Genomic DNA, 72,089 nt, shown 5'->3' on the forward strand with positions numbered 1-72,089 from the left:
AAAGAGCATATGTCAGCAGCTTGACAGCACACCTAAAAGCTCTAGAACAAAAAGAAGCAAATACACCCAGGAGGAGTAGAAGGCAGGAAATAATCAAACTCAGAGCTGAAATCAACCAAGTAGAAACAAAAAGGACCATAGAAAGAATCAACAGAACCAAAAGTTGGTTCTTTGAGAAAATCAACAAGATAGATAAACCCTTAGCCAGACTAACGAGAGGACACAGAGAGTGCGTCCAAATTAACAAAATCAGAAATGAAAAGGGAGACATAACTACAGATTCAGAGGAAATTCAAAAAATCATCAGATCTTACTATAAAAACCTATATTCAACAAAATTTGAAAATCTTCAGGAAATGGACAATTTCCTAGACAGATACCAGGTATCGAAGTTAAATCAGGAACAGATAAACCAGTTAAACAACCCCATAACTCCTAAGGAAATAGAAGCAGTCATTAAAGGTCTTCCAACCAAAAAGAGCCCAGGTCCAGACGGGTTTAGTGCAGAATTCTATCAAACCTTCATAGAAGACCTCATACCAATATTATCCAAACTATTCCACAAAATTGAAACAGATGGAGCACTACCGAATTCCTTCTACGAAGCCACAATTACTCTTATACCTAAACCACACAAAGACACAACAAAGAAAGAGAACTTCAGACCAATTTCCCTTATGAATATCGACGCAAAAATACTCAACAAAATTCTGGCAAACCGAATTCAAGAGCACATCAAAACAATCATCCACCATGATCAAGTAGGCTTCATCCCAGGCATGCAGGGATGGTTTAATATACAGAAAACCATCAACGTGATCCATTATATAAACAAACTGAAAGAACAAAACCACATGATCATTTCATTAGATGCTGAGAAAGCATTTGACAAAATTCAACACCCCTTCATGATAAAATTCCTGGAAAGAATAGGAATTCAAGGCCCATACCTAAACATAGTAAAAGCCATATACAGCAAACCAGTTGCTAACATTAAACTAAATGGAGAGAAACTCGAAGCAATCCCACTAAAATCAGGGACTAGACAAGGCTGCCCACTCTCTCCCTACTTATTCAATATAGTTCTTGAAGTTCTAGCCAGAGCAATCAGACAACAAAAGGAGATCAAGGGGATACAGATCGGAAAAGAAGAGGTCAAAATATCACTATTTGCAGACGACATGATAGTATATTTAAGTGATCCCAAAAGTTCCACCAGAGAACTACTAAAGCTGATAAACAACTTCAGCAAAGTGGCTGGGTATAAAATTAACTCAAATAAATCAGTTGCCTTCCTCTATACAAAAGAGAAACAAGCCGAGAAAGAAATTAGGGAAAACGACACCCTTCATAATAGACCCAAATAATATAAAGTACCTCGGTGTGACTTTAACCAAGCAAGTAAAAGATCTGTACAATAAGAACTTCAAGACACTGAGGAAAGAAATTGAAGAAGACCTCAGAAGATGGAAAGATCTCCCATGCTCATGGATTGGCAGGATTAATATAGTAAAAATGGCCATTTTACCAAAAGCAATCTACAGATTCAATGCAATCCCCATCAAAATACCAATCCAATTCTTCAAAGAGTTAGACAGAACAATTTGCAAATTCATCTGGAATAACAAAAAACCCAGGATAGCTAAAGCTATCCTCAACAATAAGAGGACTTCAGGGGGAATCACTATCCCTGAACTCAAGCAGTATTACAGAGCAATAGTGATAAAAACTGCATGGTATTGGTACAGAGACAGACAGATAGACCAATGGAATAGAATTGAAGACCCAGAAATGAACCCACACACCTATGGTCACTTGATTTTTGACAAAGGAGCCAAAACCATCCAATGGAAAAAAGATAGCATTTTCAGCAAATGGTGCTGGTTCAACTGGAGGGCAACATGTAGAAGAATGCAGATCGATCCATGCTTATCACCCTGTACAAAGCTTAAGTCCAAGTGGATCAAGGACCTCCACATCAAACCAGACACACTCAAACTAATAGAAGAAAAACTAGGGAAGCATCTGGAACACATGGGCACTGGAAAAAATTTCCTGAACAAAACACCAATGGCTTATGCTCTAAGATCAAGAATCGACAAATGGGATCTCATAAAACTGCAAAGCTTCTGTAAGGCAAAGGACACGGTGGTTAGGACAAAACGGCAACCAACAGATTGGGAAAAGATCTTTACCAATCCTACAACAGATAGAGGCCTTATATCCAAAATATACAAAGAACTCAAGAAGTTAGACCGCAGGGAAACAAATAACCCTATTAAAAAATGGGGTTCAGAGCTAAACAAAGAATTCACAGCTGAGGAATGCCGAATGGCTGAGAAACACCTAAAGAAATGTTCAACATCTTTAGTCATAAGGGAAATGCAAATCAAAACAACCCTGAGATTTCACCTCACACCAGTGAGAATGGCTAAGATCAAAAACTCAGGTGACAGCAGATGCTGGTGAGGATGTGGAGAAAGAGGAACACTCCTCCATTGTTGGTGGGATTGCAGACTGGTAAAACCATTCTGGAAATCAGTCTGGAGGTTCCTCAGAAAATTGGACATTGAACTGCCTGAGGATCCAGCTATACGTCTCTTGGGCATATACCCAAAAGATGCCTCAACATATAAAAGAGACACGTGCTCCACTATGTTCATCGCAGCCTTATTTATAATAGCCAGAAAATGGAAAGAACCGAGATGCCCTTCAACAGAGGAATGGATACAGAAAATGTGGTACATCTACACAATGGAATATTACTCAGCTATCAAAAACAACGAGTCTATGAAATTCGTAGGCAAATGGTTGGAACTGGAAAATATCATCCTGAGTGAGCTAACCCAATCACAGAAAGACATACATGGTATGCACTCATTGATAAGTGGCTATTAGCCCAAATGCTTGAATTACTCTAGATCCCTAGAACAAATGAAACTCAAGACGGATGATCAAAATGTGAATGCTTCACTCCTTCTTTAAATGAGGAAAAAGAATACCCTTGGCTGGGAAGGGAGAGGCAAAGATTAAAACAGAGACTGAAGGAACACCCATTCAGAGCCTGCCCCACAGGTGGCCCATACATATACAGCCACCCAATTAGACAAGATGGATGAAGCAAAGAAGTGCAGACCGACAGGAGCCGGATGTAGATCGCTCCTGAGAGACACAGCCAGAATACAGCAAATACAGAGGCGAATGCCAGCAGCAAACCACTGAGCTGAGAATAGGTCCCCCGTTGAAGGAATCAGAGAAAGAACTGGAAGAGCTTGAAGGGGCTCGAGACCCCAAAAGTACAACAATGTCAAGCAACCAGAGCTTCCAGGGACTAAGCCACTACCTAAAGACTATATATGGACTGACCCTGGACTCTGACCCCATAGGTAGCAATGAATATCCTAGTAAGAGCACCAGTGGAAGGGGAAGCCCTGGGTCCTGCTAAGACTGAACCCCCTAGTGAACTAGACTATGGGGGGAGGGCGGCAATGGGGGGAGGGTTGGGAGGGGAACACCCATAAGGAAGGGGAGGGGGGAGGGGGATTTTGCCCAGAAACCGGGAAAGGGAATAACACTTGAAATGTATATAAGAAATACTCAAGTTAATAAAAAAAAATAGTTTATATTAAAAAAAAGAAATACTCAAGATAATAAAAAAAATAAAAAATAAAAAAAAAGAAAAATCAGATGAAGAGCTTTAGCATAGTTGGTCCTCACTGTAGTCATATTAACATAGACAACCCAGCACATGGTGCATTCAGCTCTGTTCCTAAAGGTAATTCAGTGCCCAGAAAATGTCAAGAATTTGTTTGTTGATCCTAGTCAGAGTACCAACAAAGTCAAATATGAAATGCAAAATTGCAGAGCTCTCTTTCCAAGAATGTCTGTGAAAGAACTTGTTTGCAAAACACTGTCCTAATTAATTCATTCCAATCACACTCTGACATTTTGCTTTGATGTCTTGCTATGACATTTAATTATCATGGAATGTAGGTCTCTTCTCTGGTCTCCAGTGAGAAGGACTATAATAATGAAGTATCTGTAGATGGCTGAAAAATTAAAAAGATCAGGATTAAAGTTCTGGGTTAACGGCATGACTTCCTACTGCAAATATCCAGATTAGAAGTAAATTTGACTTTATATTAAACAGAAATCCCGCACAGATTACCCCTCTACTTTTGGAGTTTCGGTAATCTCAGATGAAGATAAGTTGACAACCAATAATAGCCTTTAGAGTCATATTGCCCTCCTCAGTAACACTCGAGCAAATGGAACACTAAAAATTCAAAAGTTATAATCAATGGTTGGTTATGATCAAAAGCTACATCTGGATAAGTTCTAACTCTCTAACTCAAGGTGACTTTGGATACGATCCTTAATGCCCATGGATTGCTCACATAGGACTGTGTAGAGTGTTGTTTCTACTGCCTTACTTTAAGCTCTAGGCAGACCAAGCTATCAGCCCTGCCCAGGTTTCTTTGGATTGCACATAAAAGACACATACATTAAGATACTTTTGATGTGCTTTAGCTCAATGACCAGGTTCTTCTAAGCCACCTCCAAATAGGATGCCCTCCTTTTCATTCCCAGTTCAACACCTCTAAATCTGCCCTCAGCTCAGTTGCTCAGTTGCCTTTAGTCATAGCTCAGCACCCCAAATCTGCTCTCAGTTTATTGTGTTTATAACCTCCTGCCTGCTACAGCAAGCCCAGTCTGGGAGGCCACCAATGGCCACTCAACCCTAGATCTCAAATGGCCGGTAGCTCTTACTCCCTCTGAAGTATTAAATCCCTTCTCCTCTCCTGTGTCTCCTAGCCTGCCTGCAGGAAAACTAGAAGTCCTGCCTATGCCACCCAGCTGGTTGGCCAACAGCATCATTATTGAACGATCAAGAATCAATTTGGTAACAGGACCTTCAGTGTTTACAGGAAGATTCCTGATCTAAGCATCAAAATCATACCCTACAGAACTCAATACCTGTCTCTGGATTGGGGTGGGAGATAGAGGAGTTAGAATTGGAGAATTGAAATTCAAGTGATTATGATATATATGTTACAATTATGCCTTGATGAAAGGTTCCAAGAGAGTGGAAATGGGTAATATTTAAAGCAAAAGGGAAAAAAAAACCCTAATGCGGCAAACACTGTGGACCTGTCAGAAAGACTGGGGTCTTTCTGCGCATCTGAGTTTGTACTTGAACTCCTTCCGACCACTTCTTGATCACTCCATGCATCCTGAGAAGAATAAAACAAAAAGAAAAACAAAACGGAACAAAATACAATAAAAAAAATCACCAAAATGAAACGAAAGCAAAAGCAAAAGCAAAACAAACTGGCTAAAACAGGAGGACTGAGAGAAGATTGCTTGAGGTCTTCATTGTAAACTACAACTACAAGCTGCCAATTGGTTTCAATGCAAAAATTATTTATTTTTTTTGAAGCTTCTCTGTGGGACACAGAAACAGGGTTTGGAGGCAGCAACACCAGGAAACAGGAACAAATAATACTGTAGAGCTCACCACTAATATTACCATGGTGACTGTGGGCAATGCAGGAAATGCTGGTGTTAGACAATGGGTCTTGTGTTTTTCTAGATACTTAAAATATCTATGACTCTGAAATGAGTGAGAGCCATCCACAAATCATGACTAAATGGACTCCTCCATTTCTTTGGAGCACAAGTTCTGGCATCCAATTGATTGACTATGATTTGTATTGGGGACCTAGCCTCTGTAGTAAGGCTAAGGCTTCTGATGGAAAATCTTCCACCAAAACACTGGATGGTCACTGGTGGTGCCAGCCAACAACCATGCCCTGAGTCTACCCTTCAGCCTCCAAAGAGGTTTCAAAAAGACAGACTTAACCAACATTTCATTTGTGGCTTTAGCCTGTTGTCCCTTTTTATTTTAAATACAGTGAAATTTCTGGCATAATTCCTTCTAATGCTTCCTCACATAAAACTTCACTTTTGACCTCAAATTCTATTCATGAAGGTTTACTTTTATCTGTAGTTGGCTAAGGTTTCTATTTTCCCTTTACAGCTTGCTGTGATGGCTAAATGTGGCTGTCTCAATGATGCATTGTTGAACAATTGACTCCATCAGAATGGCTTGTAGGCATGTGTCTTTGGCATTTTCTTGATGGCTAGTTGATGTATGGGGACTTAGCCCACTGTGGGTGGTACCAGCCCCAGTAAGATGAGGAGAGGTTATAGAGTTGAGGTAGCTGAGCAGATAAGTAAACAGAGTTCTCTATGTTTTCAAGCTCCTGCCTTGTGTTCTTGTCCTGGGTTCCATTGATGATGAACTATAACTTGTAAGGTGAATAAAACCTTCACTTTCCCACATTGGCATTTTTATGTTTTACTATAACAGCAGGAAACTAATTGGAACATTTGGCATTTTCTTGAGATCTGCTCTGATAGTCCCTCCTCCTGCAGGTATGTAACCTCAGGTTTTAAATCAATAAACACAGTTCCTGGACACCCTAATCTGTTGAAATATTCACTCTCACTACCACATCACACTGCTTATGTAACTATTAAATTTTTTAATCTAATGATATTTTTGCCTCCCTGTTTTTTCTCTTTAAAATTAACTCTCTAAACATGTTAGCTCGTCGTACTTTAAAAGTTGTCCTTTGTCCCATAGTAGAATATTTACAGTCAAATTCATGAGTTTCATAAAAGTGGGTGATTTATTGTAGTAAAATTTTCTAATCATGATTTATTGTATTAATTTTATTAATTTATCAAAACTGACCTTATTATGTTTTCTACTTATGGATAAGACTATAAAAGCTTTGATTTATTCAAGTCTTTAAGGCCTTTCAGAACATTGTCTAAAAGTTCTTATATGTATTCAGGATGGATCATGGGTATGTCATATGTCCTCTTACTAATAGTATGCCTTATAAGTATGCTAATCCAGGGTATTTTGTTATATATTTTGAGACTATTTTGAGTGGAATATTTCCCTGATTTCTTTATCACATTTTGTTATTGGTATACAGGAAAGATAATGAGTTTTCTGTGTTATTTCGCATTCTACTACTTTTATGAATGTATTTTCAGCTTTAAGAAACTTAATTTTTCAGAGACAAATTGTCTCTCTTTAGGATTGCTTCTAGCTAATTCATAGTTGCCTTTGCATTTTAAATATTTTAATCCCATTATTTTATTTTATATTTTTAGATTATCGTGAGGGGAATTTTTCCCAGATTTTTTCACAGTATGATTTTTATTGGCATAAAGGAAGGCTAAGGACCTTTTAGTGTTCATATTGTATTCTGCATTTATGAATGTGTTTGTCAGTCTTAAGAGACTGTGATATATTTTTTGAGTTTTTAAAATAGTATCCTGACATCTGCAAATAACATTTGTTACAGGTCATTTTTTTTATCTAAAAAGATGATGGTGTCTTTTGTGTCTTTAATCATTTTATGTATTTGTATTTAACATACATTTATGTTACATCAACATTGTATGTTTAGGTTTAAGTAAGCTTACCTGGTCAAAGACTATTTTTTAATGTAGTCTTGAATCTGTTCACAAGGATTTTATTAAGAATATGTGTGTGTAGGTGGAAATTAGTCTGTAATACTCTCTTTTCCTCTCTTTCTCTGTCACTTGTCTGTAATTCTATCTCCCTGTCTCTTTCCTCACTCATTTGTCTGTTTCTAGCCCTGTCTCCCTCCCTCTCCTTTTTTCCCTGTCAATTGTTGGATAATACCAGATTCAACATAGAATTTTAATGTATGTGCTCCTTTTGTCTACTGTATGGAATAGTCTAAGAAACTTTAAATGCTCTTTAAATGTCTAATCAAATTATAAAACTAAATACGTGCGGTCCTATGATCTTTTAGGTGGGAAATTTTAAATACCTACCTCTATGTCATTGGTTAGTATGGCACTGTTTAAATTATGCACCTTGAGCTGAATTAATATTGGTATATCAAAGACACCGACCGGATCTGAAGGGACACGGTCAAACAGCTCCCTGCACCCAAATCCCATGGGATGGAGAGCTAATCCTTCAGAGGGGCAGACATGCCTGGGAAGCCAGAAGAGACTACACTCTGCCCACATTTCTGACTCTAGAGGAAAACGGATAGTGCCATCTGGGCCCCTTGTGCACAGGGGCCCGAGAAAAGGCGGGCCAGGCCCTTCTGGTTGCTGCCCTCACAGAAAGCTGAAACGCAGCCCCCGAGGAGTGACTTCAGATCCGGGACCAGAGGTAAGACCAACTTTTCTGCTCCAAGTGACCTCCCTGATTGACCCAAGACACAGGCCCACAGAACACCTGAAGACAAGAGGACAGGAAATACTACATGCCTGAAAGCAGAACACTCTGTTCCCATAACTGGCTGAAAGAAAACAGGAAAACTGTTCTACAGCACTCTTGACACACAGGTCTATAGGACAGTCTAGCCACTGTCAGAAATAGCAGAACAAGGTAACACCAGAGACAACCTGATGGAGAGAGGCAAGCACAGGAACTCAAGCAACAGAAACCAAGATTACATGGCTTCTTCAGAGCCCAATTCTCCCACCAAAGCAAACACTGAATGTCCAAACACACCAGAAAAGCAAGATCTAGATTTTAAATCATATTTGATCATGATGATGGAGGACTTCAAAGAAAACATAAAGAACTCCCTTAGAGAAACGCAGGAAAACATAAATAAACAAGTAGAAGCCTATAGAGAGGAATCACAAAAATCCCTAAAAGAATTACAGAAAAACACAATCAAACAGGTGGAGGAATTAAAAGTGGAAATAGAAGCAATAAAGAAAGCACAAAGGGAAACAAACCTGGATATAGAAAACTAAAGGAAGAGACAAGGAGTCGTAGATACAAGCATCATCAAAAGAATACAAGAGATAGAAGAGAGAATCTCAGGAGCAGAAGATTCCATAGAAATTATCGACACAACTGTTAAAGATAATATAACACCAAAAAAGCTACTGGCCTAAAACATACATGAAATCCAGGACACAATGAGAAGATCAAACCTAAGGATAATAGGTATAGAAAAGAGTGAAGACTCCCTGCTCAAAGACCAGTAAATATCTTCAACAAAATCATAGAAGAAAACTTCCCTAACCTAAGGAAAGTGATGCCAATAAACATAAAAGAAGCCTACAGAACTCCAAACAGATTGGACCAGAAAGAAACTCCTCCCGTCACATAATAGTCAAAACACCAAATGCACAAAACAAAGAAAGAATATTAAAAGCAGTAAGGGAAAAAGGTCAAGTAACATATAAAGGCAGACCTATCAGAATTAAACCAGACTTCTCACCAGAGACTGTGAAAGCCAGAAGATCCTGGACAGATGTCATACAGACCTTAAGGGAACAAAAATGTCAGCCCAGCTTACTGTATCCAGCAAAACTCTCAATCAACATAGATGTAGAAACCAAGATATTCCATGACAAAACCAAATTTACACAATATCTTTCTACAAATCCAGCACTACAAAGGATAATAAATGGTAAAGCCCAACATAAGGAGGCAAGCTACACCCTAGAAAAAGCAAGAAACTAATCGTCTTGGCAACAAAACAAAGAGAAGAAAAGCACACAAACATAACCTCACATCCAAATATGAATATAGCAGGAAGCAATAATCACTATTCCTTAATATCTCTCAACATCAATGGTCTCAACTCCCCAATAAAAAGACATAGATTAACAAACTGGATATGCAATGAGGACCCAGCATTCGGCTGCCTACAGGAAACACACCTCAGAGACAAAGACAGACATTACCTCAGAGTGAAAGGCTGGAAAACAACTTTCCAAGCAAATGGTCAGAAGAAGCAAGCTGGAGTAGCCATTCTAATATCAAATAAAATCAATTTTCAACTAAAAGTCATCAAAAAAGATAAGGAAGGACACTTCATATTCATCAAAGGAAAAATCCACCAAGATGAACTCTCAATCCTAAATATCTATGCCCCAATTAAAAGGGCACCTTCATACATATAAGAAACCTTACTAAAGCTCAAAGCACACATTGCACCTCACACAATAAGAGTAAGAGATTTCAATACCCCACTCTCATCAATGGACAGATCATGGAAAGAGAAATTAAACAGAGACATAGACAGACTAAGAGAAATCATGAACCAAATGGGCTTGACAGATATTTATAGAACATTCTATCCTAAAACAAAAGGATATACCTTCTCACCACCTCATGGTACTTTCTCCAAAACTGACCATATAGTCGGTCATAAAACAGGCCTCAACAGATACAGAAAGATAGAAATAATCCCATGCGTCCTATCAGACCACCATGAGCTAAAGTTGGTCCTCAATAACAATAAGGAAAGAACGCCCACATATACATGTAAGTTGAACAATGCTCTACTCAATGATAACCTGGTCAAGGAAGAAATAGAGAAATTAAAGACTTCTTAGAATTTAATGAAAATGAAGGTACAACATACCCAAACTTATGGGACACAATGAAAGCTGTGCTAAGAGGAAAACTCATAGCTCTGAGTGCCTGCAGAAAGAAACAGGAGAAAGCATATGTTAGCAGTTTGACAGCACACCTAAAAGCTCCAGAAAAAAAAGAAGCAAATACACCCAGGAGGAGTAGGAGGCAAGAAATAATCAAACTCAGAGCTAAAATCAACCAAGTAGAAACAAAATGTACTATATAAAGAATTAACAGAACCAAAAGCTGGTTCTTTGAGAAAATCAACAAGATAGGTAAACCTTTAGCCAGACTAACGAGAGGACACAGAGAGTGTGTCCAAATTAACAAAATCAGAAATGAAAAGGGAGACATAACAACAGAATCAGAGGAAATTCAAAAAATTATCAGACCCTACTACAAAAGCCTATATTCAACAAAACTTGAAAATCTGGAGGAAACGGACAATTTCCTAAACAGATACCAGGTACCGAAGTTAAAGCAGGAACAAATAAACCATTTAAACAACACCATAACTCCTAAAGAAATGGAAGCAGTCATTAAAAGTCTCCCAACCAAAAAGAGCCCAGGTCCAGATGGGTTCAGTGCAGAATTCTATCAGAACTTCATAGAAGACCTCATACCAATATTATCCAAACTATTCCACAAAATTGAAACAGATGGAGCACTACCGAATTCCTTCTATGAAGCCACAATTACTCTTATACCTAAACCACACAAAGACCCAACAAAGAAAGAGAACTTCAGACCAATTTCCCTTATGAATACTGATGCAAAGATACTCAATAAAATTCTTGCAAACCAAAACCAAGAGCACATCAAAACAATCATCCATCATGATCAAGTAGGCTTCATTCCAGGAATGCTGGGATGGTTTCATATATGGCAAACCATCAACGTAATCCACTATATAAACAAACTGAAAGAACAAAACCACATGATCATTTCATTAGATGCTGAGAAATCGTTTGACAAAATTCAACACCCCTTCATGATAAAAGTCCTGGAAAGAACAGGAATAAAAGGCCCATACCTAAACATAGTCAAAGCCATATACAGCAAACCAGTAGCTAATATTAAACTAAACGGAGAGAAACTTGAAGCAATCCCACTAAAATCAGGGACTAGACAAGGCCCACTCTCTCCCTACTTATTCAATATAGATCTCCAAGTCCTACCCAGAGCAATCAGACTACAAAAGGAGATCAAAGAGATCCAGATAGGAAAGGAATAAGTCAAAATATCAGTATTTCAGACGATATGATTGTATACTTAAGTGATCCCAAAAGGTCCACCAGAGAACTACTAAACCTGATAAACACCTTCAGGAAAGTGGCTGGGTAAAAAATTAACTCAAATAAATCAGTAGCCTTCCTCTACACAAAAGAGAAACAAGCCGAGAAATTAGGGAAACGACACCCTTCATAATAGTCCCAAATAATATAAAATACCTCGGTGTGCCTTTAAACGAGCAAGTAAAAGATCTGTATGATAAGAACTTCAAGCCTCTGAAGAAAGAAATTGAAGAAGACCTCAGAAGATGGAAAGATCTCCCATGCTCATGAATTGGCAGGATTAATATAACAAAAATGGCCATTTTACCAAAAGCGAGCTATAGATTCATGCAATCCCCATCAAAATATCCAATTCTTCAGAGAGTTAGACTGAACAATTTGCAATTTCATCTGGAATAACAAAAAACCCAGGGTAGCTAAAACTATCCTCAACAATAAAAGGACTTCAGGGGGAATCACTATCCCTGAACTCAAGCAGTATTACAGAGCAATAGTGATAAAAACTGCATGGTATTGGTACAGAGACAGGCAGACAGACCAGTGGAATAGAATTGAAGACCCAGAAATGAACCCACACACCTATAGTCACTTGATTTTTGACAAAGGAGTCAAAACCATCCAATGGAAAAAAGATAGCATTTTCAGCAAATGGTGCTGGTTCAACTGGAGGTCAACATGTAGAAGAATGAAGATTGATCCATCCTTATCACCCTGTACAAAGCTTAAGTCCAAGTGGATCAAGGACCTCCACATCAAACCAGATATATTCAAACTAATAAAATAAAAAGTGGGGAAGCATCTTGAACACATCGTCACTGGAGAATATTTCCTAAACAAAACACCAATGGCTTATGCTCTAAGATCAAGAATCGACAAATGGGATCTCATAAAACTGCAAAGCTTCTGTAAGGCAAAGGACACTGTGGTTAGGACAAAACGGCAGCCAACAGATTGGGAAAAGATCTTTACCAATCCTACAACTGATAGAGGGCTCATATCCAAAATATACAAAGAACTCACAAAGATAGACTGCAGGGAGACAAATAACCATATTAAAAAATGGGGTTCAGAGCTAAACAAAGAATTCACAGCTGAGGAATGCCATATGGCTGAGAAGCACCTAAAGAAATGTTCAACATAAGGGAAATGCAAATCAAAACAACCCTGAGATTCCACCTCACACCAGGCAGAATGTCTAAAATCAAAAACTCCCGAGACAGCAGATGCTGACGCAGATGTGGAGAAAGAGGAACACTCCTCCATTGTTGGTGGGGTTGCAGACTGGTAAAACCATTCTGGAAATCAGTCTGGAGGTTCCTCAGAAAATTGGACATAGTACTACCTCTCTTGAGCATATACCCAAAAGATGCCCCAACATATAACAAAGACACGTGTTCCACTATGTTCATCGCAGCCTTATTTATAATAGCCAGAAGCTAAAAAAAGAACCCAGATGCCCTTCAACAGAGGAATGGATACAGAAAATGTGGTACATCTACACAATGGAATATTAACTATCAAAAACAATGACTTTATGAAATTCATAGGCAAGTGGATGGAACTGGAAAATATCATCCTGAGTGAGGTAACCCAATCACAGAAAAACACACATGGTATGCACTTATTGTAAGTGGATAATAGCCCAAATGTTCAAATTACCCTTGATGCACAGAACACATGAAACTCAAGATGGATGACCAAAATGCGAATGCTTCACTCCTCCTTTAAAAGGGGAAGAAGAATACCCTTGCAAGGGAATAGGGAGGCAATGTTTAGAACAGAGCCTGAAGGAACTCACATTCAGAGCCTGTCCCACAGGTTGCCCATACATATACAGCCACCAAACTAGATAAGATGGATGAAGCAAAGAAGTGCAGGCTGACAGGAACCAGAAGTAGATCTCTCCTGAGAGACGCAACCAGAATACAGCAAATACATAGGCGAATACCAGCAGCAAACCACTGAACTGAGAACGGGACCCCCTTTGAAGGAATCAGAGAAAGGACTGGAACAGCTTTAAGGAGCTTGAGACCCCATATGGACAACAATGCCAAGCAACCAGAGCTTCCAGGGACTAAGCCACTACCCAAAGACTATACATGGACTGACCCTGGGCTCCAACTGCATAGGTAGCAATGAATAGCCTAGTAAGGGCACAAATGGAAGGGGAAGCCCTGGGTCCTGCCAAGACTGAAGCCCCAGTGAACGGGATTGTTGGGGGGAGGGTGGTAATGGGGGAAGGATAGGGAGTGGAACACCTATATAGAAGGGGAGTGGGAGTGGTTAGGGGGATGTTTGCCTGGAAACCAGGAACAGTAATAACAATTGAAATGTAAATAAGAAATACTCAATAAAGATGGAGAAAAATCATGAAAAAATATTGGTATATCAAATACATCCAATAAATCATGAATACTTTAAAAGAATATTCTAGTTTTGGGAATGTAAATATGAAAAAAAACTTGTGTTCTCTCATGTCTCCTTTCTTCTCTATAATTTTATTAATTCCACCCTGTCTTTTACCTAACTTGGCCAGATGTTATGACAATCTTGCTAATATTTTCCAAGAACCAACTCCTCCTTTCATTCATTATATTTTTGGCATCATTTTATTGATTTCAGTCTTGATGAGTTGGATATACATGTTACACCCCTTCCACAAGGCTCAAAGGCCAACCTAAAAGATGGGGCAATGAGACCGTAGGTGCACAAATTGAGGGGGATCAGAGGGAAAGAGTGTCTTTTGGATACAAGAAGTGCTTCCCTCGTGACACATAGCAGCTGTCATTCCCTGCACAGCTTCAAGTCAGTCAACAGTCAAGAGTGCAGTGAAAAGACCTGAGAGCCCCTACCCCTAACTGACATACTATGGACAGTTAGTGTCTTCTGTTGGAGGGTTGAACAATTTTTGTAAGGGTTTATCATAGGGTTATTAAACGGTAATTTAATGTACACGATATAAAAACATAGGATTCAAAGAAATAGAGAGTGATGTGTGTGGAATAAATGGGAGAATTATCATCAAAATACATTGGTGGAAATTCTCAAACAAAACATCTAAAGTATATTCCACAATATTATGGACATAGAGAATGTTTTATTATATAGGGATATTTCATTAAGTTACTTTAATGAATTCAATTAATTAAAACATGTCTGCCAATTCTGTGAGATCAATGAAGAGAGCATTATCTAATTTGTCATTAATAATTTTTAAATGACCATTTATGGAAATAGTAAACATTATTTCCATGTACACATTCAACATTGGGCTTATAAAACATATATTTGAAAGATAAACACTATACATAAGGGAAAAACATAATTCAAATGGGCTACATATATAAGCATAGTATTCACAATTGAAGAAACTCAAATGACTTAGAAACTCATAATAAATATTTATCATCCTTGGACTTTACAGAATTTCAAATCAAAACTATTCTGAGATATATTTTCATACTTTTCTAAATATCTTAGTTTAATAACACATGAGAGAACTCAGGTTTACTGGGTTATGGAGCAAGGGGACCATTTACATTCTCCTGGTGGCAATGCAAATTTCTTTAGCGACTTCGGAAATCAGTGTACTGTTTCTTCAGGAAGGTGGGAATGGGTGTAACTCAAGATACAACTCCACGGCATATATCCTAATGTTGATTCATCCTAGTATAGAGACCCTTTCTGCACCATGCTCAGTGAAGCTCTATTATAATATTCAGAATTTGGAAATATTTAAGTTGTCCCTTAAGAGATGAGTGCATAAAGAAAATGTGGTGCATTTACAGACTGGATTGCTGATTAATAACTACAAAAAAAAAAAAGGAAAGCATGTAATTTTTAGGACAATGAATGGATCTTGTAAAAGCCATCCTGGATGAGGTGATCCAGATCAAAAAGGACAAATGGGATGCATATTCACTTTAGTCTGAATGTTAATTCTTCAATCTGTGTAACTCTTAGATCAGTTTAGTGTAAGGTCCAGGGACGTGGGCCAGACTGTCCTCAAGTTGGGAAGTACAAGTTTACTCCTGGATTGCTGAGGGACAGTGTCAGGGACAGGAACGTCAAATGTGAAGAGACAGGGAGAGGGTGACAATGGAGGGAATATACAGGGGGACAGCTAAAATTGAGGGACATTTGAGGCATTGAATGGAAACCTAATGGAGTAGAAATACAAATTATTTTTTCAAATTTTTCAGAAAGATAACTAAGCATTTACTATAGGTGCAAGGACAGAAGATAAAATATTGAGTGGTTTCATCTATGTGAAATTTCAATAAAAAGTAAGTCACAAAAGTTATGAAATTTATTTTCAGTAAATCTATAACAGATAATGAATATCTGGTCCTTATGGAGACATATGTTAACATCTCTGTTGGAAACATAAATATATTATATTATAAACATTATATATACATACACACATAAGTGTATACATATATATATATTTGTTTACATGGCAAATGTCATCCCACAACCTTGTCTTTCTTCCTTGAATTCCCAAAGTCATCCTGATCCTCTTTTTATATAAATGGAATCAGGAAACAGAGAGTCGAATGTCTCTGATTTTTTTTGAAATAGAACATCAGCTACAACTAGAAAACAAAGATAATGAATTCCAAGACGCTTGGAGAGACAAATATTTTATTATTATTGGTGGTAGTTGTTTGTGGTTCTTCTCAGTGATGCTAATTTTGTGCTGAGGCCTTGGCACTATATTTGCTAGCTTCGTTTTTAGGGGGCATAGGGGAAGTTTTTGTTTAGGTTTTCGAATTATTTCTTTTTTTCATCTTTATTGCATATTTTGTTTAATTACATTTTAAATATTATACCCCTCCACCATTTCACCTCAGTAAATCCCCTATCTTATCCCCCAAACCTGTGCCTCCATGAGGGTCCCCCGAACCATCCCACCCACTTTCCCCCAAATAGTGTTTGTTTGGATGCATTACCGCCAGAGGCCAGCAGAGGTCGCTGGATTGCTCATGCAGCTGAAATGACAGAGGATTGTAAATTGCCCTTTAGGTTGTCTGGGAATTAAATAATTTTTAATAAAATATATTTTATTAGATATGTTTTTATTTATTTTCATTTCAAATGTTATCCCCTTTCCCGGTTTCCCGTTCGTAAACCACATACATATCCCTTCTCCCTTCTTCTATGAGGGTGTTCCCCACCCAACCAGCCACTCCTTCCCACCTCCCTGCCCAGACATTCCCCTAGCCTGTGCGGTCCAGGTTGGCAGGATCAAAGCCTTCACCTCCCATTGGTGCTGAACAAGGCCGTCCTCTGCTACATATGGCCCTGAGGCATGGGTCTGTTCATGTGTGCTCTTTGGATGGTGGTTTATTCACTGGGAGCTCGGTTTGGTTGATAATGTTGTCCTTATTGAGCTGCAAACCGCTTCAGCTCCTTCAGTCCTTCCTCTAACTCCTCCCATGGGGACCCCTTCTCAGTTCAATGGTTGGCTATGAGAGTCTGCCTCTGTGTTTGTCATGCTCTGGCAGGGCCTCTCAGAAGACATCAATATCAGACTCCTGTCAGCATGCACCTCTTGGCATCAGCAATAGTGACTGGGTTTGGTGACTGTATGTATATAGGCTGGATCCCAAGGTGGGGCAGGCTTTGACTGGCCATTCCTTCAGTCTCTGATCCAAACTTTTTCTCCATATCCCCTCCTATGAATATTTTTCCGTTCTATGAAGGACTCAAAGTTCTGCCCTTTGATCATCCTTCTTGAGCTTCATGTGGTCTGTGAATTGTATCTTGTTTATTCTGAGCTTTTGAGCGAATATTCACTTAGGAATGAGTGCATACCATGTGTGGTTTTATGGGGGGGTTTTTTGTGATTGGGTTACCTCACGTAAGAAGATAGTTCATAGTCCCATCCATTTGCCTATGAATTTCATGAAATCATTGTTTTTAAAAGCTGAGTAGTAGTCCATTGTGAAGATGTATCACATTTTCTGTATCCATTCCTCTGTTGAGGGACATCTGGGTTCCTTCCAGCCCCTTGCTATTATAGATGAGGCTGCTATGAACATACTAGTGCATGTGTCCTTGTTATATGTTGTTGCTTTGGATTTTGGTGCTGTTCAATCCAAAATTTGCCAATCCTGATATCGAAGATGTGGCAATGTGTAACTAAAGTAATATAGTAAGCCTGAATGATATATTGTCCTTGTATTATTTCCTGTAATCCCCCATGTTTCCACCAATACACTGCCCTGTCTAGTGCTTGGATGATGTATCTGGGGTCAGGCTGTGCAAATCATACTGGCAGCCTACTGCAGGTATCTGTGTTACTGTCAGGTTAGGTTTTTCATATCTAATGCTATTTAGCGTTGTATAATTTAAGCTAGGTATATTTATCAAATTACTCAAGCCAGGGAGACATTGTGGCATGGAACTGAATCTTGCAGATTTGTTCCTTGCCAGAAAACTGACAGTGGTTAAATCTCCTGTTATGTTCCAGGGTATAAGGAAATCCATTCCTGTGCCACTTACTGCTGTAACACAGATGTATCTCATAGTTTTGTAGTCTCCATCACTGCTATTCTTTTCGCCATTAGTGGGATTTTTAAACAGGTAATAAAAGATAGCTAAATACTTAATATGTGTGTGTTTCCTAAATTCAGTAATATAATACAGCCACCAAATCACAAATTAAAAGGCAAAGGGTTCGTAGCAATACCTAATAAAAATAGCAGCAGAAGATTAATCATTAACTCTTGATCTGTGCCACTGTATATAACCAGCAAATAGTATGATAGGCAATCAGGCTGGTAGCACTATTAATGTTATATAATTTAGCACAAAAGGTTAATCCCAGATCAATTGCTGGAACAATTCCCAGCAAAATGACAACAATCAGGCTTATTGTATATACAAGTGCTCTCAAACATGCACACAAGCACATTGCCTACTAGTGTATATTAAATTCTACAGTTCAGTTAGCTGTAGTGCTCCCTTGCTGTCTGTGGTCCACATGCTGTTTCCAGTGCCGGGAGCTATGATTTCTGTCTGTGTCCATTTGTCCTTGTGCCTGCAGATGTAAGCATTACGTTTAATTATATTCCTATGTTCTTCTTCGGTTGGGTAATCTATATCTGAATGCATACTGAGGACCTCTTCTATCAGACTTTTCTTATTCTGTTGAGCTCAGAGATAGCCTTTGTTAGTGCTTCTGTCAATTGTCTGTCTTTATACATCATTAGTTTTACCTTTAATAGTCCACTTAATCTTTCAATGCTGCCTGCTGCAGTGGGGTTGTATGCAGATGATGTGTAGGTTTTTGCTAGTCTCTGTACAATCTTACCTGTAAAATGGGTTCCCTGACCATTTTGGATTAGTTAAGGTATTCTGTAGGCTGAGATCCATGACCACAATGTAAAAATAGTTAATTTTTGGTCTGGCCTGGATCCTGATTTGGCCATACTTAATCATGTACAGATATCTACTATGATACAAGCATATTGCTGTTTGAATTCATTCAATGGTCCTATGAAATCAACTTGGAGCATGTGATTGAAATATAATCTGTGTGTTCCTTCCCATGGTAGTTGTGTGTAAGTAATCTGTTTATTGTCACGTGGCATTATTCACATTTCTGTGTGGCATTTTTGATCTTACTCCTTGTTATTGCAATGTTGATTTGAATGAACCACCGGTATGTTGCATGGGTGCCTGTGTGTCCGAGAATTTTATGTATCTCCTCTGTTTCTTCTTTCCTAGTTTCCTTTCATGTATGAGAGGGTTGTTTAATCCTCTGTCTTTTGATCTTAAGTTTTATGGATCCTATCTGTTCTTTTTGATATTGGGCTTTGAGTTTCAATGCCAAGCTTGCTAATCTATCTACCTCATTGTTATATTTGGTTTGTAGGTCATCTGTATTCTGAAGAGAATCTGCAAGGTATACTTTTATTTTAATGTCTTTTCCTATTTGTGCTAATTCTATTCAGGCACCTTTAGACCATAGTTCTTTACCATTAATTTTCCAATCATTCAGTCTTCATTTCCCTGTCCAAATTGCTATATCTCTGGCCACACTCCAAGAATCTGTGAAAAGGTGTTTATCCTTCCCATCATCAAGGGACTGCCTAGCTGCCAACAAGGCTGCTACCACTTCCATGTGCTGTGCTGTTTGGCTTTTTCCTTCCTCTTTTATCACCATCCCATCTTCTCGCCTGAAGCCTGCTGCTTTCCAGAGCACCAAGTTGTTTTCAGTGGTAGCTGAGCCATCAGTAAAACAGGCATTAACCAGTGAGGGGGAGTGCTGTCTTGACCCCCATGATCGTACTGGTACCTGTTTCTGGGTAGGGGAGGTGACAAGTGTGATGGGTACCTGGCTTTCATTGACTTATGCCAGTATGTGCTCTGACACCATTAGTACCATCCCCTGTGCAGTCAGGTTTGCTCCTTGAAGGGACTCTGAAAGGTACCATTTCCATTGCAATACCTTCCCTTCTATACCTTGCCCATGCCTCTTCTTGTGCCTTTACCAATTCTAGAATGTGTATGGTGGATCAGAGTACCACTGGCTTCCCTTTTAGGATACTGTGGCAGGTCTGGAGTGCTTCATACACAGTCCATACTGTTTTATCAAACACTGAATACTTGTTGTCTGACCAAAAAAATCATTTGCAATTAAATCCAATAGATTTAATTTGAAGCTGCTTTACAAAAATATTCCAATTTCCATTTTCTTCCATCGTTTATCTATTATTACTTATCATCTATATTAATATAGATTAAATTAAGATACTGCTCTATATATCCTAATAATAGTCTTCGCTGCCTCTTCCTTGGGTGGTCCCTAGGTGAAATCAGATGCCTTTTTCACTATGTGATAGAGTGACTTGAGCAAGAACTGTAAATAAGGTATGTGTTTTCTCCAATATCCAAATAGGCCTAAGAGATGTGCCACAGTCCAGGCTCCACCTTATGGGACACAGTGAAAGCAGTGCTAAGAGGAAAACTCATAGCTCTGAGGGCCTCCAAAAAGGAACTGGAGAGAGCATACACTAGAGTCTTGACAGCACACCTAAAAGTTCTAGAATAAAAAGAAGCAAATTCACCCAAGAGGAGTAGAAGGCAGGAAATAATCAAACTCAGGGCTAAAATCAACCAAGTAGAAACAAAAAGAAGTATACAAAGAATCACAAAACCAGGAGCTAGTTCTTTAAGAAAACCAAAAAGATAGACTAAACTTTAGCCAGTCTAACAGAGGGTACACAGAGAATATCCAAATTGACAAAATCAGGAATGAAAAAGGAAGACATAACAACAGAATCTGAGGAAATACAAAAAAATCAACAAATCCTACTACAAAAGCATATTCAACAAAACTGGAACATCTGGATGAAATGGACAGTTTTCTAGACAGATACCAGGTACCAAATTTAAATTAGGATCAGAAAAAACATTTCTTCTTTAAGTCCCAAAATTCCTAAAGAAATAGGAGCAGCAATTAAAAGTCTCCCAACCAAAAGAAGCCCAGGACCAGATGGTTTTAGTGCTGAATTCTATCTGACCTTCAGAGCATAACTAATACCAATACTGTCCAAACTATTCTATGAAATCAAAACAGAAGGAATACTACTCAATTGCTTCCATGAAGCCACAATTATGCTTATACCTAAACCAAACACTCCCATAAAAGAACGAGTTCAAACCAATTGCCCTTATGAATATCGACACAAAAAATATTTAATAAAATTCTCATTAACCAAATCCAAGAATACATCAAAACGATCATCCACCATGATCAAGTAGGCTTCATCCCAGGGATGCAGGGATGGTTCAATATACCGAAATCCATCAAAGTAATCCACTGTGTAAACAAACTCAAAGAAGAAAATCACATGATCATCTCCTTAGAAAGATCGGGAATTCAAGGCACAAACCTAAACATAGTAAGAGCAATATACACCAAACCAGTAGCCAACCTCAAACTAAACAGAGAGACACTTGAAGCAATCCCACTAAAATCAGGGAGTAGACCAAGCTGCCTACTCTCTCCCCTACTTATTCAAGAGAGCACTCAAGGTCCTAGCCAGAGCAATCAGACAACCAAAAGCAGGTCAAAGGGATACAAGTGGGAAAGAAAGAAGTCAAAATATCACTCTTTGCAGATGATATGTTAGTATACTTAAGTGACCCCAAAAGTTCCGCCAGAAACCTACTAAGCCTGATAAACAACTTCAGCCAAGTGGATAGGGAGAAAATTAACTAAAACAAATCAGCCACCTTCCTCTTCTCAAAGGAAAAACAGGCTGAGAAAGAAATGAGGGAAAGGACACCCTTCACAGTAGTCACAGATAACATAAAAGGCCTGGGTATGACTCTAATCAAGCAAGTGAAAGATCTGTGTGACAAGAACATCTCTTGCATAAAGGTAGATTAATCTGCACTGAGACAAGTATTAGCGTTGCCTATATCCACATGAGATAATGAACAAGGTATCTGGTAATAACTACTGGTTTTCCTCGACCATGAAATAAGTAAAATCCTATTCTGTGAATCCTAATATCACTAAATGGATTTTTTTCCTCTCCAGAAAGAAACAGGTGATAAGAACAGAATGTGGGGGCTGGGGATTTAGCTCAGTGGTAGAGCGCTTACCTAGGAAGCGCAAGGCCCTGGGTTCGGTCCCCAGCTCCGAAAAAAAGAACCAAAAAAAAAAAAAAAAAAAAACCAAAAAAAAAAAGAACAGAATGTGGTGAGTGGTTGGTGTTCGCAGTGTTTGACGGAAGGCTGGGGTCCAGGTCTCCCCTACTTCAGTGTTTCAAACCATTCAGCAGCTTCTCTTTACGGGAATGGAGACAACATCTGGCAGAGCCATGACCATCCATGATTCCGGGAATAGTGAAGAACATTTTCAGTGTATAATATGAAGTTTTGGCACCCAGTGGCATTGGAAGACACAATGGCATGGATAGGTAAGGAGGATGCTTCCTTACAAAAAGCGTGTGAATTTAAAAAATGGAGTCCATCAGGCCAAAGTGTACCCCCCACACGGCTGGATTGTGTGCGCTGCCCACAGGCCCTTGCCCTGCCTGCTGACTAAGATACAACCCAATGAGCCCCAGCTCCCTGCAGTGCTCACTCTCTCAGGCACCTTGCTGTGCTGGACAGCTCCAGGCAAGGCAGTTAAGGCCAAAACCAGTGACAGTGGCAGGCACAGCATGCCTAGTGCCAGCGAGTGCCACTGGCAGTTGCAAGAGCTGTGCAGGAAAATGGAGAACCTGCCGTGCTGTAGGCACTGCTGCAAGGAGCAGCAGACGCAGGACTGGAAGAAGCACAAGCTGGTGTGCAGGGCAGAGAGGACCCCAAAGCGCAGCTGGATGTGCACTGCCCCACGTTACTACCCTGCCCGGTGGGGCAACCCAGAGCTGTGTGAGCCTGCTACTGCACAGGGAGGGGAGCGGTGCGGCCTGGTGAATACCTGGTTCCGGGCCTGGTGAAGGAAAGGACAGTCCAGGCCCACCACGGCCCAGCTACTAGGATCCTTCGCCTAGCACGTCTCTGGGTGTGAGTGAGGCAGCCTGTGTTCCCAGGTCGGCGGCCCCTGGGAGGCGCTGAGTCCTGGTGGAGAGCTGTAGCCCAATGGGCAAACGAAGCCTCTGCCTGTGATGAAACTGGCGTTGGGAGTGCATTGTGTTGTGCACGAACAACTACAGCATCTGCATAACGGACCACTTCCTAGGAAGAAAGACCCGGCAACAGATCATCGAAGAGGTGCACGCCCTGCGAGGCTTTGGCAAGTTCACATACAGGCAGCTGGTCAGTCAGAGTGTGACTCTTCCAAGGACATCTAGCAGGAACAGATCACCTGGGTTGATGACAAAGAGACCATCTATCGCCCTGCTCATGAGCAGCATGGACGACTGATCCCCCGCAGCAGCGGGGAGCTGAGCACTAGAGGATAAACTGCTAAAAGAAACTTTGGTCCCCAATTCTTGTCATACTCTATTAGCCCTCTGGTGAGCGCTCTGGGTCACCCTGAGGAACTAAAACGAATTTCCCGTGCTGACAGGATATCCAGAAGTGATGCTGACCAGCAGCAGGTGAAGTTCTGCCTGCGGATAGGACACGCCCTGCTATTGGTCAGGTGACCAAGGGATTCTGTTGAATCTCTGTCCAGCATTAACTGGTCACATGTATATACCCAGAGCACAAGGGCACTCCGCTCCTCTGTGGATGTTATCCTCTTGGTGTATCATGCTGACTGGTCTGCTGAGCCGAGGCTTGAAGACCTGAGCAGAAGATGCTTTCCTTTCCCAGAGGGCTTAGTCTGCGTTGAGTCTGTTTTTCTATTCTTCATTGACGTGACATGGGGGACATTTGGATTTGGCCATCTAATATGTTGAACCAGTGCAGTTCAGAGTGGGGCAGCGCCACGCCATGGTTGCTTGTTACCCAGGCAACAAAATAGGCTATGTCCATCACATCAATAACCCAAATGGAGAAGGAAGACTCAGGACCTGTATGCATTATCTAAATAAAAACTGGGACGCCAAGGTAAGTGGAGGTATCATTCGAATTTTTCCAGGAAGGCAAAGCCCAGTTTGCTGTCAGTGAACCCAAATTTGATCCACTGCTGTTTTTCTGGTCTGACAGGCATAACGCTCATCAGGTACAGACAGCACCCACTACCAGGTATCCAATAACTGTTTGCTATTTTGAGGCAGATGAGCGAGCAAAAGCTAAAGTAAAATATCTAATCGGCGAGAAAAGTGTGAGCATTGAAATGAAGCCCCAATCAGTCAGCAAAATGGCTAGCAGGGCCATGAAATGTGAAAATGATCAGTTCTTCCAGTGGCTCGGTTCTTTTGTCAGTTGTGTGTCACACCATCCTGTGTGCACAGGCCTGGATAGAAGAGTAGATGAAATAACAAAATTACAACACCAACCAAATTTCCCTGCTAATCCCTTGGGGACAATATTTTTTTATCTTTCTTCATCTTCCCATGAGACAGTTTCTACCCTTAACCTTCCCCATCACAAGATAACACAGATTTGACCTTAGAAGGGGACAGCAATAGTTGACCCTAGAAACTCTATTGTCACAGAGGCACTGCTCGTAATGTCTACTTAAGGCCTTCTGGAGTTAAGTGAAGCCTAAGATGTCTCTCCTCAGCTAGTGAACACGGGTACACATTCAGTAGATATTGTCCTGTCTTTTACATTTGATGGTTTAGCAAAAAGACGGAAGAAAGAAGAAAGCAATGTCAGACGCCGCAGGCCCCAGGAAATCTATGCAGAATCGCCATAGATGTGGTTGCGCTTTTTAAATAAAACACACAGAGCTTTCCAAACCTATTTATTTTTATTTTAGTTTTTTTAAGATTTATTCTGCATACAGCATTCTGCCTGCATGCATGCTTGCCGGCCAGAAGAGGGCGGCAGATCTCACTATCGATTATTGTGAGGCACCATGTGGCTGCTGGGAATTGAACTCCGGACCTCTGGAACAGTGGCCAATATTAACTGTGGAACCATCTCTCCAGCACCATTGCTTCTATTCTAATCTGCCCAGTGTCTCCAGTTAATTTTCTTATGAATGTTCTCTTGGCAATATAAAGTTTGATCTTACCCTGTCCCTTATCTTGTCCCTCAAAAGGGACACACATCTGCAATGACATGTTCATTTTGAGTTTTGGATTTTGTAATCGAAGATCTCCTTTTGCTTGTATTTAGCATGGAACGATCTATGTAAACAAGGATGTTCTACTCCCTGCTTCTGCCCTCCTGCTTGAACTCTTGAACTAACAGTGGACCACCACCACTTCTTCTTTGTGTCCTAAAACCACAAACAAGCAATTAAGTGCCTACTAGGGCATTACAAAATGTGCTATTACCTTAGATGATTCACGACATGGTGTATAGATTAACAACTTGTAGTTGGGTATTTCGAGTTTGTTCCATTGGACTAGACAGAAGACTCTGGTCTGAATTTTCTTTTCTTTTCTTTTTTTTTTTCGGAGCTGGGGACCGAACCCAGGGCCTTGTGCTTGCTAGGCAAGCACTCTACCACTGAGCTAAATACCCAACCCCTGGTCTGAATTTTCTAATGGCGTTAAGTGCCCTGGGTTGCCTAGCATTTTCATTTTTCTGAAAGTCCTTTGGACTTATGCCAGAGTGAGGGATGAGCAGGAATCTCACTGGAATTAAGTGTCCGTTTAAAACTGAGGTTGGGTTTCTTTTGAGAGAGCAGTGCGTGTAGTGGGGATGACTCAGGTCTTCTCCAACACTTCGACTTAGAGCCAGCCAAGGCAACTGTGGGAGAAGACATCGCGCAGGTGCACTACGTTGTTACTTCCACCAGGTGGCACCCCATTCCTAGTAATCCATATCCTCATTTCTTCAGGACAAGCTCATAAGGACCTTTGGCCAGAAGGGGTAGGAACAGCACCACTCTTCTGTTTCCCTTTTATTGAGCACTAAGTGGTGATCACCCTTATAGACAGCATACTGCTGTGGTCAGAATGCAGGAATGTGATATTTTAAGGCCTGTCACTAGGAGGAACTAAAAGTTGACATTTTTATCTGCAGATAATATAATATTTATAAAACATTCATGAAAACTCCAAGGATATCATCATTAAGCAAAAATTTTGAGCTGATTTCCCATTAATTATTATATATGAATTGTATAAAAAAATCAAAGAAAAGCTAATGCTAATGAGTATTGATCAAAAAGACTGCATATTTTTATTTTTTCATTCTAATTTTGTTTCAATCGGTGTGTGTGTGTGTGTGTGTGTGTGTGTGTGTGTGTGTGTGTGTGTTTTCTTACATTTAAAACTGATGTGAACAAAGAGAATCTGTCCAGAGAGATAAAAAGAAATTGTAGAACAGGTGAGGAAAGGAAGGAAAACTGTATTGAGAGGGAGAGATAGGCACAATATATGGTATACAGATACATGAAAATTAGACAGAGAGAGAGAGAGAGAGAGAGAGAGAGAGAGAGAGAGAGAGAGAGAGAGAGAGAGAGACTTGTGCAATAGCAGCAAGGTACTCAGCAGGTAAAGAACTTGCTGCATTAGTGTGATTATCTGAGTTCAATACCTGGGACTCCTAGTAGAAACATGAAAATTGTGGCACATAGCACACACACACACACACACACACACACACATACACACACACACACACACACACACACACACACACACACATACTGGCCAAAAAAACTTTCAAAATTCATAAGCATTTGACTTTAGAGGCACAAGGATCAGGAGTTGGGAATGAGGTCACCCCAACATTCACTTACCTCAAAGTGAGAGGTTGAGCTAAGTTAATGTGTCCTATTAAAGTGTGGCAAATTTAAGAAAAAAAGAATTTTAATGTGCAAGTATGCATGGAATAAACCACAACAAATATTAGGTTAGAAATATCACAATGCTGGTCCTTTATATTAGTTGAAAGAAAGAGACAAAGAAACAAAAAAAGAGAGAGAAAAGAAACTAAATGACAAACTTATGAAGGGAAGTAGAAGCCATCAAAATTAAGGCATGGAGTGAAAGAAAATGGGCTGGGGTGCCATGCTTGAAGGAGGAAAACACTTCAGACTCTTTGCTCTAATGAAGTTGACTAAGTTGGTGCCTGCAGGTTCTTCAGAGGACTTTTGATCTGACTGCTCAGCTTGGGCTCAGTTGTTTGTCCTCTTGTATCCTGTACAGATTCCAGGCAAGGCAGGCAGTGGGAGAGCCCGGTCTCCAGCTAACTGGCTAAGCGGCTGTGCTTCAGAGCACGAGGTGCTTTGTTGCAGCCTGAGTCTGCACAGCCACTGCCATAATGTTTCCACTATGCCCCTGCTTTTTCTCTCCTGTGAAATCCCCTCTTGAGTCATATTTGGTGCTGGCTGTTGTACTGAACTGCTGCCAAAGAACAACAAGCTCCTTCCCAAAGAACTATTGCTGAACAGGTCCTCTCCCCCCATATCCTAATAACTTTTCCCTTCCATTAACTATGCTGGGTGGTGGGCTAGAGGAGGGGTTGAATTCTTATTAAAAGTAGGTTGCAAAAAAACGTTGCCTACATCCTGCTATAGTAGATATAAGGAAAAAGCAAGCAGGCCCTTTTGTACAAAATACTTTATCAGAGGTCTTAAGCTACTCAGGCTTCCTCAAAGATGGTCTGAAGGCAATTTTAGGACGTATCTAATAATATTGTATGTGGTAAAAGAAGAGAGGCACTTGGATCAACTACAATCCAATGTTATTAGTCTGGTCTCTCAGTCTACAGTGCATCTATCCAGGCTTTTATTGCTTTTGGAGTCTCGAGGGAAAAGTAATGTGTAATTCTAATAGGAGGACTGTCTTTGTATGTTAGTTGTCCTTTTCCCCTTCCAGCTTTTATTACACTTTATTTGTTCTCCATGTTTACTGTTCTAGTTAATATCTGCCAGATGGTTCAGCTCCTTCATGGCCATGCGCTTTCTTGGCCTGAATCATCTTGCAGAACTGGTCTTCCATGGGGTCAGCACTCCCTGGCACTTCAATCAGCTACTCCTTGGTGTCATCCTGGGTGAGCTTGTAGCCACAACAGCATTGCCAATCACCTTGTCACACACGTTGGCCCTCTTCTTGGGATGGATGCCCTTAATGCACTCGAACTGCTGAAAGCATTGGAGCGGCAGTAGCTGGTGCAGAAGCTTCTCCCGGGCCAGGCCTGTGGCAGGCACCTGCAAGCATGCTACCACCGCCTCCTCCACTTGCTCAGTCAGCAGCTGCCACAGCTGGTTCATGAGAAGCCGCGTGTTTTCCCACGCCAGGGCCCGCAGCTCGTCCTCTCCCGAGGGCCAGGACTGGCGCATCACCATCAGGGGATTCCTGTCTGAAGCCAGTAGGTTGCCCAGGTCGAACTCCAGTTCCACCTCCTGGTGCAGCAGGATGCACTGCAGTTTCTCTGCTTCCCCTGCTCAGCCTTGGCCAGCAGCTCCTGCACACTCTGCCCCTCCATGGCTCTTGCCTGAGGCTCAGTTCTCTCACTTTTGAGGACTTTAAGAATGGACAGAAAGTTTACAATTTGATGTTTGCCCTGTACCTGAGGACCTAGGTTGCCAGGACAATGGAGTTTTCATTGCACAAAATAGGATTGTAAGACAGAGATTTCATGAAAACACATGGGTGAATATAGTGAAACCCTGCCCCCCTTCAAGGCACACTCAGTGAAACAATAAACTCAACTTGAATACATTTAAAGGTGTAGGAAAAGGATATTAACCTTGGGAAACAGCAAAAACTGTGAGAATTGGACTATATGTCATATGAATGGACCCAGGTTTTTACATTCCAGGGAGAAGAATCTCCCTCACATAAGACCTTTAGATATTTGGGGTAAACAAATATTTTCTACCCATATCTAGCCCTTAACCCACTCTCCCTATCCTCAGCAACTGAGTTGTAATGGAGTAGTGAGAACCGTGAAGCTCTGGAAAAAGAGTGTGCGAATGGGTGTTCCCTGGCTCAGAAGTGAGTCTCTGGAAAAGGCACTGCAGAAACTGGTCAGTCTGGGTAGAGCTAGTTAGCAAGTAAGCTATGGCATTTCCCTGTGACATCAACGGTAGTGTCTTTCCTGGAAATTCTCTTGTATCCAGGAGAAGCCTAGAATATTCTGTGATGTCACCAGTGTTGTGGTGACACCAACTGCCTGAATGATATCCCTCCAGAGCCTAAGGGGTTCTGAAGGGGGCATGTTCTCCAGGTTCCTCAGTCTATTTCGGAGGGAGAATCATAGACATGCAGAGACCAGACCAAGGCAGAATGAGGCCAGACTTCAATCAGGTTGGAGAACAAGAAAAAGGAAATGGTCCTGGGGAAGACCCAGTGAATACTGGGCAGGGCTAGAGAAGCTTCCTAGAGAAGGTTGGCTTGAGCTGGTCCTTCCAGGTGTAGGACTTATGATTTTTGAGCCCCAGTTTTGTTAATTGGCTGTCCCAAACTCAGCACTTTCTGATCAGTAGTTTGACAGAGAGCCAAGAATTGATATACGTCAAGGGGCTTTCCTTGGAGCCCTTTAATGTCATGGGTAGTGTCAAAGGATACCAGGATGAGCTTCTGTACGAATAACAAAGTGCCTCTCTCTCAGGATAGGCTATTGAAGCACTTTATTCTCAGCAATGTTCTGTAGGTTACATGGGTAATTGATGCCAAGAGGGATATTCTCCTGGTCATATATCAAGGTCTCAGTTACTTCGTACTTGAACACACATGAATAGGGATTCAAGATGTTAAGCAGTTTCGACTCAAGGATTTACCTACCTCACATTAGCTGAAAATGGCCTCCAATTCTTCTTGTTTAGGCCAGCTTTTTTCATTTCACTGCCAGGAGAATGGCCTTAGGAAGTGTGGTCTAAATCTATGTTGTCATATGTCATCATATGGCTATGATGGTGGGGAACAGGGACATAGCTGAATTCAGCTTAAAGATAGCTTTCTTGCTTTGTTACTGATTCACTCTGTCTCTAGAACTGTTCATCCTCAGACTTCTGTTTTAGACTAAGCATACTTTTTCCTGACACTATGTCGACATATATTCTTTATACTTGTGTTTATCTACCTACAGAGTTTGCTCAGAAGGCATCATCCCAACCCTCCACAGGCCCTGTTGAGGAGGAGAGAATGAAGCATTTGGAGAACCTCAAAACTGCTCTCCACAAGATGCAAAATGAGAGAGATGAACTCCGGAGAATCCTGGCATATTACCCTAGAAAGAATTTAAATGACAGGTAGTCACAATGCAAGTTCTTTGTTGACTATCTTGAGATGCCTTTTAAGCCCATATTTCATCACATCACAGTAGGCTACAACTCCAGGGTGTCCTCATGGTCAAAATCATTTCTTCTGATTGCATCTTAAGCACAGAATGCGAAATTCAGATAGGAGTGAGATGGGGGCACAGGCTATTTTGATTCCTCTAAAAGTAAATCGTAGCCTGTGACCTGAATCACAGTCTGGGAATAAAAGTAGAAGTGTGTGAGCTCTCATTGTGTGTCTTAAGATGCCTGGACAGGTAGGTGTTGGCTTGTGGGAATCTTTAGGTGCTGTGGTTATGACTAATTATTGTTGTAATTGACGTGGAGGTGCTTTGGGTTCAATAGGTCCTGTGAACGGCTGAAGGGGCCTAATGCCACTTGCTGCCTCTCAGTGTGTGACTGCATTGGCAACAGGTTATCATTGGTTTTCTCTGATTTTGTTCATTGTACTTTGAGATGATGCCACATCATTGTATTTATTCGGCATTCTAATTGTACTTGACTCTGTGTGTGTGTGTGTGGTCTCTTTGTGTGTGTGTGTGTGTGTGTGTGTGTGTGTGGTCTCTTTGTGTGTGTGTGTGTGGTCTCTTTGTGTGTGTGTGTGTGTGCGTGTGTGAATGCATTTGCGTGTATCCCTTAAGATCTGAGAATTCTATGGCCTTGGTTTGGCCTAAGAATTAGCCTGACTCAGTTTCCATGGCATGAAAGAGATGAGGCTGAGAGCCTCACTTTGAGCAGTACAATATTTGACCTCTGCTCACCTTGAAGGCACATTGGAATCTCCTGGTGTGTTTCACAAATTCTTTTCTCTGTAAATACTGATTGTGTTCCTTTTGATGTCTTGTAGCAATAAATTCTAGGATTGAGAATACTCACCTAAGAAAAGGAGAATAGTCTTCATGGGTTTAAGGTGAGGCATGGACTGTGGCACAGGGTCCTGGAATGTTCTTGGCAAGCTAGTCTATTCCTTCAAGCCTGCTCGGGGAGCTCAAACAGATCAGTTCCCTCCCTTTCTCTGCTATCTGTACTGTCCCGGTTTCCATAATAAGCTTAATAAGTACCAAATGGACCCAGTACCAAGGAGCAAGGCTGTGGCATATCCTAAACTGGGGTAATTCAGGATTCAGCCTAAATTCATGTAATCCTTGAATCCTTAGTTCAGAAAGTTATTTGACCCTTGGATCATGCCCTACCACAGGATCAACTTTGAGTCTGAGATGCTCATGATGCAACACCAGCAAGTGATGACTGACCTACAGAAAATGCGCCAGCAGATCAATGAAGGCTTGTGGAAGTCCAATCAACTCAGGAAACAAAACCAATTGTACTGGTGAGTGAATCACAGTGTTGTGATCACAGCACTAGGCACAGAATGTGTCAGCCTATGCTGGTCTTTGAACTAAAGTGAGGATCAGGTTCTATACTGTTTGACGTGTACAAGGAAACCAGCCTCTAAGGAAGCCTGTAGGATTTTTACCTCTTGTAGATAGTTTGATCAAATGTAAAGAGGCTGTCAGTCTCTCCAATCATTGTCTTTCCCAACTAAGGATCTTGTAGATAGCAAAGGTGTTCACCATGATGGAGCTATCAATCAATCTTGATCCTCTGGAGCTCTGAGAGGATATACATACATATACATACATACATATATATATACATATATATATATATATAATCACATAGAAAGATGGCATACCTGTTGGCTCTATTCTCCTCTGTCAGCAGGTGTTTGCCTACAAGTGACTTTTGAAAAAAATGAACATATAGGCACACAGAGGAATTATGTCCTCTTCTGGGACAAACTTGAGTCCTTGGTGTCAGGTTATGAGAAGTACCCCGACTATTCTGGAATGTTGCTCTTTTCTCGATTTGACCTGTCTCTAGATTATGCTCCATGGCTACCAAGGACTTGGACTACAATCTAAGGCTAATCTAAGCTTTGGATTAGAGCTCTAGACAGTGTAATGTACTTGGAGAAGTGGGAAGAAGCTAGAGTCTTGTCTGGGATTCACCGTTTTATGTTTGTGGCTCAGCCTCAGGTACTCCCTCCTACGAAGTGAGTCTATTCGGCTGAAGCACAATGTCAAGAGAGCACAGAATGAGAACAGGGAGCTTCTATGGGAACAAATTGCACTGGAAGAGTCCATTAAGGAAACTGCGAGGTTCCGTGTGGAAGCCAGTATGAAAAACCACGTAACAAGCAGCATCAGGTAGGATGAATGAAGCTTCAAGGGGATGTTGTCCTGATATCTAACCATAAACCAAGTCAAACCAATTTAACCAATCTCCAACTTATCCAGACACTCTACTAGGTCTCATCCAGTTGTTCATCTCTTTGACTGTTTACAAGACTCTCTGTGGTGTTAGCCTCATGCAAGAAACAGAAGAAATGACAACCAAATCCTCCTGCCCAACTAGAACCTGCATTTCCCTTCGGGGGATCGGTTGATCACACATAGCACACTTACGTGCCATTATGGAGGGTGTCTTGTGGTAGCCTTCTTTGTAGTGTACAGAACTGATTAGAGCTCAGTTAAATTGCCAAAAAATGGTTATCATTGTTAGGTTCTTTTTATTGTCAGTTTTGATGGGGTTTGTGTCCTTTCTGTCCTTTTCCCCCGTACATTGCAAGATGGTCCCTTCTGCTTGCCCAAATCGTGGTTCATAGTGACAGAGCTTGAGAGGCACCTTGTCAGCCCTGCTCTATGTCAATGTTCTAGAGTTCTTTTCTGTGGCTCCTATCCTGGAGCTGACTGGATGAACAAGGATGTAGGAAAGGCTTCTCTCAAGGTGAGGTTTTGTGTGAGATAAGTTGAGCATTTGTGGGAAAAAATTCTCCAGCTCTCTCAACGTAGCATGCCCAAGAAGTGCACTCTCTATACTGTTTTATTTTTTAGGGTTTGGATAGCATTGTCTAAGCTCTCACTTGACACATTTCCTTTGCCTAATCTGTATTCACCAACTGTTCCTCCAGCATGATGGCCTCTTCATTCTTTTCTGCCTCTCACTTATGATATCTGTTCTCTCTCTGTCTCTCTCTGTCTCTCTCTGTCTCTCTCTCTCTCTCTCTCTATCTATCTATCTATCTATCTCTCTGTGCGTGAGTGTGTGGGGGTGATTGTGTAAATGTCTGTGTTTGTGTCTGTGATCACAGATATATGTGACCACATTTATGGCTATGGTGCATATTTGTACATTGGGAGTAGCTTGTTTTAAGTGTTTGTGGTATGGGTCCCTATATATAGAAGTGTTTGTATATGTGTGTGTGTGTTTGTGCACTTGTATGTGTGTTTGTTGCATGTGTGTGTATGTGAAGTCATGAACTAATAGTTTTTGAACACACACAGACATATATACATACATATATATGTATATATAGAGGTGTATACACCTATATGCACATACATATAAACATGTAAAAACATATATATTCACTAGAATAAGAGGAAAAAATTTTCAAATCAGATTTTTCAATGTTCTTAATGGGGTCTTGATTGCTCTTGAAACTATATACAGTGGGAAAACTATTCATCATCACTGACATAACTTGGAGAAAAACACAGTAATGGGTTACAGGGATGTGAGGAGAGGCTGTGGTGTGAAAGCCATGTACCTGAGTGTCGAAACTGCTGACTCAGGCCTCTTCTGCCTTCTTTGCTCTTGGTGTATAGTAATACTGGAAAGTCATGTGGCTTGTTGTATCTTCTTAACATCCTGGTTATTTTAATCATTGCCTGCCACCACTTTCTTTCCAGATTGGCCTAAACTTGACTGAATATACCTTGGCTTTGAGTTTGGCCTGGAATTTGTTATTTGAAAGTAATTTGCTTAGAGTTGAATCTGCGAGCAGAAGATGTCCAGGAGTTATGCTGAGGTGTAATCACATCTTTGCCTCAGACAGAACCTTAGGCTCAAAATAGTCCAAAGCAGTCATCCTGTGTTGAGTGTGTGGCACTCTTAACCACTGTGATTCAAAATCATTTGATCTGAGTGAAAATCATCTTTAAGGAAGGTTTAGAAAAGTGATGACCCTCAGACATTGCTAGAGGTGTCAAATGGGTAACCCTGTGAGAAGCCATGTACAACTCTTCTGAAAGTTCAACCTTTTGACACAGCGATTCCAGAACAAGAAGTAGGTGTCAGCAGGGAAACTCTGGCACATTAGTGTTGTAGTGGTACACCTCGGAGCAGCCCTGACGTAGAATGATCCAGATGTCCATCAGTCAGAAAGTGAGAAGGTACAATGCTGTCCAGCCCTTCCATGGACTGTTGCTGAGTTTGATTATACATCCAAGCATTTGGCGTTGAATTAGTCAGCCTTATCTTACTGGAATTATATCTGACAGGATCCCATTACAAGTTTTACCTTGGATTGTGGTTATGGAGATTTCCTAGCTGTTTGTGCTGGTAGTTTGGTTCCCCTGTCAGGTAGGGTATGGGAAAGGGACCTCATATTGAAAAATGCTACTCACTTTGCATCCAGTATGAAACAGTGAGGCAGAGCATGGAAAAGGCTGCCACCACCCAGTAGAGTATTGCCTGATATTAAGCCTACTGTGCACAACCTGGTGCACTTGCTAAGCAGCCTTGGCTAACAGGTCAAGATGCCACACTTCTAACTTCTGATTTTCAGAGCAATGCACTTTAGTGGCTGAGCTGTCTCTAAGCTATGCTCACTGTGTACTTACCTCATTCCAGGTTTTTTTTTTCTTATGCCACAATAGTAGCCTGGGTGATCTCTTATATTACCATTAACTGGGAAACTAACCACATTCTGCAAAGTACTCTGCTTGTATGTGTGAACAAATATATTTAGTGGGTTCAAAAGTGTGTATCTCTGGGTGGGTGTCTGTCTGTCTCTGTGTCTGTATACATGCATGCCTCCACAGACAATATAATCTTCTAATGACCAGGATGAGGATAAAATGGAGAAAAGTCTCCAGGACCCGCTGAAGCAGAAAGAACTGGTCACTGAGCAAAAGGCCTTGACTGAGAAGATGCAGCATAATTTCAGTGTCACTGAGATGATTTAAAAGCACGATGGGAGGACCCAAGTGGATTACCTGTACTTGTAAACTGTCTTTTTGGGTGTCTGTCTTTCTGCATAGTTCTCAGCATCTGCCAGCTAGGAGCAGCTCAGAACATTATTCTGGTACATTTTAAAAGAAATTCCGTCCGTGAAGTGTATGTGATCCTTAGAGATTCCGGCCATTGTGTACTCATTCCTCCAGTCTGAGCTCTCTAGTATTATCTGAGCCCAGTGCCTTTAAGTCTCCCCACAAATAGTTTTACAATACCCATAAACAAAGGAGTGACATAGTTTATTTTCTCCATAAGTATCTCCTTCAGAGTTCAAAGCCTCCCCTTGGAAAGAATTCCATGCAGCGTATTCTTACCAAATATAATATCACTTCAGTGTGCATGTCCTTCTTGAGATATTGTTTCTCTGGGTCTTTGCAGATATTGAGGTTGTAGTGGAACCCAAGCAGATTCCTGCACTGGAGGAATCATAATAGCCTTCATTTCAGTGATGGACAGGCTTCCAAGGCCTTTCTAGTTTGTTCACATCTCTCCTCAACTGACATTGAGACATTGGAACGTGATATTAAAATATAATATATATGGACGATTGGAATTATGTGCTGTCCACTGTTCAATTTTTAGCATTAAAAACATCTATTCAGACAAAGCATTTTGTTGAAGAATGGCAGAAAGATTCACATGATTTATGGATAGAGCAAACTAAAATTGATAGTAGACTTCAGCATCAAGTAGATGCTTTAAAACAAACAGCAGAATGGTTGGGCCTAAAGATGTTGTCTATTGAACAATAGGTGGATTTAGAATGTGATTGAAATTCTACTCCTTTTTGTGTTACTGAATATGTATATATATATATGTGTATATATATATATATTTACACACACATATATATATGTATATATATACTTATATATATATATATATGCAGAACAGGATTGGAAGTTAATTCAAGTCTTTAGAAGGTAATGATAGTGCTACCAAAGTATTAGTGCCTTGAAAAATGATGTTTAAACATCTTTTGGTAAACAGCTAGAGGATACTACCCCTGCGGAAATAGCTAAATTATTGGCTGATCAATTGACAGGATTAGATCCCAAGCCTTGGCTCAAAGTGTTTTCATAGCTTGGGAGGGGCTGGTTTTGCCATAATATTATGTGCATTGTGTATGATGTTGCTTTATTTTTGAATGACTAACCCCCTACAAGGGCATTTATCGCTATTATGGAAAGTGTTACGTTTTAAAACAAGACATATCAAAGCTACAATGCCAGAACACCGAGGGCAGCTTGCGAAGACTCCATTCTGTGTTCCTTCGTAAAGAGTCAGCTGTCCTCTGTCCTATGGTTGCTCCAGATGCAGCCTCAATATGGGGTCAGCTAAGTGACCTCAACCATCTGGCAATTCTTTATTTCCTATCTAGGACATAGGGTCCATTTCAGCAAAACTACTTCACCTGAGAGCCCTGTGTAATGTGTCTCCCAGCTCTTGCTTGTCCCTGCTGTGCTGGGATTAACAGACTTCTTCTTTAGACTCTTCAGAAGGCTTCCCGGGATTGCCCAAGCCTTAATTCACCCACAGCCTTACTTCACCTGATGCTCACCCCCTTCCTCTTTTAGTGCCTGCCCCTTTCCTACAACTGCCCTCCATGATAAAATTCCAATTCCCAAAATCTGTCTTCACTTGTGACTCCTGAATAGGCAGGCCTGACGCTGATGGCGGGAATTCTCCTTGATGGCTACCCCACTTTATTCCTTGAGGCAGGGACTTCACAAGGAACAAAATTGTCTCGCACAGGAAAGTCCTTTACTGCTGAGCATTTATTTTTAGCAATGTGTGCTTTACTCACAGTATCTTCTGCTGAGGCCAGTGTGAGTTATTGGGCTTATATTCCTAATCCACCTTTATTTGAGCCTGCTACTTGGGGGGAAACAGATTTGGTGTTATACACCACTGCAAACATTGTACCATTTCTTTGAAATAATTTGACTTATTTGAATAAGCATGATGGAGCTTTGTATAATTTTACTGATGCTGGCTCAAAGATGCCTTTATGTTTAGGACAGAGACCATGTCTCCAAAGCGTCTATGAAAATTGGCTATTACCAGGAAAAAAGGTTCAGGCTCAGGACTCATTGGCAGTGATTAACAGCTTGGCATATAAACCAAAATTGGAGTAACATCGTATTCGTTAGTGAGCCACTATGTTCTGTTTGTGCTCAGTTAACTTATATAGACATAAAACATTGCCCATTCATTTGGAAGAATTGCCTTGGCATGTTTGGAAAAATTATTCAATCAAATGGATACATTGGGTTACTTATGGTCAATTTCGTAATACAAGTTCAGAATGCAATATTAGTACTTGTGATTTGTCTAATGTTTCCAGGATGAGCAGAGAAGAGAATGAACCTCTTAATGGGTCCTTGCCGATGGAAAGGGGAGATGGTGGCATTGCTGATAATCTACTGGCCTCTGTGGAAGATTCCACTGTGCTTCAAACTGATCTGTGGAAGACAGCTGCTGCATAAAAAGAAGTTGTGTTTGCTAGTGGAAGCTTTTCTGAGACTGCTCAATCTGCCTCTCAGTATAATTTTACCACATTTAAGAAAGAAAAGTTACTACTTGTATTCCTATGTCATATTTGTTTTTAACAGGTAGATTTAATTTTACTAATTGATTTGCTTGTATTAACTGTCATTTGTATTCATGTATTAATTCATCTATTCAGTTTATTATGAATTAAGATTCTATTATGATATTCAGCAAAAATTTTATGTATGGATGACTTAATTTGGGATGTCATTGGCCTCAAGATCTTCATGTGATTATTGAACTTTTTAATAATCTGAAGAGAAGTAAAATAATCATTAGAATCATTGTAGCTCCTATTTTTTTCCTTTATGCACTTTTATTTTTAAAAAATTGTCATTAATATATAAACATCTCATTCTCTTAAAGAATTCTACAGCTTTACAGCTGCTTGCTGATATGTGCATAGGAAATTACCACAATACAAAAGTAAGGGGTGAAGTAGCAGAACAGCACCTGATTTATGCTTTTGATGTAGGTGTGTCCACGGATAAACATCTAGAAGCCTTACAAAACTATTTACACTGTATCTTGCCTATTTACAGGTCGTAGCAACTTTTCTAACAAACAAAACTATATTTTATCAAGTTATGATAATTGTTTCCAACAAAACTTACTATATTACCACAAAATAATTAATGATGAAACAATATTTTAAAAACAACATTAAATTTTTCATTTAGACTGCTTTTGGCATTTGCTTGTGATTTTTGCCCTTTGGTTACCAGCATCAATGTCACATTCCTAGCCATATTGCATATTGGTAAGATTTCAACACATCACTGATATCAAAGACAGACACCGAGTCAGTATTAATAACAGATTACCTACATGGTACTGTAATTTCAATAAAATTACTGTCTCACTGGATATTACATGCAAAAATCCATAAATTGTCACTTAACCCACAGCACGGCAGGAGCAAACATCCCAGTCTGACAGAAAAACTGTACCGGAAGTTCAACGCTTCCCCTCGAGAAAACAGCGTTGTAAGATCAACAAGAAACACAACTGTCCTTCTCCACTTAAAAAATGATACTGTTTCACTTATGGTAAGACTGTTAATGTCTGTGTATTTTAACTATCTTTAAGCTTAAATTCACATGAGAAAAATCTTACATTTATAATAAAATCTTATTTCAATCAGTGAATGAAATGTGCATTTTACTCTTATTTGAACGATTATCCCCTCCTCAAAGAAATGGATTTGGTAATTGAGGTATCTTACCACAAACCCTCACATCAAAAGTATGATTTCTTCCCTCCCCAAACAATCCTTAAAAGAGTGTAAAAAAACCTATAAATCTGATTTGCATATTTACAAAATTCTAAATAGCAAATATAGGCAACTCACCTAAAAATTTTTGTGCAACCATTATAATCACAGAAATGGATGTGTCACTTCTCCAGAACCCTCCTCCTATTGTATCTGACAGGTTGGATATTTGGCGAATTAACTGGCAGAGTGGCAGGTAAATTTGGATTGTGAGTTGCCAGTTTCGAAGCAATTGTAGCAGCGTAGGACGGAGGTGGGTTAAATTCTGGAGCATCTCAGCTTGTCTCTCAGGACTTCCAGGCTCTGAGCTCGGTGGTGATGGGGGAAAGTAGGAGGCCTGCTGTGGAAGAAACTGACTCGGCATGGTGTACCTGCAAGGAGGCATGCCCTGGAACTGTTTCAGTGACGTCTGCGGCACAGCAGAGGGGTGTGAGTTAAGGCCGGCCATAGAGACATTAAGGGTGTTCATGACTGCTGTCTGGTTTGTCGAACTGGGCACGTCTAGATCAGGTGTATTCCACAGCTGCTACAGGTGGCCCTGCTGGGAAGGGACCGAGAGATGGAGAGAGACCTGGTATAGGACGTTCTTGTTTGATGAAGATATTGTTCACCTCTGGCGCTGTGGTCTTGTGGGAGCTGAACATACTGGGGAACTCAGGGAGGCCCTGCGTGGGGGCCGGAGGAGGGACGGTCGATTCGCTCTGGTGGCTGAAAATGGTAACAGGTTCTGTCTTGATCTGTGTTGCGCATGGTCTCTGGGATTTGTAGAGGCCAGGTCTCAGGTGCGTGATATCAGGGAGAAAGACGTTCATGTTGATGCTGTAAGGGAAGCCTTCAGTGACAGTGAAGAACTGCTCAACCACTGAGGCACTGTCTCGTCTGTATTTTTTATGCTCTGAAATTATCGGAACTGGAGGAAGCTGAGGTGTCAGATACTTCTCTATTTCACATCTTGTCTGGACCAGCTCCTCGGAAGGCAGTGTCGGTGCACGTGTTTCAGATCATCTACAGGGCAGAGCGCTTAGTTGAGGACCAGGTTCGCGTGAACGCGGGCTCCTCCTGCATGGCCCGCGGCTGGTGCACTGGTCCCAGGCCGGCGCGGGCGCTCATGGTCAGCAGCCTCGTGGACATGGACTTATGGTCTGGAGACTACAGACTACCGGAGCAGGATACGGGGCGAGAGTGATTTCCACCGCCCAGGCTGGCACCGGATGGACAGCAGACTCGGTTCGGGGCCCCAGTAGGGGACCCCTGGACTGGCAGCCAGGCGCTCACAATGGGCACGAAGATCCGGGATCCTGGGCTTGGTCTCTCCTGTCCTGCCCCAGTCCTCGCAGGAACCCGCTCCGGCTACTGGCGACTACATTTTTTTATTTATTTATTTATTTATTTATTTATTTATTTATTTATTTATTTATTATGTATACATTATACATCATCATACAGCTTTCTGCCTGCATGTATGCCTGTAGGCCAGAAGGCCAGAAGGGGGCACCAGACCTGATTATAGATGGCTGTGAGCCACCATGTGGTTACTGGGAATTGAACTCAGGGCCTCTGGAAGAGCAGACAGTGCTCTTAACCTCTGAGCCATCTCTCCAGCCCCTGTAGCTACTATTTTAAGCCTTATTTCTGTTGCTACTTTGGCAGCAGTTTCCAGCATAGCATTAAAAACATCTATTCAGACAAAGCATTTTGTTGAAGACTGGCAGAAAGATTCACATGAGTTATGGATAGAGCAAACTAAAATTGACAGTAGACTTCAGCATCAAGTAGATGTTTTAAAACAAACAGTAGAATGGTTGGGTCTAAAGATGTTATCATCTGGTAGTGGGTTGGCTGGGCTGATGGCTATCATTTTATTAAGTCATATATGGGACTGGCCCAGAAGATATGCCTTATAATGGGTTATTTAAATGTTATGCATCCATGTACTGCGGTTCCCCTCAGGAGGTCCATTACAACGATGAAGATGTAAGTTAATAACAGCTCCTGGCACGAAGTCAATTTATTTATTAGTATGGTTGTAGCAGCAACTGCTCACAAACAAGTAGGCCAAACAAGATCAAGTCTTCTGGATAGATAGGCCACTAGCCTCTTCCAGGGTCACAGTGCCAGAGACATTCATCATAGCCATCCTACTCCACAAAACTCTTTCTGGGCCTGTGTCCACCACCCATAATACTACTCAGGAGCCCCTACAGCTGGCATCACCATAGCAACAGTAGCACCAGCTTGCAGCCACAGTTTCTGCCAGAAGAGGGGTGCAGCATGGATGGGCCAGCATGACCCACGAGCCTGTGGGAAGTTGTGTATCATCCAAGGGGCAGCAGTAGCTGTTTTCCCAGGAGGTCTCACTTCCCTTCTTTTTTAGATCTTTGTCTCCAATCAATAGAACTGACAGAAATATACAGAGAGATAAATACATAGAGAAAATTGTCTGGGTCCCAGCCATACATTCATGCACCTGAGGAGACCATATGGAACCCAGTCCTAGATCCTCACCACCTGCATCTCATTAGCATCCTAAACAGAAGGTGCCTTAACGGGACTTAACTCTAGAGGTGACAAACCAGGCAACTTTCAATTTTATTCCTTATTTGGACTGGAGCTGTCAGATTCTTTTGAAGCATTGGCCAGCAGTCCATCAAAGAGAGTTCATGAGGAACATCTCAGGTTGTACAACTCTCGGAGTTCTTGACCATTACATTGTTTCCAGCTCTAGGGGACTCCAAGACCACCAGTGTTTCAAGGTCTGGACCCGAGATGGAGGTGTGTTACTGGGAGTGGATTTTAAGGTTGCAAAGGCCCCCACCATTCCCAGTTAGCATTTGTTTTCTTCTACTTCTTCATCAACATCAGAGCTCTCAGCTGTTCATGCCACATGTTCTTGCTCTAAAACTCTGAAATTGCAAGTCCCCAATTAAATATGTTGTTCTATATGTCACCTGGGTCACCTGTTTAGTCCTTCTTAGTTTTAGCATTCTGGTAATAGAAATAACACAAAAAATCAAGCTTTCTGATTTTGTAGATTCTTTGCTGGGGCATGGTAAGATCTAGTTACCTTCATTGTGATGATATTCAAGACTATAGTGATTTTTAAATCTTTCTTTTTCTCAAAGACTGGAATGGTCCCCTTGTCAATGATAGATGGGGCCTGCTGATTCTTTTTACTAAGTCAGGTAATTGTGAAGGGCAGGAAAAGGAAGCCCCAAACACCCAACTGCAATTAGCTGCAAACTTAGCTTTGCTACACCTGGAGGCCATTCTGGGAAAAGAAAGCCATCCATTCCAGGCAGTCCACTGAGAGGAGGTGATTGGCTTCATCCAGAGAATAGACTTAGTAGAGTTAAAATTTGCATTTCTGATAATTCCCAGGTAATGAAGATACTGTTGCTTGTCCAGGCCACAGTTTCAGAGGTGTTGGTCTAACCTGCTTGACTGGTAAGTGAGGAGGTTGTTCAGGTTTTGATAATTATGGAATTTTTACTTTCCTTACATGCCAAGTAGGCTTGAGTCTAAATGAATAACTTGTCTTCATAGTTTGCATGTTGGTTAGTGTTTCTTGATCATCAACTTGACAGGACCTGGAATCTCCCTGGAGACACACCTCTAGGCACCCAAGTGGAAGATCATTTGATTATTAGCTCTATTCTATAAGGCATTACTAGATTTAGGTTAACCTCTGGACATGCCTGTGCAGAACTCCTTTTTTTATTACTTTTTTTATTAACTGAAGTATTTCTTATTTACATTTCGAGTGTTATTCCCTTTCCCGGTTTCCGGGCCAACATCCCCCTAACCCCTGCCCCTCCCCTTCTTTATGGGTGTTCCCCATCCTCCCCCCTTTGCCACCATCTCCCCAACAATCACGTTCACTGGGGGTTCAGTCTTAGCAGGAACAAGGGCTTCCCCTTCCACTGGTGATCTTACTAGGATATTAATTGCTACCTATGAGGTCAGAGTCCAGGGTCAGTCCATGTATAGTCTTGAGGTAGTGGCTTGGGACTTCAGGGGGAATCACTATCCCTGAACTCAAGCAGTATTACTTGATAAATAGTGATAAAAACTGCATGGTATTGGTACAGAGACAGACAGATAGATCAATGGAACAGAATTGAAGACCCAGAAATGAACCCACACACCTATGGGCACTTGATTTTTGACAAAGGAGCCAAAACCATCAAATGGAAAAAAGATAGCATTTTCAGCAAATGGTGCTGGTTCAACTGGAGGTCAACATGTAGAAGAATGCAGATCGATCCATGCTTATCACCCTGTACAAAGCTTCAGTCCAAGTGGATCAAGGACCTCCACATCAAACCAGATACACTCAAACTAATAGAAGAAAAAGTGGGGAAGAATCTCAAACACATGGGCACTGGGAAAAATTTCCTGAACAAAACACCAATGGCTTATGCTCTAAGATCAAGAATGGACAAATGGGATCTCATAAAACTGCAAAGCTTCTGTAAGGCAAAGGACACTGTGGTTAGGACAAAATGGCAACCAACAGATTGGGAAAAGATCTTTACAAATCCTACAACTGACAGAGGGCTATATCCAAAATATACAAAGAACTCAAGAAGTTAGACCGCAGGGAGACAAATAACCCTATTAAAAAATGGGGTTCAGAGCTAAACAAAGAATTCACAGCTGAGGAATGCCGAATGGCTGAGAAACACCTAAAGAAATGTTCAACATGTTTAGTCATAAGGGAAATGCAAATCAAAACAACCCTGAGATTTCACCTCACACCAGTGAGAATGGCTAAGATCAAAAACTCAGGTGACAGCAAATGCTGGCGAGGATGTGGAGAAAGAGGAACACTCCTCCATTGTTGGTGGGATTGCAGACTGGTACAACCATTCTAGAAATCAGTCTGGAGGTTCCTCAGGACATGGAGGACATTAAACTACCTGAGGATCCAGCTATACCTCTCTTGGGCATATACCCAAAAGATGCTCCAACATATGAAAAAGACACGTGCTCCACTGTGTTCATAGCAGCCTTATTTATAATGGCCAGAAGCTGGAAAGAACCCAGATGCCCTTCAACAGAGGAATGGATACAGAAAATGTGGTACATCTACACAATGGAATATTACTCAGCTATCAAAAACAATGACTTTATGAAATTCATAGGCAAATGGATGGAACTGGAAAATATATCCTGAGTGAGGTAACCCAATCACAGAAAAACACACATGGTATGCACTCATTGATAAGTGGCTATTAGCCCAAGTGCTTGAATTACCCTAGATGCACAGAACACATGAAACGCAAGAAGGATGACCAAAATGTGAATGCTTCACTCCTTTAAAAGGGGAATAAGAATACCCTTGGGAGGGAATAGGGAGCCAAAGTTTAGAACAGAGGCAGAAGGAACACCCATTCAGAACCTGCCCCACATATGGCCCATACATATACAGCCACAAAACTAGACAAGATGGATGAAGCAAAGAAGTGCAGGCTTACAGGAACCAGATGTAGATCTCTCCTGAGAGGCACAGCCAGAATACAGCAAATACATAGGTGAATGCCATCATTAAACCACTGAACTGGGAACGGGACCCCTGTTGAAGGAATCTTAGAAAGGACTGGAAGAGCTTGAAGGGGCTTGAGACCCCATATGAACAACAATGCCAACCAACCAGAGCTTCCAGGGACTAAGCCACTACCCAAAGACTATACATGGACTGACCCTGGGCTCCAACCTCATAGGTAGCTATGAATAGCCTAGTAAGAGCACCAGTGGAAGGGGAAGCCCTTGGTCCTGCCAAGACTGAACCCCCAGTGAACGTGATTGTTGGGGGGAAGAGCGGTAATGGGGGGAGAATGGGGAGGGGAACACCCATCGAGAAGGGGAGGGGAAGGGGTTAGCGGGATGTTGGCCTGGAAACTGGGAAGGGGAATAACAATCGAAATGTAAATAAGAAATACTCAAGTTAATAAAGATAATAAAGTATATATATATACTTTCATGTAAAAGGAATACTTATCATCTCAAATCTTTGAAAACATAAAGAATTATGGACAAGAGCACCTGTGATTCATGCTTTTGATTTATTTTTACAAGACATTTTCTTTGTGGATATATTTAGTAGTCACAACTATAAGTAGTTTGTATATAAATGTGTGTTTGAATTTGTTTGTTTAGTCCTTATCCTGTTAGTATCTTTCATTTCTTTCCTTCTTTTCTTCTACTTAACGTAAGGCTACAATTTTTTAAAATGTAATTTTGACAATATCTCTAGTTCTTCTTTTGGAATGAAATTTCAGGTTGCACATGCTGGCACCCTAGATCTTTTTAGGCTCTTAGTGTATCTGTAGCAAGGCTGCTATCAAGAAATGATGTAGTAATTGACAAACTTCCCAGATGATGATGAATATTTACATCTCAATAACCTTCCTGTAAGTCACACTGTTTTGCTTGACCCTCCATCGTTTAATTCAGCTTCTGTATTTCTGTGGTCAGGCTGCATGGTTTTCTACATTTCTCAAGGATATGTGTTCCATCCTCTGTGTACTGTCTTTGAATGTCCTTTCCGATTTCAGTTGTCCTGTGTAGCCATTTTCAGTGCTTTAAGGAAACACCTGCTCCCTGAGAAGTTCTTCAGACATGTTGGCTCTGCTGGAGACATCTTAGCACGGCAGGAGCACATTGCTACTGAGAATCTCCATTGGCATTACAGCCATTGAGTCTTGTCTCCCTCTAGTGGACAAGGAGCAACGTGCACCTAGCCAACTGCTGTGCATGGGGTCTGTGTCAGGGATTTAATACTTTACTGATCAACCAGTGAGGATCCCTACACAGTGGACGGTAACTGCACATGGCTATTATCAGAGCAGCTTATCAGCATTTCATGTAAAACAAACAGGAACACCAGGCTCTTGGATACGCCTAGGGAATTATGTTTAGGTAATATTAAGACCTACTTCGGAAAAATCCACACTTGCAAAGCTAGAGATTGAAATATTGCTTGCCAATTATTTGCCATAAAAACAAAATCAGATGCTTTTCTTTTACATCAAAAAGCATATTTCTTTGAAAAATCTTATAAAATACATTTATGGATTCATCTGGCACTTTATCAAATCCTCTAGCAATTACTATAGCACACCTTCAAACAGTAGGACACAAAAAGATAGCCCTACTCAAGACCAGAAGAAAGATTCATCATTTACATTAAAGATAGAAACACAAGATAAACCAAAACCAAGAACATTTTTCAACTGTGTCATACTCCCAATTTATTTTTCCTTTATTCCTAGTTTGGCTTTTTCAGTTTTGCTACACATACATACATACATACATACATACACACACATACATACATAATATATATACATACATACACACAAACATGCATACATACATACAAACATACACACATACAAACATGCATACATGCATGCATACATACATACACACATACGTACATAATATATAATACAAACATACATGCATACAAACACACATACATACAAACTTACAGACAGACAGACATTAGTTAAGCCACTACTATCTCTGAGTTTTCAGGCAAAACAGAGATTAGAAAATTGGTTTTCTGCTGAACTGGAAGGAGGGAGCTCCTCTTGCCTTTGGAAGAGATTGCCTGCTGCAGACCTTGAGACCAGTTAAGCATCTGAATATCAGGATGCTCAGGGACTCAAAAACTCTATCTTACCCCCATCTCTTGATCTACAAATGCTGAGAGTTCTTGCTGTGTTCTCTATCTAGAACCTTCTCTCCCAGTGCAGGGGCAGCCCATGCTCCCCTTTCTCTTTGGACCACACATAGTGTTGCTGACCCTTGTGGTCTCATAAGTGAGCAATTAAAGTACCCTCAGTGTCCTTCTGAGCCATGCTTTGCTCTGGTTCCGCTATCAGAGCTCACAGAAGCCCCAAGTAACATTTTATTCCCTCTACTAACAGCAGACCGAAGCTGTAATATGCAGCTGTGAAGACCATTGCCATCGCCCTCCACAGCGGTTATGTCCTGAGTGGGCCTCTTACTGTGCTAAATGCCCTGAGTTCACACAGCTGAAATTGGTAAATAATACAGCTCTTTGGTAAGTCACACACCAGTGTTCTCCCAAGAAACATAAATCCTCTTCTTCAAAGAATCCATCAATGTGAAAATGAAGGTTTCCTGAATTGAAAATCTTAGACTCATCATGCAAATTATTGACCCCCTCCCCCACCATCCCTGCCTCCAGACCAGACTTCAAAATATCAGTTTCCTTTTTTCCACTTTGAGTTGTTGGTCCTACTTGCATCTTGACTCGTTTAACTACATGGCAGTTGTAGGTCTTCACCTGTGGCAGTGAGCCTCTGAAATGGTCGCTCCAAATGCCTGACCTGGTCTAGTTTCCCAGTTCATTCCTCTGAAATATGTCTATAATTCAGATTATTCTTAGATCATTCGACAAAAACAAACAAACAAAACAAAACAAACCAACAACAAAAAGGAGCAACGATGATACAAACTAAGTTAGCCTTTACTGTAAAAACATGGGAGACATTGCTAGGCTTCTTCAGAAATTCCCACTGCAAAATTACAAACATATAGTGAAACAGTATTGTTTCTACTGTATTTCAATAAAAACCCATAGGTATTAAGACTGCCCTAAACATTTAGATCTATCAGGTACAAATGTTGAGACAATTAAAATCATTGCTATAAAACTGTTAATATTGTTTACAGCATACAAATTTTAGTGGCTGTTAATAGTACATTTTTAAAAATAGACTAAAAGGGTTTATGGACACAGAGTAACAACACATTGTATGGAGACAGAGTAACAACACATTGGTTGTTTTTTTTTTTTTTTAGGTTTTTTTTTTTTTTTTACCTTTATTAACTTGAGTCTTACTTACTGACATTTCGATTGTTATTCCCCTTCCCAGTTTCAGGGCCAACATCCCGCTAACCCCTACCCCTCCCCTTCTATGTGGGTTTCCCCTCCCCATCCTCCCCCCATTACCGCCCTCCCCCAACAATCACGTTCACTGGGGGTTCAGTCTTGGCAGGACCAAGGGCTTCCCCTTCCACTGGTGCTCTTACTAGGCTATTCATGGCTACCTATGAGGTTGGAGCCCAGGGTCAGTCCATGTATAGTCTTTGGGTAGTGGCTTAGTCCCTGGAAGCTCTGGTTGGTTGGCATTGTTGTTCATATGGGGTCTCAAGCCCCTTCAAGCTGTTCCAGTCCTTTCTCTGATTCCTTCAACGGTGGTCCCGTTCTCAGTTCAGTGGTTTGCTGCTGACATTCCCCTATGTATTTGCTGTATTCTGACTGTGTCTCTCAGGAGAGATCTACATCCCATTCCTGTCGGCCTGCACTTCTTTGCTTCATCCATCTTGTCTAATTGGGTGGCTGTATATATATGGGCCACATGTGGGGCAGGCTCCAAATGGGTGTTCCTTCTGCCTCTGTTTTAAACTTTGCCTCCATATTCCCTGGCAAGGGTATTCTTGTTCCCCTTTTAAAGAAGGAGTGAAGCATTCGCATTTTGGTCACTTGAGTTTCAAGTGTTCTGTGCATCTAGTACAATTCAAGCATTTGGGCTAATAGCCACTTGTCGATGAGTGCATACCATGTGTGTTCTTCTGTGATTGGGTTACCTCACTCAGGATGATATTTTCCATTTCCATCCATTTGTCTAGGAATTTCATAAAGTCATTGTTTTTGATAGTTGAGTAATATTCCATTGTGTAGATGTACCACATTTTCTGTATCCATTCCTCTGTTGAAGGGCATCTGGGTTCTTTCCAGCTTCTGGCTATTATAAATAAGGCTGCGATGAACATAGTGGAGGACGTGTCTTTTTTATATGTTGGGGCATCTTTTGGGTATATGCCCAAGAGAGGTATAGCTGGATCCTCAGGTAGTTCAATGTCCTCCATGTCCTGAGGAACCTCCAGACTGATTTCTAGAATGGTTGTACCAGTCTGCAATCCCACCAACAATGGAGGAGTGTTCCTCTTTCTCCACATCCTCGCCAGCATCTGCTGTCACCTGAGTTTTTGATCTTAGCCATTCTCACTGGTGTGAGGTGAAATCTCAGGGTTGTTTTGATTTGCATTTCCCTTATGACTAAACATGTTGAACATTTCTTTAGGTGTTTCTCAGCCATTCGGCATTCCTCAGCTGTGAATTCTTTGCTTAGCTCTGAACTCCATTTTTTAATAGGGTTATTTGTCTCCTTGCAGTCTAACTTCTTGATTTCTTTGTATATTTTGGATATAAGCCCTCTATCAGTTGTAGGATTGGTAAAGATCTTTTCCCAATCTGTTGGTTGCCGTTTTGTCCTAACCACAGTGTCCTTTGCCTTACAGAAGCTTTGCAGTTTTATGAGATCCCATTTGTCCATTCTTGATCTTAGAGCATAAGCCATTGGTGTTTTGTTCAGGAAATTTTTTCCAGTGCCCATGTGTTCCAGATGCTTCCCTAGTTTTTCTTCTATTAGTTTGAGTGTATCTGGTTTGATGTGGAGGTCCTTGATCCACTTGGACTTAAGCTTTGTACACGGTGATAATCATGGATCGATCTGCATTCTTCTACATGCTGACCTCCAGTTGAACCTGCACCATTTGCTGAAAATGCTATCTTTTTTCCATTGGATGGTTTTGGCTCCTTTGTCAAAAATCAAGTGACCATAGGTGTGTGGGTTCATTTCTGGGTCTTCAATTCTATTCCACTGGTCTATCTGTCTGTCTCTGTACCAATACCATACAGTTTTTATCACTGTTGCTCTGTAATACTGCTTGACTTCAGGGATAGTGATTCCCCCTGAAGTCCTTTTATTGTTGAGAATAGTTTTAGCTATCCTGGGTTTTTGTAATTCCAGATGAATTTGCAAATTGTTCTGTCTAACTCTCTGAAGAATTGGATTGGGATTTTGATGGGGATTGCATTGAATCTGTAGATAAATTTTGGTAAAATGGCCATTTTTACTATATTAATCCTACCAAACCATGAGCATGGGAGATCTTTCCATCTTCTGAGGTCTTCCTCAATTTCTTTCTTCAGTGTCTTGAAGTTCTTATACAGATCTATTACTTGTTTGGTTAAAGTCACACTGAGGTATTTTATATTATTTGGGACTATTATGAAGGGTGTCATTTCCCTAATTTCTTTCTCGGCTTGTTTCTCTTTTGTATAGAGTAAGGCAACTGATTTATTTGAGTTAATTTTATACCCAGCCACTTTGCTGAAGGTGTTTATCAGGTTTAGAAGTTCTCTGGTGGAACTTTTGGGATCACTTAAATATACTATCATATCATTTGCAAATAGTGATATTTTGACCTCTTCTTTTCCAATCTGTATCCCCTTGATCTCCTTTTGTTGTCTGATTGCTCTGGCTAGAACTTCAAGAACTATATTGAATAAGTAGGGAGAGAGTGGGCAGCCTTGTCTAGTCCCTGATTTTAGTGGGATTGCTTCAAGTTTCTCTCCATTTAGTTTAATATTAGCAACTGGTTTGCTGTATATGGCTTTTACTATGTTTAGGTATGGGCCTTGAATTCCTATTTTTCCAGGACTTTTATCATGAAGGGGTGTTGAATTTTGTCAAATGCTTTCTCAGCATGTAATGAAATGATCATGTGGTTTTGATCTTTGAGTTTGTTTATATAATGGATCACGTTGATGGCTTTCCATATATTATACCATCCTTGCATGCCTGGAATGAAGCCAACTTGATCATGGTGGATGATTGTTTTGATGTGCTCTTGGATTTGGTTTGTCAGAATTTAATTTTGTATTTTTGCATCGATATTCATAAGGGAAATTGGTCTGAAGTTCTCTTTCTTTGTTGGGTCTTTGTGTGGTTTAGGTATAAGAGTAATTGTGGCTTCATAGAAGGAGTTCGGTAGCGCTCCATCTGTTTCAATTTTGTGGAATAGTTTGGATAGTATTGGTATGAGGTCTTCTATGAAGGTCTGATAGAATTCTGCACTAAACCCGTCTGGACCTGGGCTCTTTTTGGTTGGGAGACCTTTAATGACTGCTTTTATTTTGTTGGGAGTTATGGGGTTGTTTAAATGGTTTATTTCTTCCTGGTTAAACTTCGGTACTTGGTATCTGTCTAGGAAATTGTCCATTTCCTGCAGATTTTCAAGTTTGGTTGAATATAGGCTTTTGTAGTAGGATCTGATGATTTTTTGAATTTCCTCTGATTCTGTAATTATGTCTCCCTTTTCATTTCTAATTTTGTTAATTTGGACACACTCTCTGTGTCCTCTCGTTAGGCTGGCTAAGGGTTTATCTCTCTTGTTGATTTTCTCAAAGAACCAACTCTTGGTTCTGTTGATTCTTTCTATGGTCCTTTTTGTTTCTACTTGGTTGATTTCAGCTCTGAGTTTGATTATTTCCTGCCTTCTACTCCTCCTGGGTGTATTTGCTTCATTTTGTTCTAGAGCTTTTAGGTGTGCTGTCAAGCTGCTGACATATTCCCTCTCATGTTTCTTTCTGCAGGCACTCAGAGCTATGAGTTTTCCTCTTAGCACAGCTTTCATTGTGTCCCATAAGTTTGGGTATGTTGTACCTTCATTTTCATTATATCTAAGAAGTCTTTAATTTCTTTTTTTTTATTTCTTCCTTGACCAGGTTATCGTTGAGTAGAGCATTGTTCAACTTCCATGTATATGTGGGAGTTCTTCCCTTATTGTTATTGAAGACCAGCTTAGCCCATGGTGGTCTAGTGGGACGCATGGGATTATTTCTATCTTTCTGTATCTATTGAGGCCTGTTTTATGATCAATTATATGGTCAATTTTGGAGAAAGTACCATGAGGAGCTGAGAAGAATGTATATCCTTTTGCTTTAGGATAGAATGTTCTATAAATATCTGTTAAGTCCATTTGGTTCATGACTTCTCTTAGTCTGTCTATGTCTCTGTTTAATTTCTGTTTCCATGATCTGTCCATTGATGAGAGTGGGGTGTTGAAATCTCCTACTATTATTGTGTGAGGTGCAATGTGTGTTTTGAGTTTTAGTAAGGTTTCTTTTATGTATGTAGGTGCCCTTGTATTTGGGGCATAGATATTTAGGATTGAGAGTTCATCTTGGTGGATTTTCCTTTGATGAATATGACGTGTCCTTCCTTATTTTTTTTGATGACTTTTAGTTGAAAATCGATTTCATTTGATATTAGAATGGCTACTCCATCTTGCTTCTTCTGACCATTTGCTTGGAAAGTTTTTTCCAGCCTTTCACTCTGAGGTAGTGTCTATCTTTGTCTCTGAGGTGTGCAACCAGGAGGGCCGGCCGGCACAGCCTTTTCCGGGAGCCCCCATGCACTGGGGTCCCAGATGGCATTAGGTGTTTTCCTCTGGAGTCAGAAATGTGGGCAGAGTGTAGTCTCTTCCTGCTTCCCAGGCATCTTCCCTGCTTCTTCAGCCCCTCTGTAGGTTTAGCTCTCCCTCCCATGGGATTTGGGTCCAGAGAACTGTTGATCTGGTCCCTTCGGGTCTGGGCTGTGTCTGGAGCGCAGGGGACCTGCAGCTCCAGTGCCCCTATCGTCCGTTTCCCAGAGGCCGTATACAGTTTCCTCTTGGGCCAGGGATGTGGGCTGGGGTGGGCAGTATTGGTGGTCTCTCCCACTCTGCAGTCTCAGGAGTGCCCACCTGTCTGGGCGGTGAGCTCTCTCTCCCAAGGGGTTTGGGAGCAGTGAGTGCTGGCTGGGATCACCGAGGTTGTGGCTCCAGCTAAAAACCGGAAGTGTCCAGTCCCAGAGAAATTTTGCCTCTGTGTGTCCTGAGACTACCAGGCAGGTCGCTTGGAGCAGAAAAGTTGGTCTTACCTGTGGTCCCATGGCTCAAGTTTGCTCGTGGGGGGTTGCTTTTGAGCTCTCTGTGAGGGCAGCAACCAGAGACAACATGTTGTTAAGTTGGTTACTTTTAAAAGTAGATGTCTTAATTATGGGAGATATTTTAAATTTACTTTAATTACATTTAAGTCTCTCTCTCTCTCTTTGTGTGTGTGTGTGTGTGTGTGCTCACATGTGGTTATATGCACTAGAGTGCAGGTGTTTATGGAGGCCAGTGGTGTCAGATGCCCTGGAGTTGGAGTTACAGTGGTTGTGAGGCACCTGATATGGGTGCTGTCCTGTCCTCCAAAAGAAAAATAAAGGCTCTCCAGGGCTGATGCATCTCTCTATCTCCCCATGGGAGGTAATTTTTCAGGATTTAAATTGAAAGGATTTCCTACCATGGTTCTTTGCCTGAATGTGTGCTGTATTTTCAGATTACCAGAACATACAAAGCCATCACAAAGTGGATTCCATGTTAGCTCACCAGGAAAGGGTGCACCGGTTTCTGTAGATCAGAGGTCTTGTGAAAACCTTGTGAAATAACATCCAGAATACTGAAGTCCTGAAAATGATGAAGATCCAGGGGTCCACGATGGAAATCACAGACAGAAAACGCAAGGCTTGGAGGTCTTCCGAGTCTCCTTCAGCTCTGTCCACAAGTTTAAAGCCTTCATAGTAAGCACGATACTGTTATAGAGGAAAAATCATCCCACAGGTAAAGATAAAGGCTATCAGAAGGAAGGAATTCTATTATTTTGTTTGTCTTAGCCTGAAATTTTCACCCTATGGCTGATGGATATGGGCAAGGAGCCTGTAAAGAGAAGCCTGAGGAACATAGGGAGACCCAGCTCACTGACTCCCTCAAGGCCTGCATTCTCAGATCAAAGACTCCAGGCTTCCCCACACAAATAGTTTTCTTCTGTATTTTTACTTTTGTTTTGGTTACTTTATTTACATTTCTAATGTCATCTCCCATCCTGGTTTCCCCTCCACAAACCCGCTATCCCACCCCAATGCCCCATGCCCCTGCTTTGATGAGGATGCTCCCCCACCCACCCACCCTCTTCTGCCTCACTCTCTAGCATTCTCCTACCTTGGCCCCTCAAACCCACACAAAATCTTTAGCTAGTGTCTTCATATGCATACTTTATTCAGTCATGTTTAGCTTCTGTCCACTATTATTAGTTTGTGTAAAAGTAACTAACAGACACATGGACACACCAGTGAAATGGTGTTTTGAATAGAAGGAAAGAGACAGGAAATATGATCACTAAAATGTATGAGGTCATCAGATGAAAGACCTGGCCATCTCATGTGAATTAGTCTTTTGTTTAAAGTAGATTCTATATAAGATGGGAGCAGGAGGTACCCTAAAGGTAGACCCCTACTTTCCTGTGTTCAGCCTCCACCTATGCCCTCATGTCACTTGTGTCCCTGTAGTTTCCTCAGAGCTCTGTGACGTGCCTCAAATCACGACTCTCTCTCTCTCTCTGCTGCCTTTCAGGTAACATTCCTACCTAGATCAGAACAACCCCAGACCACCATTCTGAGACTGGATACTTTTTGTTATGGCATTAGACCTCCCATACCTACTAGATTCTAAATCCACAATGAAACAAATTGACCCTAATGGGACACAAACTTCAGAATCATTATCAGTAGGAGTAACTGTGGTTAAGAGCACTGAAAGCCACCCAGGAACTCTCAGAAAAGACACACATTCCTAGAATCAACCTCCTGACTCCAATCTCTACAGCACATCAGTGTCTTGGTTATTTCAATCAGGAGCATGAGGAACTTGACTTACGTTAGACTCACCTCTCACCTGTCACTGCTGTATGGAGACCGTCTCTCTCATTCCTGCTTCACGATGCCAGCAGTAATAGTGGTGACCGTGACCACTTAGACCCTTCACTTCCCTGGCACAGTCCTGTGGCTTTTAAGGTTTTCATGTTCTTCTTACAAAAGACTTGTGGGTACACAGTCATTGTCTTCATTTTACAAACCTAGAAATGGGTTAAACAGCCAAACAGCACTGTCCTTCAAATCAGCTTAAATAGAACCCTTTTTAGGGGTCTCTTTGAGATGGTGCCTAAGGTCTAAGCATCCAGGTTAGAATCCTCTCTTCAGATTGGTGTCTTTCAGGGAAGATGTAGATAGACATCTACATCTAGTTTTCCTAGTTTTATGGGAAAGGCACTGCGCCTGCTTTCCATGATTCTCAAGCCGGAATGAGATGGAGTGAAGATAGCTTCAAGAACAGGTTCTGGGATATTGTAAACACTTGATAATTAATGTGTGTATCATTTGCTCAGCAGGAGGTGCCCCTTTAACCTGCCAAGCTCTCCTTGAGAATTAATCATTCTTCTCCCTTACAGTCTGTGCTGATGCATAGGATGTTTTTCTCATTGTGTATCTCACTCAGTGCTGGATGAGGTAGGCAGGATGAGATCCTATATCTACCAAATGGATATGACTCAGCTCATAACTTTAAATTGGTTTAGAGTCAAGCATTTCACAGATGTGGTATATATTTGTTGGTTTTGTCCTCAGAATTGTGGTGAAATGAATTCCAACCAAAATTCCAACCATGCAAGAATACTTGATAAAGAAATGGGTCTTGTATAATTAAAAGAAACACTATACATTTAAATTTTAAAAAGTTTATTTATTTTATATGTTTAGGGTTAGAGGCATCATGGCACACATGTGGAAGTCAGAAGTTAACTCATGGGAGTTTGTTCTCTCCTTCCTTCATGTGCATTTTCGAATCATGTGTGTACATGTCTGTTTGTGTGTGTGTCTACATGCATGTGTGCACACTCACACATATGCATGTAATTAAAAATATTCTGAAGATAAAAAGAGCATTCATTTGAGAGAGTGCCCTAAGGTGGGTTCAGCAGTCATTGAGAAAATGTTTTTGTTGTCAACTTGATGATGATGTTTTACAAGGATGATGGGGATTTAAACTCTGGTCCTCACATTTGCATGGCAAGCACTTAGCTAACTAAGCCATCTCCACAATACCCCACAACTACGTTTTATAAGCTTTTTAGGCTTACTACATGATAGAGTAATATAGATTCAGATACTATCCATCATGTTTCAAGTTTTATGGGTCCTTAGTAATTTTTGAGAATATTAAGAGGTCCTTAGATGCCTGGCAGTGTTGGCTCATCTCTTTAATCCCAGCACCCAGTAGGCAGAGGCAGATGTCTGAGTTTAAAGCCAGCGTGGTCTATGACATTGTCTTCAAAAACAAAACAAATAAATAAACAAAAAAGAGAGAAAGATTAAAGGAAAAACAAGAAAGGGAATAAGAGGTCCTTAGAGCACAAGTTTGCAGACTGCTGCCTTAGGCTAGCATGAAGTCTCCTGAGGAGATCAGACTCCTGATAATTTGCTATAGTCATTAGGCACTAATAATAAACGAGAGCCACTGTTAGTAACAATGCTGATGTTAATCTGTGAGGCTATTAATCTGGGTTTTGTGGTATACATATACACAAGCCCATAGGCATACACATACACTCACATGCTTGTAGGTGCATAAATACACACTTGCTCCAAATTGTATACAACTAGAAAACCTTTTGGTTTTTCCCCAGAATGTGGAATATGTGCATACCCATGAGATGTTGTAGAACAGAACCCTCCTGGAAGTGTCCCAACGAAGCACTGGAAACCTTGGACACTTGCATGGTGCAGCCCAGCTCCCCCTTACTCTGGTGGCAGGAGGTGCAGGCCAGCTAAACTGGGCATCTGCATCTTGCGCTTGCGGCCCAGATTCCTCAGATGGTTCAGCTAGTTCTTGGCCATGCATTCTTCCTGACCCGAATCCTTTTGGAGAACAGGTCTTCCATGGGGTCGGTGCTCCCAGGCACCTTGATCAGCCACTCCTTACTGTCATCCCGGGCAGGCTTGTAGCCACAAGGGCATCGCTACTGGCCATTCACCTCGTCCCACATGAGGTTGGGCCTCTTCTTCAGATGGATGCCCTTAAAGCTCTCCAACTGCTGCCAGCAAGTGAGTGGCCTTGGCCGAGCAGTGGCTTCCTGCGGGGAAGGCCTGTGTCAGGATCCTGCAAGCACACTACCACCGCCTCCTCCATGCGGTTGGTCAGCAGCTTCCACAGCTGGTTGATGAGATGCTCCGGGTTTTCCCACTCCAGGGCACGCAGCTCGGCCTCCAGCGAGGCCCTGGCCTGGCACAGCACCATCAAGGGTGGCTGTCAGAAGCCAGCAGGTTGCCCAGGTCGGACTCCAGTTCTAGCTCCTGGTGCACCATGATGCGATGCAGCTTCTCTGCTTCCTCCTGCTCTTCCTTGCCCAGCAGCTCTCTGCATTCTGCCCCTCCGTGTCTCTCACCTGGGGATTAGTTCCCTCACTTTTGGGGACTTTAACTTATAAGAATGGACAGAAAGTATACGATTTGATGTGTGCCTTGTACCTCAGCACCTACGTTGCCAGGAAAAGGGAGTTTTCATTGCACAAAATGGGATTGTAAGACAGGGATTTCAGGAACAATCATGGGTGAATATATTGAAACCCTGCCCCCTCTCAAGGCACACTCAATGAAATAATAAACTCGAACTTGCATTCATATAATGTTGTAAGGAAAAAAATGGCCTCTGGGGAACACTAAAAACTATGGGAATTGGACTATATGTCACATGCATGGACCCTGGGTTTATACATTTCAGGGAGAAGAATCTCCCTCATCCAAGGTCTTTAGATCTTTGGGTGTTAACTAAGATGTTCTATCTGTATCTAGACCTTAAACAACTCTGCCTGTTCTCAGGAACTGGGTTGTAATGAAATAGTGAGAACCCTGAGGCTCTGGAAGGAGAGTGTGCGAATGGGTGTTCCCTGGCTCAAAAGTGAGTCTCTGGAAAAGGCAGTGCAGAAACTGATCAGTCTGGGTAGAGGGAGTTAGCAAGTAAGCTATGGCATTTCCCAGTGACATCACTGATAGTGTCTTCCCTGGAAATTCTCTTGTATCCAGGAGAACCCTAGAATCTTCTGTGATGTCACCAGTGTTGTGGTGACACCAACTGCCTGAGTGATATCCCTCCAGAGCCTAAGGGGTTCTGAAGCGGGCATGTTCTCCGGGTTCCTCAGTCTATTTCGGCAGGACAATCATATACATGCAGAGACCAGACCAAGGCAGAATGAGGCCAGCCTTCTATCACGTTGGAGAACAAGATGAACGGAAAGGTCCTGGGGAAGGAAAAGTGAGCACTGGAACAGGGGTAGGGGAGCTTCTTGGAGGAGGTTGGCTTCTGCTGGCCCTTCTAGGTGTAGGACGTATGATTTGGAGCCTCAGTGTTTCCAAATGGCTGACCCAGACTCAACAATTTCTGATCATTAGTTTGAGAGAGCCAAGAATTGATATATGTCAAGGGGCTCTACTTGGAGCTCTTTAATGTCATGAGGAGTGTCAAAGAATACCAGAATGAGCCTCTGTAAGAATAACAAAGTGTGTCTCTCAGTATAGGCTGTTGAAGCACTTCATTCTCAGTCCTGTAGATTACATGGGTAATTGATGCCAAGAGGGATATTCTCCTGGTCATATATCAAGGCCTCAGTTACTTTGTACTTGAACACACATGATTAGGGATTCAAGATGTTAAGCAGTTTGGACTCAAGGACTTACCTGCCTCACATCAGACATTAGCTGAAAATGGCCTCCAATTCTTCTTGTTTAGGCCAGCTATAGAATTTCAGTGCCAGAGGAATGGCTTTAGGAGGTGTGGTCTATATCTATGATGGCATATGTCATCATATGGCTATGATGGTGGGGAACAGGGACAGTTGAGTTCAGCTTAAAGATAGCTTTCTTGCTGTCTCAGGGATTCACTGTATCTCTTGAACTATGCATCCTCAGACTTCTGTTTTAGACTAAGCATAGTTTTTCCTGACCTTATGTCCACATATGTTCCTTTTTACTTGTGTTTATCTGCCTACAGAGTTTGCTCAGAAGGCATCATCCCAACCCTCCACAAGCCCTGTTGAGGAGGAGAGGATGAAGCATTTGGAGAACCTCAAAATTGCTCTCCACAAGATGCAAAATGAGAGAGAAGAACTCCAGAGAATCCTGGCAGATTACCCTGGGAAGAATTTAAACGACAGGTAGTCACAATGCAAGTTCTTTGTTAACTGTCTTGAGATGTCTGTTAAACTCATATGTCCTCAAATCACAGTAGGCTACAACTCCAGGGTATCCTCATGGTCAAAATCATATTCCTGATTGCATCAGATTGTGAAGTTCAGATAGGAATGAGATGGGGGCACAGGCTATTTTGACTCCTACAAAAGTAAATCATAGGGGCTGGGGATTTAGCTCAGTGGTAGAGCGCTTACCTAGGAAGCTCAAGGCCCTGGGTTCGGTCCCCAGCTCCGAAAAAAAGAACCAAAAAAAAAAAAAAAGTAAATCATAGCCTGTGGCCTGAATCACAGTCTGGGAATAAGGGTAGTAGTGTGTGAGCTCTCATTGTGTGTTTTAAGAAAACTGGACAGGTGTTGGCTTGTGGGAATTTCTAGGTGCTGTGATTTGCCAATTATTGTTGTAATTGACCTGGAGGTGCTTGGAGTTCAATAGGTCCTGTGAACAGCTGGAGGGGCCTTATCCCACTTGCTGCCTCACTGCCTCAGAGTGTGTGACTGGATTGACTACAGGATATCATTGGTTTTCTCTGATTTTGTTCATTGTATTTTGAGATAATGCCACATCCTTATATTTATTTGGCATTCTAATTGTATTTGAGAGAGAGAGAGAGAGAGAGAGAGAGAGAGAGAGAGAGAGTTTTGTGTGAGTTTGTGTGTGTGCCTGTGTGTGTGTGTGTGTGTGTGAGAGAGAGAGAGAGAGAGAGAGAGAGAGAGAGAGAGAGAGTGATTTTGTGTGTATCACTTATGATCTGGGTATTCTGTGTTCTGATTTGGCCTGAGAATTATCCTGTGTCAATTTCCATGTCGTGATAGAGATGAAGATGAGAGCCTCACTTTGAGCAGAACAACATTTCACCTCTGCTTACCTTGGACGCACATGGGAATCTCCTGGTGTGTGTTATAAATTCTTTTCCCTGTAAACACGGTTCATGTTCCTTTGGGTTTTCATGTAGCAATAGATTCTATGATTGAGAAATGTTACCTAAGAACAGGAGAATAGTCTTCACGGGTATAAGTTGGAACCTGGATCGTGGCACAGGGTCCTGGAATGTTCTTGGCAAGCTAGTCTATTCCTTCAAACCCCCCTCAGGGAGTTCATGCAGATCATTTCCCACGTTTAGTTTGCTGGCACTGCTGTCCCTGCGTCCATAATAATAAGCTTAATAAGAACCAAATGGACCCAATACCAAGGAGCAAGACTGTGGCATGTCGTAGGCTGGGGTAGTTCAGGATTCAGTCTGAATTCATGTAATTCTTGAATCCTTCATTCATAAAGTTATTTGATCCTTGGACCATGCCCTATCACAGGGACAACTTTGAGTCCGAGATGCTCATGATGCAGCACCAGGAAGTGATTACTGACCTGCAGAAAATGTGCAAGCAGATCAATAAAGCTTTGAGCAAATGTAATCAACTATCACAAGAAAATCAATGGTACTGGTGAGTAACTTACCAGGTTGTGACCCCAGCAGTAGACATGTGTCAGCCCATTCTTATCTTTGAAGTGAGGATCAGGTTTTATAGGGTTTGAAGCATACCAGGAAGTGTGTCTTTAAGGAAGGCTCTAGGATTTTACCTCCTGTAGATAGTTTGAGTAAATGGAAAGAGGCTGTGAGCTTCTCCAACCATTGTCCTTCCCAGCTAGGGATCCTGTTCATAGAAAATGTATGTACAATGATGGACTTATCAATCAATATTGATGCTCTGGGGCTCTGACAGGAAACACACACACACACACACACACACACACGACACATAGAAAGATTGCATAACTGTTGGATCTATTCTTTTCTCTCAGAGGGCATTTGCCTGCAAGTGACATTCTAATAAAATGGATATATAAGCACACTTAAGGATTAAGTCCTCTTCTGGGAAAAACTTGCGTCCTTCATGTCAGGTTATGAGAAGTGCCCTGAATCTTCAGGAATGTTGCTTTTTTTCTCGATTTGACCTGTCTCTAGGTTATGCTCCATGACTACTGTGGACTTGGACTATAATCTGGGGCTATCTTCGGATCAGGCCCTCGAAGGAATAATGTACTTGGAGAAGTGGGAGGAAATTGGAGATTGGCTGGGATTCACCATGTTTTTGTTTGTGACTCAGCCGCAGGTACTGCCTCCTCCTAAGTGAGTTTATTGAACTGAAGCACAATGTCCAGAGAGCACAGAATGAGAACAGGGAGCGTCTATGGGATCAGATTGCACTGGAAGAGTCCAATAAGGAAACAACAAGGTTGTGTGGAAGCCAGTATGAAAATCTATGTAACAAGAGCATCAGGAAGGATGAATGAAGCATCAAGGGCATGTTGTCCTGATATCTAACCATAAACCAAGTCAAACCAATTTAACCAATCTCCAACTTATCCAGACACTCTACTAGGTCTCATGCATTGTTCATTTCTTTGATCATTTACAAAATGTTGTGTGGTGTTAGCCTCATGCAAGAAACTGGAGGATTGACAACTAAATCCTCCTGCCCAACTAGACACTGCATTTCCTTAAGGGGGATCTGTTTATCACACATCGCACACTTACATGCCATTATGCTAGAGGGATGCCATGTGGTAGCCTCCTTTGTAGTGCACAGAACTGATTAGAGCTCAGTGCAATTGCCAAAAGAATGGCTATCATTCTCAGTCTTGATGGGGCTTCTGTCCTTTCTCTCCTTTTCCCTGTACATTGCAAAATGGTCCTTCCGCCTGCCCAAATCATGGTTTATAGTGATAGAGCTTGAGAAGCAGTTTGTCAGTCCTGTTTTATGTCAATGCTCTAGAGTTCTTTCCTGTGGCTTATATCCTGGAGCTGACTGGATGAACAGGGATGTAAGAAAGGCTTCTCTCAGGGTGAGGGTTTGTGTGAGATATGTGAGGATTGGAGGGAAAAATTTCTCCAACTCTCTCAACCTAGTGTGCCGGAGAAGTGTTTTCCCTATACAGGTTAACTTTATAAGGGATGGATAGCATTGTCTAAGCTCTCACTTGGCACATTTCCTTTGTCTAATCTGTATTCAACAACTGTTGTTCCAGCATGATGGTCTCCTCATTCTTTTCTGCTTCGCCTTATGATTTCTGTTCTCTCTCTCCCTCTCTCTCTCTCTCTCTCTCTCTCTCTCTCTCTCTCTCTCTCTCTCTCTGTGTGTGTGTGTGGGGGGGGGTGATTGTGTGTGTTTCTTTGGATGATTGGAATTATGTGTTGTTCACTGTTCGATTTTTAGCAGTTATTAAAAGCTGAGAAGATATGCAGGCCTGTGGGATCGCTTACCCTTCCCTCTTGGGCATTAGAAAATGACCTCAGATGAAAGATCCTACTGGATTTTCCTGCTGAATTGGGCTGTTGTGTATTGGGTAAGTGACATGGCAATTCCTCACCAGGTCTTTTCCACCCCTAGGTCTGAAACACTCCAGCAGAAGCTTGCACAGGGTCCAGGCCAGGACTACAGCTCTCAGAGACAGAAGTGTCCAACAGGAGCACTGAGTGTGCAAGATTGACAACACCTCCACACCTCAGTCCTCATAACCATAACAATCTTGGGCTGCATTTGAAAGATCTTTAGATGACACCTGTTTAACCTTTTGAGAACTTGTCCATCAACAACCAACCACCCCAAATGAGGCATGTCTACATTCATCTTGAAGAGATTTTTTACCATCTTGCCTGCCGTTCTGCTATGTTTGCAAGGCCAGCAACAGGCTGGAGATGTATGTTGCAAAATCTGCAGCAATTGAATGCTGACTAATTTACTTGCTGTATTTGGTTTTTAGTTTGAAGTTTGATTATTTTATGCATTTGGTTTTCTTCGTTTATGTTTGAAGTTTTGTTATTTATTAACTTTTGGGTTTTTTTTTTTTGGTTCTTTTTTTTTTTTTCCGGAGCTGGGGACCGAACCCAGGGCCTTGCGCTTCCTAGGCAAGCGCTCTACCACTGAGCTAAATCCCCAACCCCTAACTTTTGTTTTTTTTTAATTAGTATGCTGTAGGGCGCCCAACTGTGGTGAACTACGGTACTGCGCATGCTCGGGTTTTGTACCTGGTGCCAGTTGGCCGGACGTTAATATGCTAATGAGGGATTCATGCTCTGCCAATCCCTGAAGGACAATTAGCATAGCCTCAGCCTCCTGTGTATATAAGGCGAGCGCTTTTGCCGCTCGAGGCCCCTGTATCAGCAATGAGCTGGTCCTGCAATAAAGGCTGTTGAGAAGAATCCGACCGTGTTGTGTCTTCCTTGCCAGCCAAGGTGGGCGCGACAACTGGTGGGCCGTACCAGGACCCGAGGACATCCTCATGGATTCAGAACTCTCCAAATCCAGGACGGCGACGTCGGAAAGTTCCCAGGTAAGTGACAATAAAGTTCCCAGGTAAGGGACAATAAAGTTCCCAGGTAAGGGACAATAAGGTTCCCGGTTTTGGGACGAGGGTTAAGTTCTCGGATTGAGACAATAAGGTTCCTGGTTTGGGACAAGGGTTAAGTTCTCGGATTGAGACAATAAAGTTCCCGGTTTTGGGACAAGTCGCAGCGGCCATATCCCTTACCTCTGTAGTACAGACTGCGGCAGCTGTAAGTAATATATCCACAGCTGCAAGTAATCTATCCGCAGGTGTTGCAGAAGCTTTAGATGTTCAGGGTAATATTAATAGTCAGTTGAAAACAGGAATTTTGCTTCTGTATCAAAAGGTCGATTTGCTCCAGGAACAAGCAGATATTATGATGGGTGTGACTCTGAGTTTTATGGTTATATTATTACTCTGGGAGAGAGTACAAGGTACAAGGTTTTCTGGTTTCAGACTAAGGAACACAGTATTTTGGGAGAAAGATTTTGTCTTTGTGTTTTTAAAAGGTGTGATTAGGCTCTGGAAACCTCACAGAGTCATACTGATCAGATTTGATAGAGGTAGACCGCCTGAAAAATTTATTCAGGAGAATCAAACAAAAAGATATCTCGATTCTAAACTTTTGTCTTGAGAATTGTACAGAGTGTGCCTACTTGGATTCCTGGTCTCAATGACTTTCAGCTGGGACCAGTCAGGACACATCAGCTACAGCATTCATTTCATTTTTCCTACCCCCTACCCCCAAGGACATCTCAATGCCCATATACAGATTGATGGAGTTAATGTAATTGGGTTGTGAGTGGAAATATTCAGGACTGTGTTTCACTTCCATACCATTTGTGAATGTCAGTCGTGCTGCTCACTTATGCCGTAATAGATCTCAGTATCTTACAGGAATTTGGTCTCAACACGTTGATGGACTAGTCCAGGAATTGAGACAATCCATCATCCATATCAACTCCACTCGAGTGGATGGTCACCGTGGAAGTGGTGGGAAAGGGGAAATCCTACCTCTCTGCTGACTCCTATTGGAATCTGGGTCCCTTCAGTGGGACACCATCTAGTTTTTCCCCTCTATGTCTATTGTCTGTCCTTGGTGCACCAAGCTGTCCGTGTCTGTCAGTTTATGTCTGTGGTTTTTGTTTCTCGTTGCTTAAATGTTTTATGTTTCATGTTCAAAAGAGAAAATGATAAAAACTTTATCTGCTGGTCGTTCACACCATGATTTGATTTTAACTCGTTTCAAAAAAGGAACAAATGAATAAAAAGCAGTTTCAATCGGCCCTTGGAGCCTTGCACCTGTAGTAGGAGCTTAGGTCAGCTGGAGAAGCTGCCCGGGGATGAGCGTCTGCATGAGCTGATTATTAGATTTAGCAGGTGACAAGGTGCTTCTCTTAAAATCACAGCTAGAAAAGTCATAATGGTGTTTGGTCTAAATATTGAAGATATGTGTAGCCACTTCAATTTTGTTTCTGATTGGTTTTAAATGTATAAATATTCTCTACATGCCTTGGTTATGGACTATTGGTTTTTAAGTTATTGGATATGGTTTAAACAAATGTAACATTGGTAACAGAAAGTTGACATAAAACTGGTAAATTTGGATGGAGTCATTCTAGACAACATGTGGCATGAGCCAATCTAGGGAAACAGGTCTAAATTGGGATGATGAGGCTGATCTCGAGGAAGAGGCTGCTCAATGTGAAAGGGAGAGATATGATCCAGACTGGACACACGCTAGTGCCATGTGGCAATGAGGCAGACAATTAGGCAAGAAAGCGGTTATACCAACAGCACCTCCGTATAACCCTCAATATAAAAGCATGGTGAAGCCTACAAAAGCTACTTCCTTTTGCCCAGAGGTGTGGAAAGAGATGGGATTAAGTTTTCCAGTGTTTCTGGATGCTAACGGGCATCGATATCATGAACCCGTTGACTTTAAGACTATAAAGCAATTGGCAGAATCAGTCAGATGCTGCAGTTTTGATGGAAAGTTTGACAATCATTATCCTAAGGATCCTTTGCTACAATTTTTCATTGAACAGCCAGTGATTTTTCCTAAGGTCACTGCTTCAGAGCCTTTGTCTAGAGCTTTAAATATTTATACAGATGGCTCCAAAACAGGTGTAGGTGCCTATATGGTTGATTCTCAAGAACCAGTCTTAATACAGTCCAGGTACCCCCCAAATTACAGAATGTAAAATTGTATTGGAAGTTTTTTAAAAGATTTCATGATTCTTTTAATTTAATTTCTGACTCTGCTTATGTAGTTAATGCTGTGTGCTCACTTGAAATTGCAGGGCCAATTCGGTCGAGTAGTACTGTATGTCAAATTCTTTTAGAATTACAAAATTTGAATTGGGCCAGAAAAAATAAATTTTTCACACAACATATTCGAGCCCATACTAATTTGCCTGGTCCCATGACCAGTAATAATGCCCTGGTGGATGCTAGTACTCATAGAGAGTCTATTTTTCATGCAGCTTCGGTTGATCTTGCTAGAGAATTTCATCAAAAGTTTCATGTTCCTGCCTTTACTCTTCAACAAAAATTTAAAATCTCTAGAGCTGCAGCTCATGATGTGGTGTTACGTTGCCAGAATTGTGTTCAATTTCACCACCCTCCTCAGGTGGGAATTAACCCTCGTGGTCTGATTCCACTAAAAATTTGGTAGATGGATGTCACACACATATCTCAATTTGGAAATTTAAAATATGCTCAAGTTTCTGTTGATACCTGTTCCGGTATTATACATGCCACTCTGATGACTGGTGAAAAGGCTCATAATGCCATTAGTCATTGCTTAGAGGCGTGGACAGCCTGGGGAAAGCCTGATAGTCTCAAGACAGACAACGGGCCTGCCTACACAGCAAAGTCCTTTCAGGCATTTTGCCAGACAATGCAGGTCGAGCATACTACTGGATTACCATACAATCCCCAGGGTCAAGGTATTGTGGAAAGAGCACACCACACCTTAAAGGGACTGCTACAAAAACAAAAAGGGGGAATTGCCTATGGCAGAACACCAAGAGAACAGTTGTCATTAGCACTTTTTACTTTGAATTTCTTAATTTTGGCTCGCCATGCTGCTACTACACCTATGACTAATGCAGAAGTAAAGTGGAAGGATGTCTTAACTGATGAATGGCGTGGCCCAGATCCCATGATTTCAAGATCTAGGGGAGCTGTTTGTGTTTTTCCGCAGAATCAAGAAAATCCAATTTGGGTACCTGAGCACTTGACTCGAAAATTGCCTTCTGCTCTTCCTGAAGATGAGACTACGAACCCTACTATTACTACGGGGAATGGTAATACAGGTTGATTCGCTCACACTGTGGGCTATTGCCAGATCCTGGCCAGTACCCATGCCAATTCATAGCAATTCTACTGTTTTGCCAACCTTTTACTCTACCTCCTGTTTGTGTGATGTTCCATGTATAGTGCCAAATGGAGAAATGCCCCAACGGTATGCCGCCACTAACTTTTCTCTGTCGCATACCTTATGTTTTACTGTTAAGAACTCTTCCCTGCCCTGCGTTTGGTTGCAGAGAACCACATTTCAATATTCAATATAATATAAGCTCTAATGTGAGCAATGTACCCATTTGGCATCTGGCTTTCTATTAGCTAATCAAAGGATAGATTTAGTTCAAGAACAAATTGAAGCACTGTATCATATGACGCAGCTGTCCTGCGTTTCCTCCCTTAGAGGTTTATGCTTTACTCTTTTGCAAGCTAACTTTTCTCAGCATTCTCCACAGAGCAAAGAAATTTCGAATTATCTGAAAGGGAACTGGTCCATGAAAGCAGAGCAACTATCAAGACAATTGCTGATGCAGATTGCTGTCCTTAACAGCACTAGGATGGACCCCATCACAGTTGAAGAGTTTACCTCATGGATCACCAACACCTTCTCCTTTTTTAAGGAGTAGGCTGTCATGTTTGCCTGGGGAGCTATTGTCCTCCTGGGATGCGGAGTAGGTCTCTGGCTTATTGGCCATTTAAAAAGAGAACATGCCACAAAGTGGTTGTTTACCAGGCTATGACCGCCATTAAAAAGGGTGCTTCTCCTAACATATGGCTGGCCTCTTTGAAAGATTAAGAGTTCGCCCTAGATCATTTTTGTCACTGTCATGTGGAGTCATTGTATCCAGAGATGGGCAACTTTCCTCGAGCTCTGACAAACCTAAGACATGGGGCCCAGTAGCAATAGGGTAACTCTATGACGGATAAGGCCGAGTTTGGATGAGAACGACCTAAGACAGGAGCAATGACAAGATTGACATGACCCCCAAATCTAGACCAGTCATTTTATTAAACAAAAAAGGGGGAGATGTAGGGCGTCCTCCTGTGGTGAACAATGGTACTGCGCATGCAGGCTTTGCACCTGGCATCAGTTGGCTGGTAATATGCTAATGAGGGAGCAGTACCATGCTAATGAGGTGATTCATGCTCCGCCAATCCCTGAAGGGCAATTAGCATAGCCTCAGCCTGTTGTTTATATAAGGCAAGCGCTTTTGCTACTTGAGGTCCCCGTATCAGTAAAGAGGTGGTCCTGCAATAAAGGCTGTTAAGAAGAATTCGATGGTGTTGCGTCTTCCTTGCCGGACGAGGTAGGCGCAACAGATAAACAACACCGAGTTGCATACATAAGCATTCTAGGTATCCAACTGACATTAAAGTTACATTTAAGCTTTTGAGTTAAGGGTAGTGGTTAAATTTTTCTTCAAACTTAACAGTAGGAATTAATAGCTAAATTTTGTTAGTGGTTACAAGCATTCTCAGATTAACAAATGGAGGGGCAAGGTTGACATCATGAGTTTTTTTTGTTGTGATATACTATCCAAAGGTAATGTTGGGGTTAGGAAAAGAAATACCAAAACTCTGACCACAGCAATGGTCACTATGATTCTCCAAGTCCTGGGGCATAGTGAACCCTCTAGAAGTAGGTAGAGCTCTTGGGTGTTCATCCCAACAAAGCTCACAGTTTTTATGGATTTCCTTTGTCTTCTTGACCCAGTTGAATCTACCTAGGAAGCCTTTCTCTTCAGGGACAGGGTGAGAATGAACTTGGGAGTGCAGACAGGTAGAGGACAGCTGATGCTACACGGCCAACTCTGCCTGATCCCCTTTCTAGTCCCTTGAGTGAGTATGGCTAATGGAGGATAATGTGGTAAGGTGTAGGATTCAATGTTTCATGAGTCCCAAGAGAATCCCCTTGGAATCACTTCTGCAGGCTTTAACCAGGGACTGGGCTTGCCTTCCACACACCCCTTCAGAAAGGAACCAGCAATCTAGCACCTAGATTGAAGAAACGGTTAAGACATCAGCCACAGATTCCTCCTTTCCTCCCTTCCTCCCTTCCTCCCTTCCACTCTCCTTCCCTCCACTACCATCTATCTCTTTGTATATAACTATGGCATTATTGAAAGTCACAGACTAATAAAGAAAAGGATGCAGCTAAAACATTTACTCAAATCTTAGAGAACATCATGGGTATTCTAACAGTTTATCTTATTCCTATTTGCTCAGAATTATCTCAGCCTTAAACTGGGAGTAACACATCCTAAGATCATACTCAGTCCTTGGCAAGATGGTTCATTGCCATATTTCCTTGTGAACTGGAATCTGTTGGTGGGTAGTAAGGGAATGAGTTCAGTGCTTCATACATACTAAGCACAACTTGAGCTAGGTTCTCAGCCCTCTTCGTTTTTTATTGTAATATGTGGTCTGAATAAGTTACCCAGGATAGCCTTGAGCTTACTCTATACCCCAAGCAGGCCCTGAATTTGTGATCCTCTTGCTCCACTCCCAAGTATCTGGGATTGCAAACCTGTACTACTAGACCTATTTAAATTGTCATGATGAGAACATATACATAATATCCCAAAGGCCTCAGGAGGTCAAGGTAAGGCCTTCTAATAGCCTGGTCCTTCCCAGCTCCCTTGTAAAGACTGACCTTGATTAGAGGAAAGTTTCTGAGGTATACAATGCTGTCCATCATCACTGAGGATGTGCATGGCTTCTTCCACATGGTTAGCATCAGTGAAGATCCAGATGCATAACTTTATAGATTCTAAAAGCCAACTAGAAGGAACAGGAAGCCTTGTCTATATATTGAACCTATTTTATGAATAAAGAAACAAATTATTGAGAAGAGAAAGTGACAGAAAGGCAGTAACAGAGCCCAACCTGGAGAATAAAGAAGAAATAGACATAGTCCCACACTAAAAAGAGACAATGCTCCCACCCTCCCTTATACAACTCATCCAAATCAGATGAATTATCTCCCTCTTAAATGTCTTTCAACATCATTCTGGAAGAGCGTGAGGACAGACACAGAGTTGGAATAGGAGTGACTGAGGGGGCTATTAGGGGTACTCATGGCACAAAGTGAGTTAGTTCCAGCAACGTGAGTGAGAACTGAAAAGAAGCAGGAGCTGCTGTTGGAAGTGGGAGCAAGTGTGTGTAAAGGCAGGGAAGTGAAATAAGCTTGGTGAGCCGATGATTACAAGTTCAGTTTAACTGTCGCCTTGTCAATGTAGTGAAGAAAAGCTTGATGGTTAAAGATCTGGGAAAGAGAAAGACAATCTGTGGCTTGCATATTAAATAAGGGTGTTCCATCATTATTCAAAAGGCAGTAGGAAATCACTGAAAGGTTTTGTACTGAAAATGTTTCCCTCGTGGTTGTTCTAACACCGTCATAAAGTCATCCCCAACCAAAATGCTGCATTAGGCATAATTCCATCAAATCACACACACACGCGTGCGCACACACACACTCAATATACAACAAATCCATTGCTGGAAATATTCACACCCAAAAAACACTCTTCTGTATTTCTATCATACACATTAGCAAGTGTATGCACATACATGCATACATACAAACACATAGGAAGAGCCATTTGTTTCCACAGCTGCCTGAAGCACCATCTCTACACATGCACTCCTATAACACTTGAAGAAGCACCTGGCCCTGCTACAGTTGGCAGGAGGATTGGTCCTGAAAGCTGCCTGTAAAACTCCTGCACTCTCTGGTCACTTGACTTGTATTCCACAGGTCAGCCTGACTCTTTATTTATTTATTTATTTATTTATTTATTTATTTATTTATTTGTTGTTGTTACTATTATTTTGCTTTTATAAGACTAGAACTAAGAAGCAGCACCATCACCATACACAGTGTTCCTGAAAACATTCTGAGTTGGGGGCAGCACCAATCACCCTGACCCTCATCAAATTGGCCTCATAAGAGGAAGAGTAACTAGTCTCTAGTGTTCCTGCTCCAGGAATACAGGCCTGAGGAATGTGGATGTTGCCTTCAAATGGAGACTAAGGTGCTCCCAAGGACTTGAGCCCAAAGCGTGGTCAGTCACTCTCTCTGTAGGTCCTCCCTGGACAAGCTCTGACTCCTGCTACCACTCAATCCTGTGATGTGAGGGAGGCACACGGTACCCTTGGGGGACAAAAAATAAGTTTCATTTTGTGGAACTCTGTCTTCCTGAGGATGGTTGCATGCAGATACTATGCATGAGTTTGAAGGTATTTATGAAGCTGTGATTTTTTTTCCATCATGGCAGCTACACAGTAGTGTCATTAGGGACAAAATGACACTTAGGCAGTTAGATGAAAACATGCCCTTCTATGGTGACACATCTCTGATCTACTGAGGGCCTGTGCAAATGCAGTATATGTAAGAAGAGGAAAGGCCGTGGGAGCTGGGAGCTGTGCAAGAGGGAGTGATTGTGTGATCAAAGAAAGCACAAACAGACCCACATTAGAGGGCTTGCAAAGAACAGGCAGCCAATAAAATATGAATGTGCAGCATGGGCCACAGTAGCTGTGCATAATTCTATGTGCCACTGTGAACAGAAATGTGTGAGTGGTTGCCACTATCTAAAATTTTAATTCTAAATGCTAGCACTTGATTATACGTGGCCAACATGTGCACAATTATATGGGATCTTGGCTCTTGCATCGATGCTCATCTGCTAATGTGGATGTAAGTGCACACTCTGGGTCCATAGTTCAAGCCTGTGTATTTGTAGAAACCAAACAGAATCTACACACACCTGCATGCCCGCACCCTCATGTGCACATGTGGACTTGCAATCACATAGAATGTTTCTGCACACAGCTTCACAGATCTGAATGTCGACAAGGGCCATCTTGAACTTCAGCAAGACTCTGAAGCTATTTCACAGGCGAACCTTCATCTTACACAGCACTTTTCCTCTCTTCCCTTCTTAGAAGGTAGGGCATGGGTGGGCATTCAAGGAAAGTTCTAGAGAGATTCTTACTAACCAATGGAAGAAGAGGAGGGAAACAGTCAGTAAAATCGTGTGCTGACTTGACA

At 41.5% G+C, this 72,089-nt stretch overlaps 1 protein-coding gene and 3 pseudogenes across 2 annotated transcripts; 2 read left to right on the plus strand and 2 right to left on the minus strand.

Annotated features, from left to right (window-relative positions):
- Positions 1-22,982: 22,982 nt before the first annotated feature.
- LOC147995436 (egl nine homolog 1-like) lies at positions 22,983-25,021 on the plus strand (annotated as a pseudogene).
- A 4,348-nt stretch (positions 25,022-29,369) lies between these two features.
- On the plus strand, positions 29,370-39,291 carry Dlg5l2 (discs large MAGUK scaffold protein 5 like 2). Of its 2 annotated transcripts, XR_015684286.1 has the most exons (6): positions 29,370-29,537; positions 30,319-30,481; positions 31,707-31,838; positions 32,542-32,718; positions 37,938-38,205; positions 39,052-39,291. XR_015684286.1 is itself a non-coding variant. In XM_087655103.1 (5 exons), the coding sequence occupies exons 1-5, from the start codon at positions 29,408-29,410 to the stop codon at positions 38,077-38,079; spliced, it is 744 nt and encodes a 247-aa protein (XP_087511229.1). In that variant the 5' UTR covers positions 29,371-29,407; the 3' UTR covers positions 38,080-39,291. The 2 variants fall into 2 exon arrangements, 1 of the variants encoding a protein (XP_087511229.1); XM_087655103.1 differs by having other exon boundaries at positions 29,371-29,537; positions 37,938-39,291.
- Positions 39,292-39,490: 199 nt separating this feature from the next.
- On the minus strand, positions 39,491-40,609 carry Klf5-ps2 (Kruppel-like factor 5, pseudogene 2; annotated as a pseudogene).
- A 16,208-nt stretch (positions 40,610-56,817) lies between these two features.
- On the minus strand, positions 56,818-58,338 carry LOC148006464 (ribosome biogenesis regulatory protein homolog; annotated as a pseudogene).
- Between the last annotated feature and the right edge of the window lie 13,751 nt (positions 58,339-72,089).

Source organism: Rattus norvegicus, chromosome 3, assembly GCF_021556685.1.
Source record: "Rattus norvegicus strain SHRSP/BbbUtx chromosome 3, alternate assembly SHRSP_T2T, whole genome shotgun sequence".
NCBI lineage: Eukaryota > Metazoa > Chordata > Mammalia > Rodentia > Muridae > Rattus > Rattus norvegicus.

Excerpts from the sequence above, each read along its gene's own strand:
- Dlg5l2 (XM_087655103.1), top strand. The coding sequence starts at position 29,408 with ATGATATCCCTCCAGAGCCTAAGGGGTTCTGAAGGGGGCATGTTCTCC. Across the intron at positions 31,839-32,541 it reads AAACAAAACCAATTGTACTG|CCTCAGGTACTCCCTCCTAC; the intron begins GTGAGTGAATCA and ends TTTGTGGCTCAG. Across the intron at positions 32,719-37,937 it reads CACGTAACAAGCAGCATCAG|GATGAGCAGAGAAGAGAATG; the intron begins GTAGGATGAATG and ends TAATGTTTCCAG.